The sequence below is a fragment of the Henckelia pumila genome, chromosome 3, assembly GCF_033568475.1.
Source record: "Henckelia pumila isolate YLH828 chromosome 3, ASM3356847v2, whole genome shotgun sequence".
NCBI lineage: Eukaryota > Viridiplantae > Streptophyta > Magnoliopsida > Lamiales > Gesneriaceae > Henckelia > Henckelia pumila.
In genome coordinates this window covers 19,342,738-19,403,685 of record NC_133122.1, presented here as the reverse complement: position 1 = coordinate 19,403,685, position 60,948 = coordinate 19,342,738, and the positions used below count along the sequence as shown (strand labels likewise).

Sequence of the window (60,948 nt, the reverse complement as noted above, 5' to 3'; positions counted from 1 at the left end):
AATTGGCAGTAAACTGCCCTTCAATCATATGGGGACGAATCCCCCTTAAATTGTCACACTACTTCAACTTCCAACATAAAATATTTTTATTGCTCAACTTAAACATTAAATCATGCATAAAATATTATTTCATGAATGCATGTACTTGAATAAAATGTGTGTCCATCATATATATTTAATTTAATTTCTTATTAACATATAAATATTAAAATAACTCAAATGCATAAAAATAATTAAATATATAATCAGGACACATGCAAATTTTCTCATGGATGGTCCTGGACTGCTGGCCCTACACACAAGCCCATTAACTTAAAACTGGCCCATTAACATACTTAAGCCCATTAACTTAACTTTAAGCCCAAATAATTAGTCTAAGCCCAATTAAATTAAATAAGCCCATTAAAATTACACTAAGCCCAATAACACTTAAACCGGCCCAATGGGCCCAAAAACCCATAGACTGGCCCAATAACTTTTATGGGCTCAAAAGCCCATAAAATTAATGGACTAACTTAATTAAAATTTTAAAAGTTCAAATAAAATTATTTGGGAGTCCAAATAATTTTATTTCAATTTATTTGACTCAAAAACACATAAATTTGTAAAATACTTTAAAATAAAAATACTCGAGCCCGGCCCGCCAAACTCGGACCCGAACTCACTAACCCGACCCACTACCTAACCGACCCGACCCGGACCACTCAGACCCGACCCAGACCCCTAACCCAACCCAACCCGATCCCCCCTCTCCCATTGCTTCTCGGCCGAGAGCAGCAGCCATTCCATGGCTGCTGCCGGCCGGCTCCGGCCGCCCCTGGCCGGAGCGCCGCCGCCCGGACGTAGCCCACGTTCGGGCGGACCTAACCTAACCAGGCCCCAGCCCCCATGCAGCCAGGAACCCTGAACCCGAAGGCTCTTCCCGTCGAACCCTAGCCTGCGACTTATGGAGACCGATCGGCTCCAGCTGATTTCCTGGCTTGTTTGGCTCGAGCCACTCGAGCCATTCGAGCCAGGCCACCCCCTCACTTCCTTCCAGACCCTCGGCCACCAGTAGAACCACCATGGACCGAAAAAAACCATGCACCACACAAGCAAAACTCACGGCCAAATCGATCCCTACATGGCCCTAGGAAATTTTTCTGAAAACTCTTAAACATTATGATTCCATCTCATACACATATACATACACTGATATTGTACGAAAAATAACAAGGAATTCATGCCTTTCACCGTAGATGACTAGAAAACACGAGCGTGGGACGGTTCCGGGACGACGGGACGAAAATACGGGACGCTTGGAGCTTCACGATCCTTGGCTATGGCTTCCTGGGTTTGCTGGGGTCGAGAGGATGAAGAAAGTGAGTGGGGGTGACGGCTGAAGTTTGAGAGTGACGTGAGGTTTGGGTGGGGTTGGGTAGATTTAGGTTTCAATAATTAAGGAAATAGGTTTTTAAGTTAATAAATAGAATAATATAAAATTTAAACATTCTAATAAAAATTAAATCAGAAACTTTAAATTAAAATTTATAAAATCCCGAAATTAAGAATTAGGGGAATTTTAAAGATAATTAAAAATCATTATTTTGGCTAATTTTGGATAAAAATGACCCCTAAAATTAAATAAAATTAAATACTTAAAATTTTGAGATAATAAAACTTAAAATAATATTTTAAGGCTCTAAAAAGGCTCATAAAATAATTTGGGTGGAAAGTTGTCATCTCGTCCGTCCACGGTCCCGTCTACGCGATTAAATAATAAAAATACCAAAAATCATAAAAATCACTATTTATGGGTTAAATGCTTAAAAAAATAAATTAAATCATGCATAAATAATTCACATAATTATTTAACCCATAAATCATAAATTTAAATAATTAAAAATCCTAATTATGCAGGCGGATTTACGAAATTAAAATACCGGGTGTTACAGGTGTATTGCAAGACGTTGTAATAACCAAAGTCTTCTAGTGAATTCCTTCCTAAGTGAAAGAAGGGGAGACGTAGAAGGATTAAGCCTTCGAACTTTCATAAATCGTCTCTTAGTCTTTACGACATATTCATCTTATATATTGCTCATACATCGTGTTATAACTTGCCTTTGCATCACTAAAACCTCTGAACTATTTCCGCACTATTTAAGTTGTTCAAACCGTTTTAGAAGTTGAGAAAACAGATTAAGTGAACTAAAATTCACTTGATCATTTTTGAAAAGAAAGAAAATAAGTTTCAGAGTGTATTCACCCCCCCCCCCCCTCTACCTCTGAACCGATCCCAACAAGAGTCAAGGTATAAGTTTAGTTCTTATTGATTGCCACAAGTGTAATTATCGACAGGAAATATGAATATCGTTGGAGTGCGATAGTTACCTTTACTAAAAAGGCGATCAAGCCATGATATTTGAGCTACTACGATTTACAATATTTTATTTTTGTAAACTTCTATGAAGAATGACTCAATATTATTGATCACTTCAAGAACATATAGATACAGATTTGTAAGCATAGAATATGGTATAGATGGTTTCAAAAAAAATAATATGGTACAGATAAGCACAAATAACCACCTAATCTTAGATAAAAAATACAAGAGAAAAAATCACAATTCTAATTTATAAACTTGGAAACAAATCAATAATTATATTTACAAGATATGCTAACAATTTTGAGTAACATCATTACAATCAACTGTAGCAAACATTCGATCCTACAATTCGGTTTTTACATTATGCATTACCATTGACGAGTATCAAATTTAAATATCAACTGATCGGGGCATCCGGTATTCAAAATGGAAGATTTTAGTCGGAGTTTTTCAGGGAATTCGTGATATTAACTATTAAATAATCAATCATAAATCTTATTACATTTTCACATTTTAAAAACATATTTTTCACACTCAATAATTGTGAAACCGCTAACATAATCGAACAATGAGCATCTAAATTGACTAAAATCTGAGTTTGTATGATTTTTATAAAATTTTAAATTATAAATGAGAATAGGGAAAAAAGTCATAGATTATATAAAAGAGTAATGCTACATGTACAACCAAATTTGTACAACAATTTTTACACCAAAAAAAATTCAATACAAAATTTCAATTTATCAAATTTCACGACACATTGAATGCAAAATCTCACGATATCATTTCAAAATCTCACAAGATAATAGCAAAATATCACGAAATAATTGTTGTAAATATCGTTGTACGATATATTGGTTTTACCTCAAGCATTATTTTATATAAAATGTATTGTTCTAGTAGCCGAATAAAATAACAAAAATCACAATTGTATCTATTATTCTATATAAAATGTATTGTTCTAGTAGCCGAATAAAATAACAAAAATCACAATTGTCCAGATACACTTCATCGACGCCATATACTAAACATAAACTAGCATATAGTATGATTAAAAAAATATTTAGTACTTAGTACCCTTTGAATTTTGTTTATTTAATTAAAGTGGTGGAATTCAAGAGATTTGAGTGTTAAAACTCGAAAATCGATATTAAAAAAAAAAAACTCGAAAATCTTTTTAAATTTACGTCTTCAAACTCAATATATCCATGCCCACGTGCATCCCAAATCTCTTTTATTTGACTCGCAACCACGAAATCAACTGCCCAATTGACTGTTAACTCTATTAAACTAAATTTTAAAATATCTATTATTACTATTATTATGAAAGGAATCTTACGTTCTGAAAAAATGTCTAGTTATGTACTGTTGTCCCAAGAACCTAGATCTGAGAGTTTTGATTTAAGTTTAGTTATAATAATTTGTGGTTCTCAAAATAAATTAAATTAAATTAAATTATTCGAGCTAAATTCACAAATGATTTAACCCCGATCGTTACACCTTCGGGGGAAAAAAAGATTGTTTAAAATTAACGAAGCGAGTTAAAGGTATTAAATTTGTATATATATAGTTCATAAGTTATATTTTAAACTTCGAAGAAATGAGAAGAGTGCTCTAAAAATTCAAATCCCATTATTATTATTATTATTTTGAAGATTTAGGATCCCATTATTTAAATTAAATTTCTGACACAAGAAAATATGGATCACACGTTTTATTTATTTATTTTTTAAAAAGGGTACCAAGCCACATGGAGTTCCAGTGCAATATGCATCCTTAACGCTGTGAGATTTTGCCAGAATCCAACTGAAATCGCTGCTAAATTTTTGGTGCAGTTATCTAAATTTATATAATATAATTTGGAGTCTTTATTCATATTATATATTTATTGATTTTTATTTATTAAAGATGGTGTTATCATGTTTTTCCTATAAAAAAAGACGATATCACTAACATTCAATGAATTTATCGTAATTTAATGGGTGAGAAATTAAATATAATCTTGGGGTTTTTTTTTTTGAAGAAATTTCAATTTACAGTTGTATGTATCAATTATCATGTATCGGACCAAAATGATAAATAATCAATTTATCTTTATTAAAAAAATGCATATATTATACATTTTTCAAAAGACAATTTGCAATTAACTTCTCTTTGCCTGTTATGATTTTTACATTTGACAAGAGGGTTAAATGTCAAATACATAAAGGAAAAGTGAATAAATTAATAATGCAAATAACGTTTTTTTTTTAAATGTTCCTATAATATTTATGTTGCATCGAGATTTAAATGGTCTATTGTTGAATGACATTTTACCCTTTTGTAAGAAATCAAAGAAATGGGTCAACTAGAAGCCTTGAGGTCTGACCCGTTCCAAATAATTTAAATGTTTAATTTTGAATTAAAAAGGGAGTAGCTATTTTTTGTATGAATAACTTGCAACCTCCACTTAATTTGACCATTTTCATGAAAAAAAAGGTTGAGAGGGCCGAAGTCCAAAACTTTACCCATCATTGCATCCAAAATTATCACATATTAACCATTTGGATTGTGAAACTCGATTCCTTTCGTTCGCGGTCAGTTTTGGATCATTGAGGCATTACTATCACCGAAAAAAAGATTAATAAATTAACTACAGACGATCTTAAATCGAAATCGAATTGTGGTTTATTCAATTTTTTAATGAGATATTCGAGTTACTTTTTCGTGACTTTTAATTAAAAAAAACTAATTATAATCGCCAACCAAATGTTACCGAAGAAAACATGGAAGAAAAAAGATTATGAAATTTAAAACTATAAGGCTCCGTTTTGTACCGTTATTAATAATTTATGTATAAAATTATCATGTCTAATCACACGTTCTTCTCATAATATTATTTATTCATCTATTAATATAATTTTACATCAATCAAATCATTAATTATTTATCTTACATCAATCAAATCATTGAATTGAAATTACTATATTATTCCTTATAAATAATATTATTCATATTTTTTTATTATTAAAAGGATAATATGATAATTTGCCATTTTTATATAAAATTTAATCAATTAAATTAAATAAACTATAATATATCAATCAAATCAAATTAAATATCCACTATACTTTTTTATTTATTTTTTATTAAATTACATTAATTATCTATATATTATTTATCTTATCACTCGTACCAAACTGAGCTTAAAACTCTATGAAAGGTCATTTTTTGATATGGATTTGCTGACATAGCGTTGATCTGATGTTTACATGGTGCTAAATTGTGCGTGTCATAACAACATTTATATTGTCAGAAATTGAAAAATATGAGTTTTAGATATAAAATTAAATTAAACAACATAAAAAGACGGAAATTATAAAGACATTATAAATTTGGATAACCCAAAAGAGTAAAATTACAAATATATAAGAGGAAAATTAATGCAATTCCCCTTATCTTAAATGATTGATAAATATATTAAATTACGTTGAAGTCGCTCCTGCAATTATAATAATACTCCTGCACCTTAGTTTAAAAGTGAAGATACAAACAATTTACATTAAGGTAAGCATCATGATGTCAAATCATAAACTCACAAAACAACAAAAAGCGAAAGGCTGAAAAAGTATGGGTGTCATAAATGAGAAACAAACCTTCAATTCCAGCTTATCACTTTTTTTATTATTATTATTTATATTATTATATATTTCGACTGTGAATTTAACAGTTACTGCTGATTAGTTTTTTTGTTTTAAAAATATTGTTTGATATTTTTTATATGAAAATCTATTCATCAATCCAAAAATCTATGATATATAAAATTTGTGACATTTGCGCTAATTGATTTGGTACTAATATATACTATAAAATAATCTCTTATGAGACTGTTTCGTTGATCTTTTTTCATTAGACGAGTTGATCTGTTCATATTTAAAATAAAAATAATACTTTTAACATGAAAAACAATACTTTCTCATGAGTGAGATCAAATAAAAAATTCGTTTTCAATACTTTTCATGAGTCCGATTTAACAAGAGACTCGTCTCATAAAATTAATTTTTTTTAATTTATGCTAGTCATCGAAGCACATGTGTTACGTGTGTAATATAATCGTAAATTCGAAGCGGCCACAAATATATAGATTGAGAGAAAGATATTCACAAACTTATCTGTTCAGTATCTGAGCAAGATGAAAATTTTGGGAAAAGAAACCATGAGTTGAGTAAAAGGAGATAAAACGTGGAACAGTTTTCTTGAAACGTGAAGTAGAAAAGATGGATAAAAATATTTTTAAAAATATAAAATTAATTGTAAAGAAAAAAGGTAAAATCAAAAGAAAATTGATGTTGTTCTCACATCATCAATTTTTATAAATTTCTCAACTATTATATATGTCACATAAATCGCTCAGTCTGATGGCCAAGTGGTCGCACGTACATGATATATATCTGTGCCTTTAAATATAATAATATTCCAGTGAATCGAAAATTTCGATTTGCGAGGCCCCTCCCTCCTTCAGTCAACCTCACACGAGCCACACAGGCAAAGAAGCAAACAAAAGATGCACACAAACATAGAGAAACACGAATAACATACGAAATTCCGGGGCAAAAATCACAAGTTTAATTCAGCCTAGGATTTGTGCTTGGTGTATAAAGATGCTAGCTTTATCGAAGCCGATATCAAGTCCAAGCCGGACAGACAAATTTCCGCCGCCATTGCTGAAATTCTTGAGGAGCAATGTGGGGAGCAGAAGCCGAGGAAGATCGCGCACCAGCCCCATCTTCTACACGCGCAGCAGAAAAATCGATGGAAACGTCATCCAAGAACCTTCTTCCCCGAAAGTCACCTGCATTGGCCAAGTCCGGGTCCGCCGCTCCGCCGCGTCGAAGGCCGAGAAACCCCGCGGAGCCGCGGCGAGCCGCCACGCCTGCTGGTGGGTCAAGAAAGCCTTTTTCGGGGAAAAGAATCTCACGCTATCATGCTGCCGAAAGAGGTCGTTCAGAAGGGTTTTCTGCAAGTGGGGTTTGTTTTTCAGGTCTGGGTACTGCAAGAAAGTGGACGCCACGGAGGATTCCTTCAGGGCTTCTTCTGATCAGAAAAGCGAAAATTATGAATATGTGCAAGAATTGAAGAGGGATTTTCTTGAATCTCCATCCTCTCCACCAAAAAATGCTTTGATCTTGACAAGGTGTAGATCTGCGCCTTACAGATCTTCTTCACTGGCTGGCAGGTTTTGGAGCTCTCCGTTATCTGAAAATGCAGACGAAAACGAGGCGAAATCGGAACCCAGATACGAAAACAGTCCAGAAAGCGTAAAGGAATCGGAAAACTCGGCGAGTATCGAGCAAGAATCGGAGGAAATTGCAGGAAACTCACTGCACCGGTTGCTACTCACAAGGTGTAAATCAGAACCTGCGAGAACAGGAGCAAGGCTTGATCCAGAAGCCACTCTGTGGAGGCAGAGGAAATTAGGGGCGTAATTCAGAGTAATTAATACAATAATTAATATATTATTGTTGTTTTTATTTTGTTTTTTGTTTTTTTTTTCTACCATGCATTTTAAGGTAAATTGTATGAAGCAAAAGAAGATTGAAAATGGAGATATTTTGTATTTAAAAAAATGGGGATATTTTAGTTTATTTAAAATTTATATAATATGATGATAGTTGATGGATCATGTTATTAAATTGGTGTTTCACTGAAAGATGTGTAACACTGAAATGGTTTGGTGTAGTCGTGACGCTCCATGGGGACAGTTGTGTTATTAATGACCTTTGGCGGTAGAGTACGCAAAAGCATTATGGAGATTATGAAGTATGAACTATCCAAAATATAAAAAAAAAGGAAAATTATAAAAGTTACATAATTCAAAATTCAAAATTCGTCGTTAACATGATTATAAAACTTAAATTTATCGTAAAGAAATACGAACTATACGATTAAAAATGTAAATTCATTATTAACAAAATAAAAAAAGTGCACATTACATTATCAAAATGTAATTTTACTATACTTTCATTTGCAGAGATATTAATATATGTGATTTGTTGTGATGCAATAACTAAAGTCACTTCCGTGCACGTACACGGTTGCGTGAGATATATAAGTTAAGAGAAGCTTATGAATTGAATTCAAATAAAATATTATTGGATTTTGATTACGAACTCGATGTGCTTATGAATTATTAAACTTTAAATATTTGATAGTATATTTTTATAGCTCAAATTTTGAAGGTTAACAAAAATCTTGAAGGGGGTAATAACTAATATGGTCTTTAAATATTGTAATCAGGATATGTGAACTATCAAACAAATTCAAGAATATAATAGTTTTACAAATAAATAATATATGTATGTCGAGATCAAGTAATTCGTACTACCAACCAAGTTTGTTTTTTTATCACATGAGCCCCCACAACTCCAAGATATCTTTATTCTTAAATAATTTTTTTTTAAAAAAAACACCTCAAGAGATCTTTTATCTTATATAATTATATGCAACTTATTGCATGATTAATGTATTGACAATAATAAATTACAAAGGAGTAGCTTCTATGTAACACCCGGTATTTTTAACTATATAAATCCGCCTGCATAATTAGGATATTTAATTATTTAAATTTATGATTTATGGGTTAAATAATTATGTGAATTATTTATGCATGATTTAAGTTATTTTTAAGCATTTAACCCAAAATTAGTGATTTTTATGATTTTTAGTATTTTTATTATTTAATCGCGTAGGCGGGACCGTGGACGGACGAGATGACAACTTTCTAGCCAATTTATTTTATGAGCCTTTTTGGAGCCTTAAAATATTATTTTGAATTTTATTATCCCAAAATTTTAAGTATTTAATTTTATTTAATTTTAGGGGTCATTTTTATCCAAAATTAGTCAAAATATTGACTTTTTAGTATTTTTAAAATTCCCCTAAATTATTATTTCGAGATTTTATTTAGGTGTTCAGATTTTTAAATGTTTATTTAAGAGTTAGGTTGTATTTTAATTATTTTAAAACCTTTTTTATTTAATTAGTTAACCTATATTCTAATTAACCTAAAATATTATATTCCAATCCCTACCCTAGCCGATCCATTCCTTCTCCCCTAGCATCAGCCGTCACCTTCATCTTCTTCCTCACCTTCTTCATCAGATAGCAAGCTCCAAGAACACCATAGCCTTTAAGGTTCCAAGCAAGCCATCGTCGTCCCGGCGTCCCGAAGTCCGTCCTAGGCGTGTTAAATCCTTACCTACGGTGAAAGGCATGTTTTTCTCCACTTTTCAAACCTATATCAGTATATGTATGCATGTGGGTGTGTAACATCAGAATCGATATATTTGACAACAAGCTTTTCGATTTTTCCTCCTAAATTGCTCTTGGTTTGGACTTTGGTGTTTGCATGCTCACGTTTTCATGTCCATGGCTAGGTGGGCTGCTGGTCCACGGTTAGAGGGGTCCCTTGAGGTCCCTTGGGTCGAGTCAGGTCGGGGCTGAGGCTAAGGAAGGCAGGAAACGAAGTGCTTCACTTCTGATGCTCCTGTCGCGCAGGTTTAGGGTTCTGGGGAAGAAGACTGAGATCTTTTTCCTCAGGCCACTATTTAGGGTAAGGTCGGTTGGGTTAGAACCCCATTTGAGTTTTCTAAGTTTTTGCAGAAGGTTGCATGGGCTTTCGTGGTCGGAGCTTCGAGGACGAAGGGTTTTCCCGCAGCTGCTCGGGACTGCGCGACAGTGCAGAAGGGCCGGGTTGCAGGGCTTCGTTCTCACTCCATAGTCGACGGTTTGGGCTGATTCTTGGCTTGTTAGAAAGATCTAGATGTGGTCTAGGTCCTAGGGGTGGTTCTCTGGCCGGTGGGTGGCCGGAGCATGGCGGCCGCCGGCGTTCTTTGCAACTGCTCGTGGCCGCAGCAGTGCAGGGAAGAGGGTGATCGAGTTGGGGCTTTGGGGGCTGATCCGGGTCGGGTCAAGGGCCTGGGTCGGGTCTAGGAAGTAGTGGGTCAAGTCGGGTGGGTCCGGGTCCAGGTTTGGTGGGCCGGGCTCGAGTCTTTTTATTTTTAAAACATTTTAAGAATTTATGGGTTTTTGAGTCAATTAAATTAAAATAAAATTATTTGGACTCCCAAATAATTTTATTTGGTCTTTTAAATTTTAATTAAGTTAGTCCATTAATTTTATGGGCTTTTGGACCCATAAAAGTTAATGGGCCAGTCTTTGGGTTTTTGGGCCCAATGGGCCAGTTTAAGTGTTATTGGGCTTAGTGTAAATTTAATGGGCTTAATTAATTTAATTGGGCTTAGATTATTTAATTGGGCTTAGATTAATTAATTGGGCTTAAAGTTTAAGTTACTGGGCTTAAGTATGTTAATGGGCTAGATTTAAGTTAATGGGCTTGAGTGTAGGGCCAGCAGTCCAGAACCAACCATGAGAAAAATTGCATGTGTCCTGATTATATATTTAATTATTTTTATGCATTTAAGTTATTTTAATATTTATATGTTAGTAAGAAAATTAAATTAAATATATATGAAGGACACACGATCTATTTAAGTACATGCATTCATGAAATCCATTTTTATGCTATGATTTAATTTCTATGGTTGAGCAAAATAAAATATTTTAGGTGGAAATTGAAGTAGTGTGACCATTTATGTATGGGCAGTTTTCTGCCATTTATGTATGGGTGGTTCGCCACCAGCCTCGTACGATGGTTTCTTAGACTGATCAGTCGCACTATGGGTTACACTTACGGATAGGACCATTCGATGTTCAGAAAATAAATGCTCAACAACTTATGTATGTATGATATTATGTATGTTATGTATGTTTATTTATGTAAGTTATGTTATGTAAATTTTTAAGCATGCTCATTCATGTATATGTATGTATTAGTATTAAAGTGATTTAAATTATTTTAAACCCTTGTTAGTATGCATGTTGGGCCTCTAGGCTCACTACACTGATATGGTGCAGGTGAGTACGCAGAGGAACAGGTTACTCCTACCGGGGGTGAGGATGTATGAGCCGTGCTGCAGTAGCCCCGTGACCGTGACAGCTTCTGAGTCACCGTGCATGATGTTATGATACATTTTTAATATTTTTATGGGTTGAGATGTTTGAATATTTTATTAAGTATTTTTAGTGCATGCACACAATTTTTATTTATTTTATTTATGCAGTATATTTTAAATTATAGGGTTGACTCAGATATTTATTTAATTTAAAGAATGCATTTTATTTTAAGCATTTTATTTAGTGCATATATGTATGGGCATATATGTACATATATTTTATTTAGTAGTATAAAAAAAAAAAAAAAATTTTCCGCATATTTATTTATTATAGAGTTAGGGTCGTTTCATTCTAATTGAATGATAAATTTCCAAGATCGTTTAAAGTTAAATCCAAATTTTTTTTTTCCAGTTAGTTTCGAATCAATTAATGAATATATATTGTTATCACGGAATTAAACACGATCTCTATATTCCCGAGTCAGTTTTATCAAAATAGAACATGATTTTTATCATATCATGAGTTTTTTTTTTTTTTTTTTTTTTTTAACATGATTCATACATCCCATCAACTTTTTTTTTATTTTTTATGATGTGGGAACTTGCGGCCGCTACATTTGATGCGTACTGGGTAAAACCCCGGACTAACGCAATAGCCTGCAAACTACGTTAGCCAGGTAAACAACGGGCAAGCCTTGTGTGACAGGCTAGTCCAAGAAAGTATTAGTAGGGAAAATCGAATTTCTTACCTCTGACCAAGAGTTCACATACTTTACCAAATTAGACACTGCTCGGTGCATCAACTTCTTAATTATAGGACTCGTGGTTATCTTAATGTGTGATGCATTATTATTATTATTATTATTATTATTATTCCTTGTTCTTGGGCCACCATTAAATGTTCTTAGTTATTGAATGTGAACCCCACTTCTTATCGCATTATCAGATTTAATTGAGTTCTTTATTTTATTGATGGTATGAAATTTAATTATTAGGCGATACTGAACTGTCATTTCATTTGTTACTATTCATTTAATAGTCCTCCCTACTTTAAAACAATTATTAAACCACCATATATATATATATATTATAAAACAATTATCAAACCACCCACACACATATATATACACACACACATATACATATATAAAAAAAATGAATAAATAAAAAAATTATCATAACATGCTACGCAGAATATTTGTCATTGTCACACTGTGATCGATAGGCAAGATTTGTAGGCCTCGTTTGGAAGTTCGGATAACTCTTCCTTCCTTCCACCTCTACGGTTCTACTATTTCTAGTAAAAATTATGTAATTAAAGGGGATATTCTTTTTTTTTAAAAAAAAAAAAAAAACCTGATGTTGTTATAAATGGTATATAGTGAAAGTTGATGCTATATTGCTATGCGCATCAATAGCTATAGTATTATAAGGATGGAAAATTATGTTTTGTGTTGGACATTCAACCAAAGTTCACATTAAAAAATCAAGATAAATATAATTGGTTAATGTATGAAATGACGAAGATATTCGGGTTCCATTGCTCAACAATTTATGTGATTGTTGTAATCAAAATTATAATTAATATATGTTTGAAATTTAGAATAAACAAGTTTTTTGAAATAGAAGGGAGTGTAGAATCACGTTATAAATTGATATAATGATTCGTGTTTTGTCATATTAGTATTATCAACATTAAATATTACTCATATTTGTTTATACTTTGAGGTTATCATCTCATCTACCGAATCACGATTACAAATCAATCAAGACGGTTCCGAAAGTTTACTATTTTACTCGAATGTTAATTGCTTAAAAAAATCCATGTATTCAAGCAAAAAAAATAAATTAGATTAATAAAAGTTCGAATCGAACTTAAACAAAATAATTTCATAATTTAAGCGTTTTCTACACTCGTTAAAAGAGTTTTTTTTCCACTCTTCTTTATCTGTATTTAAATAATTTGACATTTGATAAAGGAAATAAGTGTCAAATATATAAATAAAACAAAGAAAAGGGTGAGATAATGAAAAAATTCGCTCCATCTTAAAATTTAAAGGCCTAAATATAAATAACGTTCAATTTTATTTATTCGTTTGGAAAGCGAAGCTCAATTTAGCACCGATGCTCCGTTGGGCTGGGCTGTGCTGTGCTGTGCTGTGCTGTGCTGCGCTTTGGCGGAAATGATATTGGAACAAAGTGAAATAATTATGAAGCCCAACATAGGCCCACTAAAATTTGTGGACTTTATGAGGCCCTAAATACATCAGTCCATGCACTACTATAGTTTATAAACTACCGAAACTATAGAAAGCCGGTTCAATGAAAACCAAACCGGGTAAGTTTATTTAACAGGGCAGTATTCCAATCTGAACCGGTTTTAGACCGACTCGAATAGTTTCGGAAAACCAAACCACCCAGTCTAAAAACCTTTAAAGAAAAAAGTTCAATATACTCGAGTCAGACTAAACTCGAGCTCAAACCTTGATCGATTAAAATGCTAAACTAACTCAACGTGAAGTCACCACATACAAAAGGAAATGTTTATGAAAAACTATCCAAGTATATATTAAGATTATGAACTTGGGTCCAACTCAACTCCGAAAAAAATTACAAGCCAATGGCAGGTCCAACACGTAACCGTTCAACTATTATATTAAGATTATGAACTTGGACTTAACTCAACTCTAAAAACGAACTCAAGTGACAAGAATTGTTTAAGTCCATACATACAACTCTCAAGAACTTTATCCAACTGATTTGGAACAACTAACACAGAAACGAACATTTAGAAAACCATAATTCAAGATAACAACTAAAAAGAGAACCATTTATTTATTTATTCATGCTGAAATTTTAAAACCCGATATTCTTTAATTAAAAAAAAAGAGGCCCATCATTTAAAACTGACGTATCCACCCAATGAATGCCTTTACAAATTGGGGACCTTAATAACTGCGACGAAAAAGACTTTATAGTCATTCGACCACTTATTCTTAATTCTTTGTTGGGAAAATATGTGAAATGGAATTACACCAATTCTGTCACAATGTTTCGTGTTTCATAAATGTCATAACATGCAACCTAGGCCCCGATTGACGTATCCACGACTAAGCAACACTTACTCTTGTTATTTCTTGAATTGAATTGAATTGAATTGAATTGATGGATCCAGTACTGATGCAGCACCATATATTATATATATATGGTCGTGTATATTAGGAAGAATAAAAAAAAATTCACCCTTTTCATGCGCATGATTAATGTGCGTGTGTGTGTATGCGTTTTTCTTTTCTTTCCTTTTTTTTAAAAATAATGTTTTGTGATTTGCTACACATGTCTTTGCTGGCCATTTTTATGTTTTATTACGCACGATTCGACGATATATCTACCATTTTATTGAAAATTATAATCTTGTTGATAAAAATATGTAATATCGGCTCGGATATCTATTATAAGATCCAATGTTTATTGTTGTTTTTTATTTCCTAGAAACTATACTTAGCTTGCTATCATGATATGCATTTTTTTTCTAGTTCACGTACGTGACGCACGCGCAGCCTTTTCAATCAATATGTTTGCATAGAAAATTTTTACTCACCCAATATAATATATAGCCATGCCATCCACAATAATAAATTTTTTTTGACTCAATAACAAGATAAATTCTAATTTAGAAAACCTACAAATATTTTCCGAACCACTAGTCCATATCGCGTTTAGATGAAAGTATTTCAAATATATTCGAATATAAATTTATTGTTTAGAGAATTAACAACATCAACTTGAAAATATGTTGGAAAAATGAGTTGTTTACTCATTTAAAGTTGATAAATAATTCGAACAAGTTGCAAACGAACTCTATATCGCGAGTAGAATTCGTAAGAAAATTATTTCTCGATTATTGATCAAATAGAGTGAATGAAAAATTAATTAGTTCGAATTTTTCGTGTTGAAAAATTAATGAAATAAATATATATATATATATATATATATATATATATATATATATATATGAGTATATAGTATAATATATATTCTCTCTCAAAAAAAATAATATAATATATATTCACTCGGCCATGTGGCCGAGTGAATTTGAATTGTATATCACACGGCCATTGAATGGCCGTGTGGTAGTAGGGTTGCACCACTTCACATGAAGTGGTGTTTGTTCCATTGTTGAAAGGTTGTGTTTTTTTAGTAAGGCTTTTCAACATCTATAGATAGGACCCCTCATTTGCATTCAAAAGACACCAATCTTCTCTTCTCGTCTTCTTATCTATTGTTTAATGTTTAATTCTTCTGCGAATTTTAAGCTTTTAGCACTTAAAATTTGAAATTACAAGACATAAAATTTTGGTTTGGATTTTCTAAGCTTTTTGCGCTTAGTTCAATCTATAGAATTAAATTCGAGAGGTGTTTCGAATTTTAAGCAAATCACTTAGATCAAAATTTTACAAGACATAAAATATTGGGTTTGGATTTTTAAGTTGAACGAGTAAAATTCGAATTCATAGCGTTCTAAACATTTCAAAGTTCGTGTGACTTTAAAATTGTAGTGCTACTATTTTAAAGTCGTAGTCGTTGTATCTTGAGAAACGTACTGTCAATAACCGTAAGCACCGGGGCGGGCCAATAATGTTTTAAGAAAAAAGAGTCAAACTCTTACCTCGACTAATTTTCCTATATTCATTTTTGTTCATCCGCATATACTCAATATATCCCAAAATTACTAGTATTTTTACCAACAAAATCTACGCTAACATGTTTATATAATATATATTTCATATTAATTAAAATGAATTTTAAGTTTACCAAATAATTATATATTTTGAAATACATTCTACGTACTTTGTATTATTACTATATATGTATACGTAATATATAAATTTAAGATTTGATATATTAAAAAAAATGTGCCTTGGGTGGGACTGATCAAGCCATCGACTATCTGTATATATACTTGCAACAATTATGTGTACTTAAAAAGTTATGTGAATTTATTCCAAAAAAGAAAAAAAGTTACATTTATTTAAAATATTTTTCTCGTTGGCGATCGCATCCACATCCATGGCTATTTAATCATTAAAAATTCAACGACATCCTTGAAATTTTACACGAACGTTTGTTTATTGATCATCGTACCACATGTCCAGATCCTACGGTCCTTCGATTAAAACCCGAGTGACCGCATCTAACGGGTGACATATCGAACCCAAAATACCAAATTTTCAGGATATCGTATCGAAATTTTTTCGATATACAGATATTTTTTCGATATACGGAATTTTTTTTCGTTATTTATATGATATTAATATGGATTTTTTCTATATTAAAATTTTGAAATTTCAGTATCGATACCGGTATGAATTTTTTTCATACCGATATTTTTGATACGATATACCGAAAACTCATCCCTTCCGCATGCATCGAATTTACCTTTATACATACTCTTATAGTCCGTATTGTGTGAACCGATGCGTTCGCCAGCAAGTGTGGACCTAGCAGCACTTGTCGACTTTGAATCATATAATAATAGAGTCGAATTAAGATGGAATATTTTTTGAAAAAAGTTAGCATGCATCGCACTCCAAATTAGTGTATCGAATCTCTCATCTCATGTGTTAATAAATTCACGCGTCGATCGACCTTAATTCACCGGCAATTTAATTTAATTTATTTATGCCATTCAAGCCTATGGGAAAATAACACCTCACCCCAAATAAATATTCAGTAGTCCTCTCCCAGCATTGCATTAAATTTCCCAACCACAAATGGTCACAAAAGATTAATGATTGATGACGTACGCCAATCTCTGATCATCACTCAGAAGTGAATTGATTAAAGAAAATTAATGCCCACGTTCAAAATAGATACCAAAAACGAAAAAAGAAAAATAAGTAAAAAAATCCCAAGAAATGAAGATCATATCTATTATATATTACAAACTTACAAAAAATTTGATAATAATCTTGAATTTCAGGGAATTGAGAAGAAATATATATATGGGAACATATATATACATGCCCCCATATAAATGATGAGAGTGTAGAAAGTTGGGGAAAATTCACGATATTTATGTGTATATAATGAGGACATACACAAAATGTTAGGTTGTGTATTGTGTAGTTAAGTCCAGCCAAAACAATGGTCCGGTGAATGGGATGTATATCTAAGACATTTTCAATAATACACACATGGGAATGTCCACAGTTTGCCCATTAGGGAAATGGGTACACTCATCCTAGTCATAATATTCTTACCTATATATATATATATATATAGAATATTTATTTATATATTTTCACAATGAGGTTTTAAATTATATACATCATTAATTCAACAATAAGGAAAGTAAGAGGGTTTGTATAGTTGCTCTTTCCCTTGATTCTTGATTTTACAAGCTTGGGTAATAAGGTGAACATGAGATTTATTCGACGCTATCATTAATTAAGGTGTCAAGACGAGAGAGAATTCAATGAGAGAAAATGCGTTAATTACATATGAACATTGCATCACATGAAAAATTGACGAGACCGTAATGATAGAATAAAAATAATTTGGCAATGGACGAGGGAGCATATTTTCAATTCTTTGAAAGAGAAAATTATAATATACATACATCTATATTATATATATATATATATATATATATATATATATATATAGAATGAGAGCATAATAAAAGCTGTTTTTTGGTCCGTCAATAGATACTGAAATATCTTTCCAATTTCACCCTACATGTAGAAGAAATAATCAAATGTCATATGATATATTACATACACAACGCGTGTGCAATATTTGCTGATATATATATATAACAATAATCCTTATGAAATAGCTAGGAAGATGTAAAAAAGATGAGGAAATATATAATATATATCCGTTACTACTTTTGCTTTCTTTTCTCCACACCTAAACACTGAATGATGAAAGCGCATATCTCACACTACATAAATGTCACCACCCAACACATCCCAATCAGCTCCTTGCAGTCTATTGCTGTGGAGATGGTGATGCTCTCACTTTCCAATATTTCCTCTCAACTAAATTCATTCACATTTCCCCACACATAAACTTGTTTTTCTATTACAAAAACAAAAAAGCACCAAAACCCAACCAAAGAAAAAGGGAAATCAAGCCATATATTTCATCAATATATATATATATATATGGAGTTCAAGGCTAGTCTCCTCGGAACAACACTACTACTCATTTTCCTACTCGTAGCGCCTCGTTTCTCGACAGGTTCTTTCTTGCTAGCTCCATATATATTCTTTTTCACTATGCTATTTCCTTTGGTTTTTTTTTTGTTTTCATGGTATATATATGTACGAATGCATATATGTTAGCAAGGTCGAAGTTTACGACGGACTCGATCATGCGAAAACATGATAGTTTTTCATGTGGTTTAGTTTGAATCATATATATATAATTCGATCGATATATATGTTTTGTTTATAGGGAAATTGGAAGTGGAGAGTGTGGAATCTGATGTTTATTATATTGATTATCGAGGTCCAGAGACTCACACCTATCTCCCGCCACCAAATCGGGCTGGGGATCAGCCCAGTGTAGACCGCATAGTAATCTCGGCCCGTCATAAATCAAGAGTTCAAAAAGGCCCAAAAACATGTAATTAATTTCTCTCCTTCAAAAACAAATACTTTTTTTTTAAAACAAAACTAAATCAAATTGCATCGATATTCCTTTGTCAAGATTTTTTTAATAAAAACTTAAAAACCCTATGTGTAAAACAGATTACAAAAAATTAAAGATTTAATCTATGGAGTGATGATAGATATGAAAACAAGATAATATATATATATATATATATATATATATCCGATAAATAATTTGAATAAAAGAAAATGACTCGATAAAAGAAAAAAATCGCCCCCTTGTTCAATTATTCTTGATGTGCACGTTCTTATAAATATTTTCTACAAAAAACCTTATTTTCAGGAGAAGAAATTTGGATGCTGAAGAAGGATTTTTGGATGTGAATCACTCGTTTCTGAACGAAGAATCGTGTGATTCATTCAAGTTTTCTATTTGAGTTTATAGCAACTCATAATGGCATGCACGTAATTTGTCCTAGATTTTTTTTTTTTTTTTTTACAATATTTAGAATGAATGGTACGTGTTTTTTTAGTTAAAATATGTGATTTATAGATAGAATTATGACTATATATATGATTAATGTGATGTAATCAAGTAGCAATATTTTTTACTTTCATATTTTATAATAAACATTGTAATGTGTATATTTGTTTCCAATATTAATAAAGTTGTAATTATTTTTTAAAAAATCCAAATCATGATTAACATGTTTTTTTAAATTTTTCTAATTTAAACGTACGAGTTACGACTCTTTTATTAGGATTTCTCTCCTGCTTCCATGCGGTAAGATTCATTTTAGTGGCGTCCTTTTTTTTTTTTAAGAAATAAAATCTCAATTTGAAATATCTTTATTTGACCAAAATTTAAATCATCTTCCCAAAAATTAAAAAAATTTTACACTTACGTATATTTTATTTATTATTTATTATTTACATATTTTGTAAATAAATGATCGCGTTGTCATGCATTTGAGTATTTGAGTGAGATATCACTCAGCTTCTTTTCGTAGAACAACAAACTCATGTGAATAATAATAGCATGATATGAATACATATTAAAATTAAATTAAAATAATTAATTGTCTCGAACTAAAAAAGAGTTATTTATTTATTCTTAAAAAACAAAGAGTTATTTTTAATGGCACGATGTTTATTAAAAACAACCAACATATGTTCCGAAAAAAAAACTCAAAACAGATTTTTTTATTGTTTCCCTAACGGAAAATAGTAACTAAAAACAAAAAAAAAATTTAATTAATTAATTATGTTCTCCAAAAAACAAAACAAAGATTTAAAATAATATATATAAAAAAAATACTAGCAACCGCGTGGCGAGATAAGCATTTCGATAAAGAGCAATTCACTCCTAAAAAAATAAAAGACCATTTCTTGATCTCATCGCTTAATTAAGCACAACGCACAATCCATATTCCATCAATTTCTGCATTTTTTGGGTTAATCGAATGGCAAATTTCGAGGAATCCAACCCTTTGCTTCCGGAGCACGACCAAGAATTTGAGGCTACAAAGGATGAGAAGAAGCCCACCGCCAAGAACGGTGGAGCTCCTCCTCCCGCGGCGGTGTCGATAGGCTGGACCGCCGACGGGCTTCCAGTTGGTGAGTTCAATATGCAGAGGTCTCAATGGGATTCCGGCATCTTCGCTTGTCTCGGGAGAACCGATGAGTTTTGTAGCAGCGATCTTGAAGTTTGTGAGTCATTCTCGCCTCAACATTTTCCTGCTAATATGTTTTGATATATTTGGTTTGTTGAATCCGAGTCACGTTTTTGGAGGTCGTTCCCTTGTTGTTGATGATTGAATTAGGGGAGAAGGTCAAACGAAATTAACTAAATGTTAAACAAATTGCTTATATATATATGTTGATTGGGTCGGAAAAGATTCGTTTTTTAATGTGTTACGGAGAAAGTAAAACGAAAGATATGATCAAGAAAGTTTTATCATCAAAGGAAAGAAAAGGGGATATCTGAAAATCTAACATTATTTGTTTTATCGTGCTTGAACCTAGTTGTATCAAATGAGTCTGTGTAATCTTTTAAAGTCCCCCATAGTATGCACCTATGCTTTAGGATCATTGAGGCCCAGGGCATGTTATGACCATAAAGCCGAACATAATTAATTAAAAATGAAATCAAATTGCTTTTATGTGTTGATTGGTTGGAAAAGATTCGTTTTTTTAATGTGTGACAGAGTAGATAAAATGAAAGATATGATTAAGAAAATTTATCACCAAAGGAAAGAAAAGGGGATATCTGAAAAGTGAAAATCTAACATGATTTGTTTGATCAAGCTTGAACCTAGTTGTATCAAACGAGTTTATGTAATTTTTTAAAGCCCACAAAGGATGCACCAATGCTTTAGGATCATTGAGGCTCGGGGCATGTTATGACCATAAAGCCAATGACTTTCTGCCTCTAATGGCTTCATGCTCCTTTTAACTGTGTCTTAAATGACGAGATAGTAGACCAAATATTAAATACTGACTTTATAATCACGGATTATTTTCATTTGTAGCCAAATGACTGTTTTTTACTATCGTTAATATTTTGTAAATTATATATTGAATGAAATTTGATAAAATTCTATGAACATATTTATATGGTTTCATGCATCTTTTAGGGTGAGTCAATTTAATGAAGCACACTCTTTTTTTTTTTATACCTTGTGCCATGCACCTAGTGCACAATACATGACTATAGTACGCTCTGTGCTTCTAATATCTATGAACCAGATTTTTGTCCTCATTGTGAATACTTTTAACAAAACTCTGTACATGTAAATTGCATTTTTAAGTTAATTAGATAAAAATATTGCTCAGCAAGCGGTGGTTTTTCCTTCCGAAAAGGTTGTGAAGGTTTCTTCTTTTAACCACTCTGTTTTCTTCTTATGTTCTTGCTAACTATTTCGATGGTGAAGAAATTGTATTTATATGATGCGCTGATGGATTTCGTCCGGTCAAACTATTCAAACATCTGGTTTGTCGTTGGATCATGTTCTTTCCGCGACATAATATTTCTTGAAATTATGTATGATTGAGGTCGTAATTCGCAACTTTCTCCTTTGTTTTAACAGCAATTGTGTGATTGCATTGCTTCCACTGAATTTCATTAAGATTTCAAAAGCATATTGCATTGTTTAGACATTACTTCTGGAAAATGTATCTTTGCCAATTTTTTGGTTCCTATTCTTCATGAATGCTTGATTGTTCTGCATCGAGCAGGTTTGCTGGGTAGTATTGCCCCTTGCTTACTCTATGAAAGCAATGTGGAGAGACTGGAATCCACTCCTGGTACTTTTACCAATCATTGCTTGCCATACACTGCTATGTACTTGATTGGGAATTCATTTTTCGGTGGGAATTTCCTTGCACCCTGGTTCTCTTATCCCACCCGTACTGCCATTCGAAGGAGGTTTAACCTAGAGGTAAGTTGTGTATTTAAATTTTTATGCTACAAAAGATATACATAATTGTTATTCCACTGGTATGGTTTACCTTGAGCTTTTAAGCAAACAAATATATTAATTTATAAACACTCTTTTCTAGATCTATTTTAGACCAAATTTACAAGGGTTGCAACATGCTATCTTATAGTAGGCCAAAATATGGATATCAATTGATTAACTTGTGAGCGCTGGTGGACAAGAGACTTGTGTGAGCGTTGGTTTACTTGGGTTTTAATTTTTTAGAGAAATTGTGGATAAAATTTTAGTTTTGTTTAACTGAGGGTGGCATGAATCTGGATATGCTATTTTTTCTGTTTGACTTGTGTCTAATACTCTTCAGACATCATTCTTCATGAACATCTTGTTTAGATCCCTTAGTGCTGTCATGTTCTTAGAGCCGAAAATCGAAATTGCCATTGAATACAATTGTTTCTACTTTGCACGGTCTCTTCCAATTTACACTTTACAGTATAAAATATGCAGCATAATAAAACTCTCTCTCTCTCTCTCTCTCTCTATATATATATATATAAGGTTTCGTTTCACCTTTATACACAACGCAAATTGCACCACGGGTTTTTCGATCACAAGTTATATATTTTTAAGAACTTTTTTGTACATATCTATTATTCCAAATCATCATAATTGGTGATCTGTACATTTTAATGCCTTCCACTTAAATACGAATCCAAACTCGATAGTTTCCCGGGTATAGGCATGTAGAAATTTATGGTTCACTCCATCTCAAACTTTTACTGCAAATGGAAGAAACATATCTCGCATTTTCTCATCATTTACGTGTACGAGGTGGGATTTTTTTGTTTAATGAACATATCACCTACTTCTTCCGTTTTCCATACCTGCCAAGCAAAGACTTCCAAAATTCCACGGGGCAACACAAGTTAGCAGCGTTGTGCTGTATAGTTGCTTATATGATCAGATATTGTATGGTTTAATTTAAAATATAAAATCTTTGAGCTGTACCTGTACCTGTACCATTATCATTTGCTAATTGTTATGTCTTTTGTGCAACCTCTCGCTGAATTGGTTTGGTTGTCTGGTCTATGGTAGATTTCTATCTTACACTAAAAACATTACACACAAACAGGGCAGCTGTGAGGCACTAAACAGGTCATGTGGATGCTGCGGAAGCTTAATGGAAGATGAGGTTCATCTGGAGCAATGCGAAACGGCCTGCGATTTCGCCACTCACGTCTTTTGCCATCCATGCGCGCTTTGTCAAGAAGGTCGTGAGGTACGTCGCAGGCTTCACCATCCTGGGTTTAACACTCGACCGGTCTTGGCCATGATTCCCCCAGGTGGTCAGACCATGGGCCGTGCCGGTTAAATTTATGTTGAGTATCTTATACAAAAATCGGACATTAAAAGCATCGTCTTACTTGGTATCCTTCTGTTGGTTTGGTTCATGCGTCTCGTTTTCTTGTTACCCTTTTTTTTCTTGAGTTTGATTGATTGTGTTCTTGTTACTTGGCAAGTTTGTATGATTGACAATTGTCTTTTGTGGTTCAAATTTATATTTATTCATAAATGTCATGTATATTTGATGTATTTTGGAAAGAAATTTAAACGTGACATGATTTAATGTAAGAATATATTGGATCGATCAAAATTATAGATAATAAAAGATAAATATTGAAATCGTTATAAAGAAAAATTGTTTAGGAAAATTAGAAGCAAGAACTTGAGATTCCGTTCCCTTAACATGAAATATAAGTTAGGGTTCTGACATTAATTATATTTGATCTACTTGATCGTTTTCTCATGGATAAAATGGGTACAAAAAATAAAAAAGAATATGGTATTAATATGAGATATTTGAATATTAACAGTTTTAGATTTATCACAAAAATTAACTATATTCATTTTTTCGAGTATAAAATATTTATATTAAAACACTTGTTCATAATTATGTAATACGTATATTAGTATTTTTGGAACCAAAACGATCAACAATTTGTCTGTGCTAAAATTTAAGAAATTTGAGTAATTTTTTTTTTATTTACGTGTGATTTATATAACTATGATATGATCAATTACCTCACATGTTTTCTTTCAATTTTTTTAATCATTATTTATCATATATCAATCAAATTATGAATGCAAATGATTATACTACTCTTAAAAGATTTACTCAATCCATATAATTTAATTATCAAAAGTCGAAATGTAATTAATAAACTAATCCTAAATTTAATCAATTAAATTAGTAATTATTATTTAACTATCGATGAATGCATTATTATTTTGCATGTCTCTCATATAGTTTAATAGTCACATCATTATTTATCTTATCTCATCTTCACCCTTTGTTTATAGCCTATAGGAGTGTTGTTTATATATACACATACACACTAGTATTCGAATGCACACGTTACGTATCTTTTACTGTCAAAATTTTAATTGAATATAAAATAATAATAAATAGTGAAATAAAAAAATAACATTTTTGTAAACAAAAATGCGTAAAAAGGCAAAAAAATATAATGAAAGGGGCATTTTCGTAAATAAGTAGTTATTAATCGATAAAATAAATTTGGTAATTAAATTTTAGCTAAAAAACATGAAAAATAGAAAGGAAAAAGAAAATGTTAATCAATTAATTTTTTTTAAATTATATAAATGATTTTTGGATAGACGATACACCAAAAGTGTAGTTTGATACAAACAACTATGTAATATATTGTATTGGAGACATTTTCAAAAAGGGCATTTGGTCTAGTGGTATGATTCTCGCTTAGGGTGCGAGAGGTCCCGAGTTCAATTCTCGGAATGCCCCTTTTTATTATTTTATTTGGACTTCAATTAACTGGCCACAACATTTGCTTATCGTATACATATTGGGCCTAATGCTTCATAAATCATGACCATATATTAATAAATAAAAAATATTATGATCCGTTTCAACAAGTCCTCATAAAATATTTTAACAATTATTTTTACAATAAATATATGTTTGGTGACAAGTATTCTATAAAAAAATTTCTGACCTAAAAATTAATGTGTTTTGATTTCACCATTGCCTTCAATTCTAAAAATATATAAAAAAACACTTCAATTGTTTTTAATTTTTTTAGAAAAATTACAAAAATATTGTTCAAACACATAGTTTAAGTATTTTGTTTACTTATAAAATAATAAAAACGCTTTTCAAATATTTGTCTAAATAATCTCGTTACGTTTACGGTTTACCTCTTTTTACTTGTGCTTCTTTATATTTGGACTTCAATTAAATGAACCCAACATTCCCATGTGTATATCGGCCTAATACTAGGCTGGGCATAATCCAAGGCTTCATTAGTATCATTATCATCTATTAATAAAAATATTGTTTTGTGCTTTCGGAATATTCTAGATATGACCAATTAGTATTTATATTAATCTGTAGTTGGGTACAAACTTAATTAGAACACTCTACAAACATGTATTATATAGAAAACAGGGGGAATTGCATATATCACCCCTGTGATATCTCGGGTTCGCTGATAACCCCTTATGTAATTTTTTTGAGCTAAAACCCCCTTGTATTTTCGGATCTGTAGCACACGCATACCATTCAGAATTTTACCATAAAAATGACGAAATTGCCCATATCTTATCTTCCCAAAGGAAGTACGAATCTGGGAAATTGATGTGTGTGTTTTGTTCGTATGGAAGAGAGAGTCACAGATCGGGGTTTCTTTGGAAGATTGGTGGTCGGAGTTGGTCAGATATTAAGGAAAACTAGTCGGCTTCGTGGTGAGTACCAATGTAAGATTGGAGTTGTAGCTCGACATATTGAGGGGAAAAAAATGAAGAGAAAAATGTCGAAACTTGTAGGGGAGGTGAAGAGGAGTCTAAATCAAGCAAGAAATGTCGGAAATATGGCTGGCCGGAGTCGTGATCGGAGAAGATAAAGGTGACGAGTTCAATGGCCGAACTGAATGTGTATGATTTCAGTGTATTTTGGACCAAATTTATAAAAAAAAAACCTTGCATTTTTGCATCTATCCGCGCGTGAGCCACAAAACGCAGCAGGAGGGGTGAGCGTGCTACAGATCCGAAAACACAGGGGATTTTTAGCTCAAAAAAATTTCACAAGTGGTTATCAGCGAACACGGGATTTCACAGGTGTGATATATGCAATTTTTCCTAAAAAAAAAAAAGATTGGAACATTATAGAATCTTATCAACTATAAATATGTTTGTATATTTCATTTGTAAAACAACCCAAGTTGTAATAACAACACATTTTCTCCTTAAATGTCTCGGTTTCTTTGTGCTATTGTTTGGTGAAGCCTCATATAAGTATCTTTCGGAAAAAAAATTGTCTTGTTATCGTACGATGATCAACTATCAATACATTTTTTTAATTGTCGATGACTTAGAAATGCAATTTAAAGAATGAAAAATTGTTTCTAGTTCTACCAACTCAAGATCTCGTAGATAAATATTAATTAAATTTAAAGAATAATTTTTAGATAATTATAGCTTTGAGTTATTTTGTAATATTTAAATGCATATCAATAGCATCTTTAGTATATTTAAAATATATATTATATTATATTTGATATCTAAATGTAATATAAAAAATGTAAATTAGTTTTTATATAATTAAATAAATATGATATGTAATTAGATTTAAATAATATTTATTAGATAATTACAAATTTGGAATATTATTATTTATGGATCGTTATATTTTTAATATATAAAAATATATATTAGATATTATTTGATTTCTGGAAAATTAGATAATTGAGCTTCAAAAACTAAGATTAAATTATTGAGATGGATAGAAATCCATGTGTGAGATCAATTCTTTTAAGTCCGATTGTTTGAATCAGGCGTGCCTTGATCCGCAAGCCACCGTTCATTCCTTCCACATTTTCTTGGAATTTTTTTGCATTTTTTTTTCTTTTTTGCTCCAAACGTTTCCCCAAGCTAAAAAAAAGAGGACACAATCCCGATTTGAATCCGTATGGATTGAAAGACACCATTATGGCGCCTAAGCCAATAGTATAAACTACAATAATAAATGGGGCGACGAAGACGATTTCTCTTTCATAGCTCGCAAGATCATTACTAGGCAGCCGAATAAGGCGAACGTACATCCAGTTTTACTTCAGCATATCTCCAATGCCCTTGATAAGCTTTTCGTTTGGCCTCCGTTGAGTTTTGATGATAAAGTAATGATACAGATATCGTCTTCTTGCTTTCACTTGCTTTAGAAAGAATTTCAGACATTGCAAGAGTTGTTAAACCTGGTTTCTCTGTAGATCCCTTGAATGTAACAAAAAATGTAAATCAAGCTTGAGTTTGATGATCCAAGGGTTGCTCTTCCTCATTCATCCTTAGATCCACCACTCTAAGGTTTGCAAAGGAATTTGCAATATCTTGATGGTAATTTTTTGTGTCAATCCAAGTATGCTAAGAACTTGATGTTAGAAATGAGACTTGGACCTAACTCACCTCAAAAACTAGCTCAAGAGGTGAGGTTTGTCCTTGTTCATATAAAGAGGTCCAAGTTATTTAGCCAACCTATGTGGGACATAAATCAATACACCAACACACCCCTCTCACGCCCAGGAATGAAACGACTGGAGCGTGGATATATGAAATGGGTGGCCAACTATGGGACGGGTGAGGCCAACTATGGGCCGTCCAACACATAACGGGAACCCGGGCTTTGATACCATGTTAGAAATGAGACTTGGACCTAACTCACCTCAAAAGCTAGCTCAAGAGGTGAGGTTTGCCCTTGTTCATATAAAGAGGTCCAGGTTATTTAGCCAACCTATGTGGGACATAAATCAATACACCAACACTTGATAAAGAAATTTTCTGCTGAGAACATCAAACACATGAAAACTCCAATGGGGTATCGCATCATAAATAAGACATGTATGTGGTCAGATTTGCATTTGGCCAAAAAAAATATTTAAAAAAAAAGTTTTATTATGATTGCTCAGCCCAAAAACTCATTTTTCCTAAAACTTGGGTTTTTTTTTCCTAAGCTTTAGAAACAATGAACAGAATATAAAATGAACAAATGCAAAGATGAACATAAACACAATGAAAACAAAAATAACACTCATCAAACAAAACGTCGTCGACTTCTTACTTTTTTTATAGCTCGCAAAATCATCACTGGACGGCTGAATAAGACGAATGATGTCGGGATTATTGTAAGGATCATTTGACAATATGTGCTTGGTGGTCATCCAATGTAGGGTTTGCCGAAGAAAACAGGGTTTTTTCACATGTAGGCACATCTACGCGAGTGACAATCATAATTAGCAAATAAATCCATTTCCATATAAAACAGTTAAAGTTCTAACCTCTACACTTGATGTTGTCGTCCTTATAAAAACTATACATTTGAACTATACATTTGTTGGACCGACAAGTTTGATCTTGATCTTCTTATAAAAACTAAAATTTGAACTTCATTGTTATTTGGGTTTTAACCTATCACATGTATTCTATTCAATTGTGAGAAAAAAAGCAAGGAAAACCAAATTTTATGACGTGTTAAAAAAATATAATTGTTGAAAAAAGCTATTTTACAAATAATGTTTTCTTAGATTGTGACTACCGATTTAAAAGATCCAATGAAAAGTTTGTTTAGAGTGTGAACTACCAAATCTAATGTCAGGTAAAGTTTAAATGAGACTTTCAAATTCATGTTTCTGGTACGTAGCGTTGATTTGAAATTTTTGCTCGAAAAGATATCTATGTAGTTCAATACCTGGTCCATACATACATTTGAGTAGATTCAATGATTTGATGAGAATGAATTTTAGTTTTGAGTTTTTTTTATTCGACACATATTATGAGCATATATGCATGTGCATTAAGACACAATTTTTTATTGGAGAAAATTGTTTTTTTTCGTTTTGTATGTTTATTATTTTGCGATTTTGGTCCTCTATATTTTCAGATTTCAGTTTTAATCCGCGATCTTTGTTTTTTGGCAATTTAGTTCTTTTTTTCGATGTGACGTTGATGTGACACTAATGCGGTGGTGATATGAAACTGACGTATATATGGTGTCACGTAAGCATTTTCAAATAAAAATGACTAAAATTGCAAAAAACCAGAACATATAGAACTAAAACTGAAAAAACATAGAGAACCGAAATCGCAAAGTGACAAATATATAAGACCAAAATTTCAGTTTTTCCTTTTTATTGAAACTAATTCTTTTTGACACACACACACACAAATATATATATATATATATATATATATATATATATATATATATGAAATTGTTTGGATCGAAAGCTCTAAGATATTGCGTTTATATGTTTTGAGTATAAAAAGGTCGAGTACTAACAGTTTTCATATATCTATTTTTTTTTATGCCGTCAACTCGAGATCTTGAGTCAAATTTGTAGTGCTTTCACCAAATTTTTGTACAATTTCTGTTTGGACACGTTCGATTGCATGCATGTAAATCATGTTATTGAAGTAGGCACATAATCCATATCATAGGAAATGTTTGTAGTAGTAAATTTTAAGCCCATAAATAAATAAATAAATAAATAAATAATAATAATTAAAAAAAATTGGCAAGTTTAAGTGGATAATGATAGGCCGAAATTGCTTAGAATATATAATGTTTATACCATGGGCTCTTATATACGATCAATATGAGTTGAAGCGGTCCTCCCCTATCTAATGTTCTATTTATCAAGAGAGCACGAATCGAGTGGGCTAATGAGCTTTTTCATATCTCAAATTGGCTTTTTCGTGGCATATTAACTTAAATATTTCATTAAGTTAATATAATATAATTATACATTACATAAATAACTTTAGAATCTTTATTTTTGAATACATGTTTAAATATTTCAAGCTAAAAATATTAAAATATTTGAACTTTAAATTAAACCCGTTTTCTTACTCGGATACAGGGACGGACCAACAGTGGGCCCCCACCCTTAGCCCATATATTAATATATATATGTGTATATTATGTTTATATTTTTAAGGTCCAATATAATGTATTTTTTTTTCCTTTTTGGGCTCTTTCAATTTTTTTTTTTATTTTGGGCTCTTTCAATGTTTGATATAGACTAATAATATTTTTTGTTTTGGGTTCTATCAAACATATTTTTTCTGTTTTGGGCTATTTTAACTTTGATTTGGACTAACTAAATTTTTAAATGGAGTTTGAGAAATTTCAATTATATTATCCTTATAATAAATTATATTATAAAAATAATTAATTAAAAAAATTAGACAAGTATCATCGTATATTAGATTTCAAATGAAAAATGCTTTATTTTTTTTAAAAAAAATTGTGTAATGATATAATATAATATTCTCTATTAAGTTTAGGGGAGCTAATATAATAAAAATTAGATTTTTATATCATATGATATTGATATTTAATAAAATTAAAAACTTATGAAAAACTAAATGATATATAAATTTAGAGAGTTAATTAGATTATATAAACATATATATATATATATATATATATATATATAATTGATTAGAATATTCAATATCTATAATTTTTTGTACCTAAAATTTAGCCCCCCTTAAAGAAAAATCCTAGTTACGTCTCTGCTCGGATATATCTAATTCGAGCTTTAAACTTCATCGAGTACTGAAATGCGCACATTAAACTTCGGACGCAAACATGAAGCCACCAAAGTTCAATTAACGATGTCCATTTCCTCAAATTTGAGGAACACACTTGTACTTATTTACAAGAAGGCAGATAATTTAATTATTCAAGGGAAATAAATCATTTGTTCTTCGTCTTGTCATCCATAGCAGTCGCTTTACAAATGGGACATAAATTCTTCATAGCCAACCATTTTCGGATGCATCCCACATGAAAATCATGGCCACATACTTTCATCGTCGCAACATCATCCATGTATCTGTATTCATCCTGTTAAATTTGACAAACACAAAGAATCAAAATCATATTTTCACATCAAATGTTCTTTTTGGAATGCCTGGGGACAAAACATAAATTCTTTTTATAGAAAAATTATAAATAAAGTAAAATAAAATTCAATTGATCACCTGAAGTTGATTATTATGTTTTTCAGGAATCAAGCTTTTTGTCTATCGACCTGTACATTTGTATTAACAATCTTCTTCGTTTGATGTCTTATTTAGCTTTTATCTTTATATTTTACATTTACCGATAAAAAAAAAAATTCCACCGGAATTGACTGCTCTCGACTCCCACTTTGAATGCAAGTAAAATAACCAAACCACAAATAAAAATCAAGGGGATGATTGCAAGAATGTCCTCGAGTCTAACCAGACAAATAACACATGATCCTTCATCTTGAAATAGGTCCGATGAACAATTTATTGATTCAATGAAACATTTGGTGATCGATTCATCGGACAAGCCGGTGTTGACGCTTCCAATTCTATCTCCCAACGCAAGTAGCTCCTGTACATGCCAAATGCTTTTGATTGATAACAATTTAGGTATATAAATAAATAACCTTGTGACAAGATTGGAGATAATGAAGAAGATTAGAAGAAAGTGACCTCATAGCTCATGTTTTCTGTATCCAGTCTCATGTTCCTGTACTGATCAAACTGAGCTCTGGACCCATAAAATGTAGAGTGGTGTTCCGAAATCACGACACCCTGAAATACACACACATGTTTAGGTGAAGAAAAATAATAGGAGAAAAGAAAATGGTACAGCGGTTTCATAAAAATATTGCCTATACAAAATAAAATGGGCATTCGGGCCAAAGTTGGTATTCCCAATCTTCTCTCAGAGAACAAACCTTCTGAAGAACATAAAGCATTCACAATACTCTAAAGTGGATACCTCCAATCGATTGTGGAAACTCATGTCCTCGTCAAATGATCTGTGTCTTTTGCGTGATATCAAAGTCCTTCCATTCCTGTCAATGTTGTGTATCCTAATGGAGGGCAATGCTCGGCGATTTCTGGCGGGGAAACTTTCTGCAGCAGTTTGCAACCCTTCATCTGAGACAGTTATGTGACCAGGGTGGAAATTGCTTGATGAAGCCCTGAGAGATGGGACAGATCTTGGACCATAGCCACTTCGAACTCCTCTGGTGGATTGGTTCAGGTTACTGTTTACATTTTGAGGAACGAGATTCATATTCGAGGTAATATCATTGTGATAATCCCCAGTCTCAGCGGAAACATTAGGATGACTTGTAGGTGCATTCATGAGGTTTGGATCATGACTAAAGAAACTTGAATCTGAAATTTCATCATTAAAAATACCTTAGGTCTTAGCAACAAATAACTGACTGACAGAATGAAACAAACCTGTGCAAGTTACCTGATCCATAAGTCACCCCACGACCGGGAGTTAACTCGAAATTCTGGTTCCATTCCCCTGTCGAACCATTAGAACTCTGGCCCCAGGCATCCACAGGATTAGATTGATCAGAGGCCCTGTTGAAAAAGGAATCAGGCATAGAATTGCTTGGCAAATGCGTCCTGGACAAAGTAACTTCGAGGCCTTCCTCAGCTCGACTTTTCACATTTCTCAAAGTACCATTGCTACCGATAGAGAGGTTATTTATTCTACAAGTGGGAGGAGGATACTCCCAAGATGCACTATAATATTCCGCATTCCGCTTCTCCTCCCAGAGGTCAGTGGGCAGATGAACATTGGATGAACTTCCAACATCATAATATCTGCTAGTAGACCCCATTTCGTTCAATGGAGGGTTACCAGGGTATTTGCGTTTGTATGGTCCTCGGCCATTGCCTATAGTCTGATGAGAAAAACAACCATCTGCCACATGTATCATTTTCCCAGAAACGTTGGCGGAAGACGATTGATGCGAATAATTATCTTGGAGCAAAGGGAAATTTCCAGCAGCAGATTGACGAAGAAAAGGGTCGTGAGAAGAACCAGGAGCCTGAGGTTGATAACACGGCAGTTCACCATTAACAATGGATGGAGAGTAGCCAGTAGACCTAGGAGGAGGTGCCCACTGCGAAGTAATGTGCCCACTTTGAACTGCTACATTATCCATAGGATTAACAAGAGAGTTGTTGTCAGAAGCACTGACCCTTGCTTCAAAACAAAAGAGAAGTAGGCACGTTAATCACCATTACCAAGTATGATTGAGATGTTACTTGTTAAAAAGCCTTTTCAAAAATAACTAATTGAGAGTAAAGGACAATCGAACATGACCACAACTTATTCTTTCCTAATTCCATCCTCAAGGTTCGCGATAACAAGAAATGGCATTCAACAGTTTGGTTCCTCATTCCAAAGATAAATTCCTCCATTGTTTAGTTCATCTAAACATTGTAAGAAAACGAATAAATATTTCCACATTCACGTCTGTGAACAGTATCACAAAACTTTAGGTAAGAAACCGAATTTGATGAGACAAAAAGATTCGGAATATTACAACACCTAAGAAAGCTCCATATATAGCTGCAAACAAATTGGAACTGTAAGATATTTTTCTTCCCCATTCCAATAGAGAGAGGAGTTACATTGAATGAACATGGATGTGATGAACTCATACCCATAGGCATGTACGGTTGCTCAGAGTGATTCCATCCTTGATCGTTTTCGGTCTCAACAATCTGAGGTGTGTTGAACATGTATGTACGCCCCATAGTTGACAAGACTCGGCAAAAATCAATTTCCCCTTCGAACCAAAACCTGCATGGAATTACACATAATCTGGTGTAACAGATCTCAAGACCAACAAATAGTTTGACATAAATGGCAGAAAAGGTAGTTTGATCTTAAGACTATCATCATAGGTTCATAGTGATTCAAAGTTAGGTTTAAATAGATTTTATACTAACCTAAAATAAAGCTCTCATAAACTTGCATGTTCCCTTCTCTACATAAAAATATAACTGAAGGAAAGAGTGTGATGCAAAAAGACAAAAGCTAATACACAAATTTTCCAACATCCCAAACCAGTTGATGCTATCTTGAACAGTTGTATGCATGTGAACACTATGTCGAAGTCAGTTTATAATATGCTATCCTCTCGTATACACAATCACAGCCTAGAAAGATGTTCATGGTATATCCCAACCACCACTTATGTCTTCTATCAGGGTGCAAAAAGAGGGTGCCAGAACAAACTGCCTAACGGAAAATAATAGCATACCACTGAGACAGGTCAATGGTAAATACCCACAAAGGGTAATAACAAAATTCAGATTGCACCAAAATTAACACATAGACATAGTAGGGATAATATGAAAAATAACTTATACAATGAAAAGGGAAACCACAAAGACTAGCACAATGCACACACTTTACCGGAAATATCTAACAAATAAGTCGAGGAATCAGATATAAATCAGCTCTAAGCACCGAATATTCCAATTTCAGTAAACCCAGTTCATTTTTCATCGACTTTTACAAGAGAGAAAATGGTTTTAAGGAAAATAGTATCCAGTAATCCAGCTATAGATAGACCAATGTTAGATCCTAACAAATAATGACATAAATGACATTTATAAGGTAAATCATCGCCACCATACTCAAACCCAATGTCGTGAAAAAAAAGGGAACGAAACGATAAAAAGCAACACAGCAAAACTCGGAAAATCAAAGCAGCACAGATTCACAACAAAACCAAGCGACTTTGTATACCACGATCGTACTAAAAAAACATGGATGATCAAGAAAATTACAAAGAGAGAACAAAAAATACTAGTTAATAGAAAAATTTGAAAAACAAAAATCAGAACCAATAATTAAGCATCGGATACTGATAAAACGTAGAAATTTGGACAAAAACAAAACCTGGAGTGATATGATCGGTTGCTAAATTCAGCTTTTAGCCCTAAAAAAAAAAGTAAAATTCAGAAAACACAAAACCTTCGTCAATCGATGATCGGACTATTCGGATGAATGATCAACGCCAAGGTATAAAACACAGTTAGCAAATCCAACACGGGGTCGTGACTCGTGAGAATGGAAGAGAGAAAAGCCGATGGTAAATGGGGAGAGGAAGTGGTGAATGATATATAGGTTTTTTTTTTATTTATTGTATAGAATCAAAAAACAAAACAATTTTTGTCTGAAATACCAAAAGACGGTAATAAGAGTTTATTAGTTTTTTTTTTCATTTATACATATCAACTCCGTTTGATATCGTTATTAATAATCTAAATATAAAATTATTCTATCTAATCACACATTTTTCTCATCATATTATTTATTCATCTATTAATTATAATTTTACATCAATCAAATCATTAATTATTTATCTTACATCAATCAAATCATTGAATTAAAATTACTATATTAGCTCTTATAAATAATATTATTTATATTTTTTTTATTATTATTAAAATGATAATATGGTAATTTACCATTTTTATATAAAATTTAATCAATCAAATAAACTGTAATATATCAATCAAATCAAATCAAATATCCATTATCCTTTCTTATTTATTTTTTATTACATTACGTTACTTATCTATATATTATTTATCTCATCACCCGTACCAAACTGAGCCGATGGATATTAATTATTGTCACTCAAATTATTAAAGACTAAAAATCTTAGTTATTAACCTTTCAAAAATCGTACTTATAAACGGATCTTTAGGTTTAGTAGGATAAGTATCTCGTTTGATGAATATCCGAGAAGATTCGACTTTATATAAAATATAGAGTGAAACCTAATATTTTTCACCTGCTATTCTTCGATTGTATTTAGTAAACTTCCGCATTATCGCAATAACATGCAAATCACGTTATTCGTCAAGTAATCTTTTCGCGCTCACGAAATAGTCAGCAAACCACATTAGTCAAGTACACTGGACAGTTCTGTGCAACAACCTCGCAAAGTATAATTGGTAGAAAGAATTGAACTTTTGACAATTTGTTAAAAGCTTACCTACACCAAATCGGGCATCCCTTGAAGACGAATTAATTGTATAGATTGTTCATACGTAATAATACATGAAAGTATCGTGATAAATTTATGGATAAATTTTTAGTTTAATAAAATTAGGATGAATGCATAAACTCTTCTGTGAAATCACGATATTGCTGAAAAACCTCATATAACTATTAACTCTTTGTGATTTCAAAATTTAAACACGCATACCCATAAAAACATCTATGGATTACGAGGTGTTTGTATAAATTTTGAAAACACGAGGATATATGTGCTTAAAATTCAAAAAAACAAAGGATTAATAGATCATTTTTTTCATATAAAGTTTTTAACAACCTCGATATTCATTGGAAAACGATAACCCTAAAATAATTGTTTTATACAAAGTTTCAATAATTTTTTAGAACTCTTGGGATTTTCGACTTTGATAAAATAGAGTTATGCACAATTATATTCCAATTGAGATGTGATGGTGATCGTAGATTAGACAAGTCGGACTTGTAGGTTTAAATTAAATTTAACGTCCAAGTTGATTGGAGTTGGACAATTTGTGGGACCGATCCATTAGCATTTTACGCATCGTCGGACTCGAAGCCATGTAAAGTATCAAAATAAAATGGCATCTTTTTTTTAATTAAAAAACATATAGTTTGAAAATGTACAAATTTTGAAAGCGTTCAAAGACAAAGACTAAGAAAGGAAACATAGACAATAACGCTTTGAGCAACCAATCTAGAATGATCAATTGTAATGAGGTTTTTGTGCACAAGTCGTGTATTTATACAATTTTTTTGAAAGATTTCTTCTGATTTTGATCTAGTTTTTAATTACTATTTGGATAACAATGATGCAACTATATTCTAGATATAATAGGTAGGGGTGGTTTTTGGTATATCATATTCAAAATATTGGTATGAAAAAATTCATACCGGTACCGATATCGAAATTTCAAACTTTTGGTATGAAAAAAATCCACACTGATACCGTACAGATAACGAAAAAAAAATTCGATATACTAAAAAAATGTCTATATATCAAAAACAAATTGGTACGATATCTCGAAAAGTCGATATTTTGGTTCGATATCATAACCCTAAAATTAATAGATAAACACAATACGTAAATATTTGAAAATTTGAAGTTGATGAGATATGGTATTTTTTAATAATCACAAATTTATTAAAATAGATTTTTGTGATTGTTTTATTGAATTTAAAAAATATTAAATTATCAAATGGACTGAGGTATCGTAAAAGTCATTTGGTCTCAGAAAGTCATACTACGAATAATCTCTATCATATATAGCACACATAAATAAATTTGATGCCCCTAAAAAATATACGAGTCTAATCCGACCCGAGTCCAATAATCTATATTTTTGGAAATATACTTTGAGGCTCATCTAGTCTTATTTTATGAGAAACCCGGTCTGGTATGGCCCTCTTAGGGGATAAGCTCATGATTATAAATTCATGGGCTTGAGCCCTGACTAGTATGGTTGGAGCCCGACCCAAGCCCAGGAAGGGCCCAATATCTAGAACCTTTCAGTACTCTCGGACACATGAAGATCTGCAACAGATAAAGACAATATCTTATGAATCCAATATTTGATATGATTTCAGACTCATTAATTAGAGCATACTCTAACACATGTTCTACCTTGACAAGGTAACCTACCCTTCCAAACCCCTATAAATACAGGTATGGTTCATGGTTTATTCATTTATCTATTTGATTCACTTCTTGTTCACACACTCATGCACACATATTCTCTTGTTCTTATTTTTTGTCAAGCTTTTTCACTTTCGAGCACTGACTTAGGCATCGGAGGGGTCACGCCGAAACACCTTCGGCGCCCCCTAATTTAGCTTTTGTCTGTGCAGAGCTCCGTCGTGCCCGACCCGACCCGACCCGGTTTATTGAAGACTTGGAGATCCGCTCTACCAGACCGAACCCGGAGGAAAAAATCGACATCATCAATTGGCGCCGTCTGTGGAAATTTGAAAACAAAGGGTTAAGATTGTGAGTACAAGAGAAGAAACAAATTTTGGATTCTATGTGTTTTTCGCATGGCTTGCGTATCTGAAACTTGAAAAAATCAATTGGCGCCGTCTGTGGGAATTTGAAAACAAAGGGTTAAGATTGTGAGTACAAGATAAGAAACAAATTTCGGATTCTTGCATGGCTTGCACATCAGAAACTTGCGAAAATCGTTGAAATTAATTGAACCGTCGGATCGAGTTCAAATTTTGCAAACATATTTATTTATATGTTTTCTAGGATCTGAAAGGTTGAGATTGTGATTGGTTTCTTGTAGAATCAGATCTGGACCGCCGAACAAACACTGCTCGCTCGCACAGCTTCTATGTGTTTTTCGCATATCTTGCAAATCAGAAACTTGAAAAAATCATAAGAATTAATTGAACCATCGGATCGGGTTCAAATTTTTCAAACATATTTATTAATATGTTTTCTAGGATCTGAATGGTGCAGATCGTGATTGGTATCTTGTAGAATCATATATGTACCGCCAAACAGACGTTGCTCGCTCGCACAGCTTCTATGTGTTTTTCGCATGGCTTGCGCATCAGAAACTTGAAAAAATCATAAGAAATAATTGAACCGTCGGATCGGGTTCAAATTTTGCAGACATATTTATTAATATGTTTTCTAGGATCTGAAAGGTGGAGATTGTGATTGGTATCTTGTAGAATCAGATCTAGACCGCTGAACAGACGCTGCTCGCTCGTAGATCTTCTATGTGTTTTTCGCATGGCTTGCTCATCAGAACTTTGCGAAAATCATTGGAATTAATTGAACCGTCGGATCGAGTTCAAATTTGGTATGAGTATTTATAATTATGTTATCTAGTATGTGGACAGTGAAGATCATGATTGTAATTTTGGGACTTGGGGAAAGGTGGCTCAGACCTCCGAACTGCAACACAATCTGCCTGCATAGTTACTGAGCAGTGTTCTTGAAAAAGTCATTCTGAAAAATCTAACCGTTGAAATTATTTGAAATTTTTATCATGATTTTAAAAACTTGACACACATTCTGGACGGTAGAGATCAATTTTTAATCCCTACATTAAGTCGGTTCTTTGATCAATGAATAGAAGATGTTATCTTGTTATACATCCAAAGTCATGTCATCGACAACGCATGAACGAGATAAGTATTTCAATCATCTTTATGTTTGAATTAATTTATTAAATTTTTATTTATTATCATTATTAATAATATTCTGAGGCATCTTCTACTATAAAAATTATATGTTTGTTTTCTTGTGATCAAATTTGTTGGACTTCTCTTCTCATGTATTTTTGTTTGGGTTATTTTACGTCATCGGGCATGCAATCTTGCAGTAAGGCCCAATTATATGACACCGGGCATGCAATCTTGCAGTAAGGCCCAATTATATCACATCGGGCATGCAATCTAGCACTAAGGCCTACTCTACGACTTGACACTTTATAATCCCAACACAACTTGGCAAACTACAAAAGCCCGATGAGTTCGACACTCACCACGCCATACGTGGTCAAAATCAAAGCCCGATCAGTTCGGCACTCATCACGCCACACGTGGTCAAAATCAAAGCCCGACCAGCTTGGCAATATGTAAACCCACGCCACTCGTGGTTATCTCAAAAGCTCGAATAGCTCGGCAATATGTAAACCCACGCCACTCGTGGTTATCTCAAAAGCCCGACCAGTTCGGCAATATGTAAACCCACGCCACTCGTGGTTATCTCAAAAGCCCGACCAGCTCGGTAATATATAAACCCAGGCCACTCGTGGTTATCTCAAAAGCCCGACCAGTTCGGCAATATGTAAACCCACGCCACTCGTGGTTATCTCAAAAGCCCGACCAGCTCGGCAATATGTAAACCCACGCCACTCGTGGTTATCTCAAAATCCCGACCAGCTCGGCAATATGTAAACCCACGCCACTCGTGGTTATCTCAAAAGCCCGACCAGCTCGACAATATGTAAACGCACGCCACTCGTGGTTATCTCAAAAGCCCGACCAGCTCGGCAATATGTAAACCCATGCCACTCGTGGTTATCTCAAAAGCCCGACCAGCTCGACAATATGTAAACCCACGCCACTCGTGGTTATCTCAAAAGCTCGACCAGCTCGGCAATATGTAAACTCATGCCACTCGTGGTTATCTCAAAAGCCCGATCAGCTCGACACCTACCACGCACTTCGTGGTCAAATTCAAAGCCCAACCAGCTCGGCACCTACCACGCCACTCGTGGCCTCCATCAAAAGCCCATCCGGTTGGGAAATGTTACTTGTACTTGGTTAATACAAGAGTTTTTACATGGGCTCGGGATCCGACCAGACCACATGGTCTAAACTTCATACTTCTTTTAGACCAGTAGGGGGAGGTACTATTGATCCCCCTAAAAAATATACGAATCTAATCCGACCTGAGCCCAATAATCCATATTTTTGGAAATATACTTTGAGGCTCATCTAGTCTTATTTTATGAGAAGCCCAGTCTGGGATGACCCTGTTAAGGAATGGGCTCATGATTATAAATTCATGGGATTGAGCCCTGACTGGTATGGTTGGAGCCCGACCCGAGCCCAGGAAGGGCCCAATATCTAGAACCTTCCAGTACTCTCGGACACATGAAGATCGACAACAGATAAGGACAATATCTTATGAATCCAAGATTTGATATGATTTCAGACTCATCAATTAGAGTCCTACTCTAACACATGTTCTACCTTGACAAGGTAACCTACCCTTCCAAGCCCCTATAAATACATGTATGGTTCATGTTTTATTCATTCATCTATTTGATTCACTTCTTGTTCACACACTCACGCATATTCTCTTGTTCTTACTTTGTGCCAAGCTCTTTCACTTTCGAGCACTGACTTAGGCATCGGAGAGGTCACGCCGAAACACCTTCGGCGCCCCCTAATTTAGCCTCTGTCTGTGCATAGCTCCGTCGTGCCTGACCCGACCCGACCCGACCCGACCCGACCCGGTTTATTGAAGACTTGGAGATCCGCTCTACCAGATTGAACCCAGAGGAAAAAATCGACATCATCAAAATTATTAATACAGTAAAACATATATAAATTAATAATGTTAAAATCATGAAATTTTATGAAATTATGCGGTATTAATTAATCGATAAATCGATAATTTGTTGTTTTAAATAGTGCATTTTCGATCAACTAGTGTATGGTAATTAAATTGATGTATCACCAAAATTTTCCGTGTTATTTACCCAAAAAAAAGAGTTTGCATATTATCGAGGTGAAAGATGATGTATTTTCACAAGTACGACATAATCTTATAAGAAATTGTAATTAGCGTAATTCATGAAAATCTTGTTGATGATGATACAATAACTTTGGAATCCTTTACGTGAAAAAAAAAACATATCGACGACGGCTCTTCGCATGTATATATATATACATATATATACATATATATATGGGCGGAGCCAGGACTAGATATTGGGGGGCCATAGACAAACTTGAAACATATCAACTATTTATTATATATATATATATAACAATAAAATTTAAATATATCATATTTGCATCATATCCATGATCAAAGATTCCAAAATACATCATTACTCCCTAATCTATTAGAATTTAGAACGTCTCTCTTACATATCATGAAAATCATCTATAATTGAATCTATACTAAACTGTTTAGCAATTTGCTTCTCCATATACATTAGCAAACAATCATTAAAAAATTCATCATCCATCTTATTACGAAGTGTAGTCTTTACTGTATTCATTGCAAAAAAAGATCACTATGTGGTAGTCGTAGAAACTGGAAGCGTGAGAATAAGTGTTACGACTCTAAACACAAGCGAAAAAATTTCCGACTTTCTAGTTTTCACCATCCATTGGCATAAATCAGTCATAGTTGTCAATATTCTAAAATCAAAAAGTTGTCGCACATGATCAAAATGCTCAAATTGAATTCTTAATTGTAACATCTCGTGCTCTGCAAAGTCTTTTGGGTAAAACTTTTGTACCAGTCTGCAAATATCATCAATTCTGAATGCATTGTGCATTTCTCTTGGATCTAATGCTGAGCTAAGAATAATCAACTCTATTGTGTTGTCATTGAATTTGTTGTTCAATTCCTGCAATTGAGAGTCTATAACAACATTAAAAATATCAACTTTGAAATGATGCTCTGCTGTAATTTCATCTTGTTGATGGAGAGCTCTTCCTCTTCTTGCAATATATTGGGCACTGAAATCCGACATAGATATACTAACTTCTTCACAGAAAGATTTCACATTTGCAACCAATTCATCACATCTATCATCTCTCAAATTCTGAATAAGCAACTTAGTAGACGAAACAAGATGCATTGCATTCAAAATGTCTCGAGACTGAAGTTGCAAAGCTTGACAAAGTAAATTAGAAATCTCCAAAATCTTCCTCAATAGATGCAAAATAAAAAAAAATCAAAAGAAGTTAACATCTCATAAGCTGCATCGGCATCTCCACGTTGAGCAGGTTTATTTTCATCCTCAATGATATTCAATAAAACTTCACATGTTGCACTGAACATCTTTATCAAACTAGATATAGATTTCAAATGAGAACTCTAACGTGTATCACCTGCTCTTTGTAAAGAACCAATTTGATTAAGTCATTTTCCACTCTCAAGCTCTTTAATATTGAGTAAATGAGCAATATTTGATGCATGAGCTGCTTTTAATTGGTCATTATGCTTACACGAGGCACCAACAACATTGATAATAGAGCTTAACTTAGTAAAAAAAAAATGGTGGACTGGGATAACTTCCTTCGACGCAGCAACTAGTGCCAATTGTAAGCGTAAGGACATTCACTTAAAATTAAAGCTTTCAATTCATTCCATTCACCACGCATGTTACTTGCACCATCATAACCTTGCCCTCGAATATTTTGAACGTCAAGTGTATGACGAGATAGGACAAAAAAAATACCTTCTTTAAATGTTGATGCAACAGTGTCTTTAACATGAACAAGTCCAAAAAAACGCTCTTGCACATAACCATCTTTGTCTACAAATCTCAAGACAATTGACATTTGCTCTTTTTTAGATTCATCTCGAGCTTCATCAACGATGATACAAAATTTTGCATCACCAATTTCGTCTCGAATGACATTCTTGACTTTAGTTGCCAAGACTTGCAAAAATTGTTTTTGTGTTGTTGGTGATGTATATGATGCATTTCATGGAGCTTTGTCCAAAACTTCTGCAACTTTGTCATTGTAAGAGGCTATAAAACTCAACAGTTCCAAAAAATTTCCACGGTTCGTTGATGTTATGGACTCATCATGACCTCTGAAAGAACATCCTTGAAATGCAAGCCATCTAGTCGCCTCAATTGAAGATTTCAAACGAAGCCTATTATCAGCAAATTCTCACTACAACAAAAATGTTCAAACGCAACACTTAAAAGACAACGCTTTTGGTAAAAAGCGTTGTCTTTTTTTAAATTACAACGCTTTTAAGGAAAAGCGTTGTCGTTATTTTTTTAAAATTTATAAAAGACAACGCTTTTTTTAAAAAGCGTTGTCTTTAAGCGTTTTTTTAGATCTAAGACAACGCTTTAAAAAGCGTTGTCTTAGAGCGTTATTTTTTATATGTACTACAACACTTTTTAAAAAGTGTTGTAGATAAACCAATTTTTTTAATATTAAATAATAAATAAAAATTGAAATTACTTATGTTTTTTGCCTTAACATAAAAAACCCAAAAATTTCCAAACCCTTCATCGCGTCCCTCTTTAAACGTCTGAAAGATTAACCCTAAATCCCCAAGCCCTTCCATCGCGATTCCCTTTCTTGTTGAGCTCTTTCGATTCCAATTTGACAAACCGTTAATGGCGATTTCTCCGTCTTCTTCTGATTTTTCCATCATTCATTGATTGTTTCTGTTCTTGTAGTTGAAGAGCTTGCGAAGACTTCAGATCTACCTTGCTCTGTTTAAACTTGGGCGACGAGGGGGAGAAAATGGCGGCTTGCTCGATCTGTTTAAACTCACGAGGAGCTGTAGGGGCTGGGCGTAAAATCTGTAGGGGCTGGATTTACGCCTTGCAAATCATGGGGAGTTGACACGGCTCAGTGTATGTATTTTTATTCTAAGCAATATGGACCCATTACTTTCTGCTAATCTTCTATTGTCATCAATTCACCTGAAAACGAGTGATCGAATTAGTTCAGCATATGGTAGATATATATTTCTAGTTCCAACGTTCAGCTGCATCTTTGTTTTTCCTGTCAAATTCCAAGCATCCTTCACTCATTTACATTGTTTCTGTAAAATATTTGTGTACTCTAAGCATTCTCGTCAAAGTTAGTTGGAAATTGTTCACTGTATTATTTATTTAGTTGTGTATCAGTGTACCTCATTAGTTTTAGCCTTAGTTCATTGGAGATTTCGTTAAAAGAAGATGGCAGGTGTTCTCGTTCATTTAAAAAGAGCCATTCGAAAGGATTTGTTTACATTTTATTTCATTATTTGGAGTTGACTTTACTTTCAACCTTGTTTTGCCATTGCACTGGTCATTTTCTCTCATGTTGTTTATTTATTGTGCTATATGTATATATTGGTTCTTGATTTCCCACAGTGGATTGGTTTTGAAATTGTGAAAGTGGTATTGAATTTGCTACGCGCAATTGTGCATCTCATTAGTTGCTTTCATTCTCGAATCACGATTCTTCATTATGTTAAACTGGTAGCCATTGTTCTTCTTGGTACAAAATAAGACAAATAGCATGATCAATGCCTGTCCCAAGAGTTCAGCAAATTTGGCAGGACCTAAGTATTGATAAAGTATAACTATAGCCACAGTAATCTGTAATGGCATTAGCCACAAAAAGTGAAGCTGCAACATCATATCCGAGAGTTGTTGAGCATCCACAGCCATGTAGTTTACAATTTGACCAACCCCATGTGCTTGTATTGCGGAACCTGATAGCCTTAATCCCTTCTTGAATAAAGAAGTAATAAGTGTTGATCGAATAAGCATACCAAGATTTGGGTATGGAAGTGAAATTGGTGAGAACTCAAAACTTTCAAGAACTTCGCAACCAGTAGGATACCCACAAGTTAATATCCTTCAAGATAAGAACTCCTCTCCCCTGTGAACTGCTGTATGAGTACCGGACCAATATAAATGACACAAAGTGTAGTGACCCTTACCTGAATCACCTACTAAACAGAACTTAGGCATGCAATTAACTTAATTAAATGGATATCAGAATAAAACTGCGTAAACCATAAACAATGTACAATCCCAAGGCAAGGAATCTGTAAATACCCAAATATTATACAACATATCGAACAGCTGTATTATTCCAAATAACAACAGAATAAAACCTAGGCGAAGCTCCAGCTGACCAACCACTGCCTAGCCCCTCTTGGATCCACCCGCCTCATCCAATCGCAAACCTGCCCCATGGAATAGGGTGTCCAGAAACACAGAGTACGAGACGTGAGCATAAAACGCTCAGTACGAGAGTATGAGTATACATGCATGCAAAGTGAACTCCCTATAACTCGAGGTCAAGGATCAGATACAAAGACAGACCGAGCCCTGGTATGTAGCATGCAGTGCCGTCGCTTTAGGAGGTGGCTCCCATACCATAATATCAGTGGATTTACCGGACCCAAAGCCATGGAAGTTCATCCACTAACAGGATAGGGTACAACCCTACTAATAGACATCTCGAAGGAGATAGCTCAGTATGCAAATGAATGCAGCATAAATCAATGACATATAAACCACACAGTCAGTCAGGATATCTCGAACAGTACTTTCGTACCTCAAATCAGTGCAAGCTCTACCAACTCTAGGTCCACGCCTATAGTCTGCTCTACACTGCCAAATGATACTACTATCAATATAGCGCTCTAAAAGCCTTAACTAAGCTAAAGCATACTCCTAAATATTTTTAGGAAGCAAAAGCTATACCTTCGTCCGTCGTTAGCCTTTTGATGTCGATGCCTCCAGAACTTGAGCACAACTCCGCTACGACTATCGAACGCATTGCCAACCCCCGGGTCAAGCCTATGAAGACTAGAACTACTCAAATATTCCTGGAATAGAGAGGGATTCTTGGAATTGGCAAATGAAAGTGAAGCATCGGCCTTCTATTTATAGACATCGATCGGAACCTCCGATCCTCGATCGGAACTTCCGATCTTCGATCGAAACGGTCGATCCTACCATCGGAGCTTCCGAACATCGTTATCTGCCATGTGTCAAACTATCACTGGTTGACTTCGGATAGGGGTGATCGGAGCTTTCGATCCTGCCACACGTCATGCCTGACGTAATACCATCGGAGCTTCCGATCCTGCATCGGAGCTTCCGATCCGTCCGATACCCAATCTATTTAATTAGCGTTGATAAATCCCTTAATTACTGATTTTGGTTACGGGCTACTACATTCTCCCCCACTTAAGATATTTCGTCCTCGAAATCAGATCTTAAGTACCGAATGTAATACAGAAATCAGAAACATTCTTTATTCAAATCAAACGTTTACAGAGTTTGCAACTGAATACAACTTTAAGAATGAAATCAAAACAACTTAGGATGGTCTTCACGCATCCTGTCCTCAAGCTCCCAAGTAGCTTTCTCAGTGCCTCGGCGCTGCCACTGAACTAAAACCAGAGGAATGACTTTGTTCCGCAAAACCTTATCCTTATGATCCAGGATACGAATAGGTTTCTCAACATAGGTCAAATCCTTGCTCACCTGAACCTCATACCGCTGCAGAATATGAGACTCATCCGCCACATACCGTCGCAACAGAGATACGTGGAACACGTCGTGAATACTGGAAAGATGCGGTGGCAAAGCTAGTCGATAAGCCAAATCGCCAATGCTTTCCAAAATCTCAAACGGACCGATAAACCTGGGAGACAACTTGCCCTTAAGGCCAAATATAAGAATTTTGCAAAAAGGTGACACTCTCAGAAACACTTTCTCCCCGACATCGAACTGCAAAGGCCTACGCTTGGTATTAGCATAGCTGGCCTGACGATCCTGTGCAGTCTTAATCCGTTTTTTGATCTGATCAACAATGTCTACCGCCTGCTGGATAAACTCCGGTCCCTCAGCCTGTCTCTCCCCCACTTCTTCCCAGATGAGTGGAGTACGACAACGTCGCCCGTACAACGCCTCAAAAGGTGCCATCCCAATACTAGTATGATAGCTGTTGTTGTACGCGAACTCGATCAATGGCAAATGATCCTGCCAGGCTGAACCAAAATCCATGACGCATGCTCTAAGCATATCCTCCAAAGTACGGATAGTGCGCTCTGACTGACCATCAGTCTTCGGATGATAGGCAGTACTCAAACTGAGAGTAGTATCCATCGCACGATGAACACTCCCCCAGAATCTAGAAGGAAACCTGGGGTCCCGATCGCTGACAATGCTCACGGGCACTCCATGAAGTTGAACGATCTCCTGAATGTATAACCGAGCCATACGATCCACATTGTACTCCCGGCTATAGGCAATGAAATGCGCTGAATTGGTGAGTCGGTCCACCACAACCCAGATAGCATCACAGTTCCTCGGGGATACTGGCAAATGGGTCACAAAGTCCATTGTGATAAACTCTCATTTCCATTCAGAAATAGGCAGACTGTGAAGCAATCCTCCAGGTCGTCGGTGCTCTGCCTTGACCTGTTGATACACCAAACATCTCAAAACAAACTGATAAACACTGCGTTTCATTCCCTTCCACCAGAAATGAGTACGTAGATCCTTGTACATCTTGTTGCTCCCAGGATGAATACTCAACTTAGTGCGATGCGCCTGAGACAAAATCTCCTCTCGCAACTCTACATCCTGCGGAATCACAAGCCTACCGGACAAACACAGAAAGCCATCTGACTGATAATGAAATTCAGACGAGTTACCCTCGTTAGCTAGATGAGCTAAACGCTGGGTCTTCGAATCAGACATCTGAGCATCTCGAATCCGCGAATACAAAGCTGGCTCAGATAATATCGCAAACATCTGGATACTCTGCATACCTTTCTTATGCTTGAAAGTATATCCTGAAGTACAACAGTCACTGATCGCACTAGACATCGAACAAGTCTGAAGTGCGGATAGTCGCACCTTGCGACTCAATGCATCAGCGGTGAGATTAGCAGCTCCCGGTTGGTACTTAATCTCGCAATCATAGTCCTTAAGCAAGTCCATCCAACGTCTCTGCCTCATATTCAACTCCGCCTGAGTGAACAAATACTTGAGACTCTTATGGTCGGTGAAGATCTCAAATTTCTCGCCATACAGATAATGACGCCAGATCTTCAAAGCGAACACAATGGCTGCCAATTCCAAATCATGAACTGGGTAGTTGTCCTCGTGAAGCTTCAGTTGTCTAGAAGCGTATGCGATCACATGCCCATTCTGAGTCAGGACACAACCTAACCCCTGAAGAGAAGCATCAGTGTACACCACATACCCTCCAAATCCTGACGGTAATGCCAACACCGGCGCAGAAGTCAACCGCCGTCGAAGCTCACAGAAGTTCTCCTCACACTCGGAGGACCACTCGAAATCCATACCCTTGCGGGTAAGATGCGTCAAAGGTCGAGCTAGCTGAGAGAAGTTCAGAATGAAGCGACGATAATATCCTTCTAGACCCAGAAAACTACGGATCTCAGCAACTGTCGTCGGACGCGACCAATTAAGCACCGCCTCAATCTTGCTTGGATCAACAGAAATCCCCTCCCTAGATATTATATGGCCAAGAAAGACCACTCGATCCATCCAGAACTCACACTTGCTCAGCTTGGCGTATAACTGCTCATCTCGAAGAGTCTGCAGTACCAACCGCAATTGAGAAACATGCTCTTTCATATTAAGCGAATACACTAAGATGTCGTCAATGAAGACCACGACAAACTTGTCCAAATACTCTCTGAAGACACGGTTCATCAGGTCCATGAATATAGCCGGCGCATTAGTCAAACCAAATGGCATCACTAGAAACTCGTAATGCCCATAGCGAGTACGGAATGCAGTCTTGGCTACATCTTGATCTCGAACTCTCAATTGATGATACCCAGACCTCAATTCAATATTGGAGTAAGCTGAAGTGCCCTGCAGCTGATCAAAAAAGTCATCAATACGAAGCAAAGGATACTTGTTCTTCACAGTGACTCGATTCAGCTGCCGATAGTCAATGCACAGTCGCATAGACCCATCCTTCTTCTTCACAAAAGATCTTGTAGCTGATTCTTCAACTCACGCATCTCTGACGGAGCCAGACAATACGGTGCTCGAGAAATAGGCGAAGTACCCGGCATCAAATCTATGCCAAACTCGACTTCCCTAACAGGAGGAAAACCCGGAATCTCATCAGGAAATACATCTGGAAATTCATCCACGACCGGAATGCTCTCTATCCCAACGCTCTCAGCGGATAAATCAACTGCATAGATAAGGTAGCCTTCCCCGCCAGACTCTAGAGCTCTACAGGCTCTCAAAGCTGATACCAAAGGCATCGGGGGTCGCGCTCCCTCTCCATAGAAAAACTAGCTATCACTCCCCTCCGGATGAAAGCGTACTAATCTCTGGTAGCAGTCCACTGAAGCTCGATAGGTAGTCAACATATCTATTCCCAAAATGCAATCAAAGTCGTCCATCGCAAGAACCATGAGATTCGCTAACAGAATGTTCCCCTCGAACTCTAAAGGGCAACCCATCACTAGACGCTTAGCCAAAGCAGATTGGCCCGTCGGAGTAGAAACAGACATCACTACGTCTAGTGCAATGCATGGTAACTTATGCCTCTTAACAAAATGTGCAGAAATGAAGGAATGAGATGCACCAGTGTCAATAAGTACAAGATCAGGTATACCATAAAGCAGAAATGTACCTGCGATGATTTTCTCTCATTCTCCTCCACTGCCTGATCATGTCTCAGGGCAAACACGTGGCCAGAAGTTCGTGGCCTCAAATGAGAACTCCCAGCAAGCTGTCCCTGCGACCTCTGCTGAACGGTGGCCTGAGAACCAGATCCTGAACCAGAACCAGAACCGCCTCCCCCAGATAGTGGACAATCCCTCCGGATATGACCAGTCTCTCCACAACGGAAACAAGCTCCAGAAGCTCTACGTCAACGGTCGGTTGGATGGTTCTTCCCACAGTGATCACACTTGTCCTTCTTACCGAAACGGACAACACCAGCAGAGCCAGAGGAAGAAGAAGTAGATCCAGACTTCTTGAAAGATTGGGCACGGGGACCCAAAGAACTAGCAGGTCTCGATTGAGAGAAAGACCTGTTCCGCCGAATGCTGTCCTCCACCTGGTGACAATGGCTCACCAAACCCTCGTAGGACATGTCGTCGTCGACCGCCACACGCTCGTGGATCTCAAGGTTAAGGCCCTAAAGGAACAGATTATACTTCATTCCAGAGCTGTCAGCAATCTCGGGGCAATAGGATAGCAGATCAAAGAACTTCTGCTGATACTCATCAATAGACATGGCTCCATGTCGCAGACTCAGTAGCTCGCCTGCCTTCGACTGACGGAGTGCAGGAGGAAAATACAGCTTCTGAAAAGCTGTGCGAAACTCGGTCCGGGTGGCCACTCCTCTCGCCGCAACAAAAGGTGCAGAAGTAAACCTCCACTACCTGCGCGCACGTCCATCCAGAAGATAACCAAGGGTCTCCATCTTCTGCTCCTCGGTGCATTGGAAAGTCTGAAAAGTCGTCTCCATGCGGTCTAACCAGTTCTCCGCATCCTCCGGAGACTCACCTCCAACCAAGGGCTTAGGCCCCATCTGCAAGAATCGACGTACACTGAAACGGTCCTCATCTCGATGACGATGGCAGAGTTTTCGACGAGGCTCCCGGTCGGCATCACCCCAACGCCCACCAATACTGCCATGAGAACTCTGGTCATCATGATCTGCCATCTACAAAATTAACCTAACAGTTATCTTATGTAGAATCTAAATCCCAAGAATACTTTACATGCTCTGATACCATAAATGTAGTGACCTTTACCTGGATCACCTACTAAATAGAACTTAGGCATGTAATTTGTAACACCCGGTATTTCAAATATGTAAATCCGCATGCATAATTAGGATATTTAATTATTTAAATTTTAGATTTATGGGTTAAATAATTATGTGAATTATTTGTGCATGATTTAATTTATTATTTTTAAGTATTTAACCCATAATTAGTGATTTTTATGATTTTTAGTATTTTAATTATTTTATCGCGTAGACGGGACCGTGGACGGACGAGATGACAACTTTCTAGCCAATTAATTTCATGAGCCTTTTTAGAGCCCTAAAATATTATTTTGAGTTTTATTATCTCAAAATTTTTAGTATTTAATTTTATATAATTTTAGGAGTCCATTTTTATTCAAAATAAGCCAAAATATTAACTTTTTAGTATTTTTAAAATTCCCTTAATTATGTATTTCGGGATTGTTAAATTTATTATCAGATTTTAATTGTTAGTTAGAGTTTTAAGTTATATATTTTGAATTTAAAAACCCTTATTTATATATTTTAATTATCCTAAAAACCTATTTTTATTAAAATAAAAACTCTAACCTAATCTACCCCAAACCCTTAACCGATTACCCCTCTTAGCCGCCTCCCTCCCTTCCATTCATCATCTTCATCGGCTTCCCACAAGAAAGAACACCATAGCCTCGGTTTTTGAAGGTCCAAGTCGGTTGTCATCGCCCCCATCGTCCTGGAATCGTCCCACGCTCGTTTTTCTCTTCGTTTCCGGTGAAAGGCATGTTTTATTCTGAATTTTTTTGTACCTAACGGTTATTATAGTGTGTGTATGAGGTATGCATCACAACTTTTAAAGATTTTCAGAAAACTACTTCGGCTATCGTGGAGATCGAGTTTGGCCGTGTGATTTGTTTGTTCATGTTCACGTTTTCTACTCTTGGTTGTATCTAGCTGCTGGCCGAGGGTCTAGAAGGGGGTGTTGGTGTGGCCTGGACTCGAATGGCTCGAGTGGTTCGAGCCAAACGAGCCCAGGAAAGCCACAAAGGTCGGACTGCCCTCCATGTGCGCAGATTAGGGTTCTAGGGGAAGGGGGCTCGGCTGATGGTTGGTGGTCTGCATGGGACTGGTTCTGAAACAACCCTAACCTCTAAGCTTAAATTAAATAATAAAGAAAATACTGATTTTAAAAAAAAAATTGCCATGACTCGTTTGAAAAGTAAACAAGCCACCTTGACCTAGTCAGCATTTCAAATAAAGGAAAGAAACGATGACTGAAAGTCTCAAATGCAATAATCATAAACGTTCAAAGACTAAGTAACCACTTTCGGGTTACAACATAAAGTAAACTAAGAAATAACCTTCAACATAATCTCAAGTGTGCTAATCATAAACATGCAAAGACAAGTAGCCATCTCCCGGTTACAAAATAAAGTGCGCTAATCAAAAACATGCAAAGGCAAGTAACCACCTCCCGGTTACAAAATAAAGAGCGCTAAGCATAAACATGCAAGGACAAGTAACCACCTCCCGGTTACAAAATAAGGTGCGCTAATCGTAAACATGCAAAGACAAATAACCATCTCCCGGTTACAAAATAAGGTGCGCTAAGAAATAAACTTCAACAAGCACAGGGAAAACACATCCTGGCTAAAAACTACAATTCTCATAATCATTACTACACATCAGAGTTAATACGCGGAAAACTTAAACATTCAACAGCGACGGTCATTGGGCTTCGCACTACCAGTGGCCTCAACCCAGTGGATCCTGCCCCTCAATCACCTCAACATATAACTCATCACCTGCAATCAAACAAGCGTAGTGAGTCTAAAGACTCAACAAGCATAAACAGTTGATAACAAGGTTTAAAATACATGATGATGTACTCAAACTATGATACATAGTATACTTTGAACTTTAACTGTAAATATGCATGAAACTAGAAAGTATAGTAACATGCATTGATGAACTCACGCTAACATTCAACTTTCATAACTTAAACTGAACCTCATGCATTTTTGATAGACTGACATAAAAGTGAGACGAGTCAACTGAAACTTTGAAACTTTAACTTTTCTTTTCTTTTCCTTTTCCTTTTCCTTTTTCCTCTAGAAATCAGATCCTTGGATTGTGACCCTCTGTTTCGATCATGATCATGGCTGCAGTGCACTATGCCGGCAAGACGACGAGATTTTTCCCGATGAACTTAACCCCTCTGTGGCAAGGAGACCGAGATAACTCCCGATCCCACATTGCCCCTCTGTGGCAAGGAGACCGAGATTACTCCCGATCCCACATTGCCCTATGTGGCAAGGATAAACAAGATGTCTCTTGCTCCCTACCTAAACCTCTATAACCTCTTGGTGAGTAGACCGAGGCATCCCCCGACCTAGCAACACCCCTCTTTGTCACAAACAAATCACTTCATTCAAAAACATTTACTTTCTTTTCCTTTTCATTCATTAAGACTCGACTCACCCCTCTTTATAGCATGCAAAACAAGAAAACTTCCTTTCACTTTATGAAACTCAAGAACATGTCATATGCACACGAATAGGCAACCTTTAAGACATGAGACTCAACTCAAAAATGTGGGTGTAAGGTGGATGAGTGGCTGCCCCTAAGACAAAAGAAACACTTCACTCAACAATTTTCCTCAAACTTGACGTAGCCCGAGCAAGAGAACCGTAAGACCCTAAACTTTGTCATGCCTTAACCAAAACCTGTCCCGCTTGAACCGACACTTAACAAACACTTCAAATTACCCCTAGGAATAGGTGGTAACATCAAATGATCAAAGGAGCTAATTGACAAGACAAGAAAATTGGACAGCCCCTTTTTACAAAGAAAAATCTGCACCTACACCTTCAACTTAAAAGACTCATAACTTGGTCCAAACTTATCCGAAATAAGCCCATTTTATACCGACATGACCACAACATCATGAACTTTACTATGGTACAGCCCTAACCCTGCCCAGACCTCAGCCAAGACCTGCCCTGCCCCGTGAACAGTACTGCCCTGCACACTCAACAATACCCAACTTACCTCTAACTCAAAAATTCAACCCCATAACCCTCTTTCCTCAACTTTTCTCCATACCAAACAACAATACACCTCAAATAACATCTCTTAGGACTTATCCCAAGCACTAGGGCAACACTCAACCACACTCCCGCTCCACAATTTCGAAATCATCAAGATCAAGCACCAAACGTGTCTTGATCCTTGTTCAATCAATGTAACCAATTGCCAAACAACATAATGCATTAATCATACATTCAAAACAGCCCTAATATCATGAAAATTTCGAAATATATATAGGGCATACTTCTGAAAATTTCGAAAATCATATATGCAATCAAAACACTCCATTCTTTCCATCATAATTCAAAATGCAACTCCTTAAAACATATAGCACTTCCAAATTTCAAAAATCCCCCAAGAACCCTACTGAAAATTGTCAAAATTTCGAACCCTATATGCATACATTAACAAGCATTTCGAAAATATTTAAGGGAATAAGAACAAGAGCATAAATAGCTTGAATGAGAGCCAAGAAATGCTTATACTTGCCTTCACCAAAACAACCAAGAAAATCAATGGAGAAGGGAGGGGAGCTCAAAGCTTCGAACCAAAGCTAGACCAAGCTCCTCCGGTGACCTCCTAGCTCCGGCAGTGGTGGTGGCTGGCCGGCGGCGGCCGGAGAACTAAGAAGAAGAGGGAGCCGAAATGTTGAAGAGAATGGAGAGGGGGGGGGGGCGGCCAAGAGAGGAAAAGATGAGCTAGGGTTTTAACTTTTCTTTTGCTTTGGAGTCAAGAAAGAATGTGTACCAAGTGTACTAGTGTAAGCATGTGTATGTATAAAGTAGTGTGAATGTGTGTGAGTCAATGTGTAACTTTGACTAGAAAAGGTCATACTCCAAAAGCACTTTTAACTTTTCTTTTAAAACAAATGCTAGCATTTTTCCCCTAAGTTTGAAAGTCTCTAATAAAATAATTAAAGTTGGAAATTTAGTATTCTAGGTCTCAAATATTGCTTTTCAGAGGAATTTGAAAATAAACTCAAGAATGCGATAAAAGCGATTCTTGTTACCCGAAAATTCTAAAAATCCAAACTTCAACATTTTTCCTCCGAAACTCACACATAATAACATTAGAAGTACAGTCTGGGAATAACCGCCATAATCCACCACTGCCGAGGTCGGAGCCGGAGAACCCTGAACTTAAAAACTTTAACATAAATATACTTGAAATATTTGAACAGTCAGAACTTTAAAGGAAAATTAAACAGTCGCCTCAAACAATTAAAATCAACACTTTAAATATTTTGATGTCACAACAATCAGTGAAATATTTACCTAAAAGACAGAGCGAATAAAATGATTTAAACAACTAGACAAACAATTAAAAGTCATTTAAATAAATACACTAACGGCATAGAAACCTTTAAAATGATTTAGACAGATAACGACTTAAAAATAATTAAGCTAAACATTTAAAATCATTTAAACGAATAGACTAAGCAATTAAAGTAATTTAAATATGAAAGCTTAAACCTTTAAAATACTTAAAACAAATAAGCTGCACGATAAAAAAAAATCATTTGAATAAATAAGCTAGACATTTAAAATTATTTAAATAAACAAATATTGAACCTTTTAAATATTTAAAACGATTAAATTTCAGAATAGAATCATTTTAAAAATACATAAACTTAAACAATTAAACATAATTCACATATAGAATTTAAATCAATTAAACTAAAAATAATAATCATAATATTTATTAAATTAATGCATGCGATTTAGTAGATTGGATTTCAGGTACTACAATTCCTCCCTCCCTTAAATGGAATTTCGTCCTCGAAATTCAGGACATACTAACTAGGTCTGGACACGTACGACTAATTAAACATCAACTTTTCTAACTCTTCACTCACCTGAGTTGACACTCAATACCTTACTCTGCGCACTATGATGCTTATTGACATCTATATCCTCAAGGATTTGGTTAACTCCTTCTGCAAAAAAAATAAAATAAAATAAAATTTACATTTCTTACTTATTCTCAAGTGGTCTTATCCTCAAGAAAATTCCATCACTCCTCAAATTTGCTTTCGATCCAAATATACAAACTTACAAGCGTCATCTTACTGCAACCGATAAGTTCTCCATGTTACAGATTCTTAGATCTTTAATTTATTGCACAACATACCTTTGCTAACCTTATACCCTACGCCAGAACTCCAGGCCATAGAGTTCATACATTCCATAAATAATTTATGTCGACCTCAACCAAAACTTAAAAACTTTCTAACAACAAAGCTACACCTAAGGTATATTTACCAAGTAGACTTAACTTACATAATATACAATTCGAGCTCTTAAAAAATTCACAAGTTCCCAAAATACTTAGAGACTAAGCACTACACTTTCCTAATAGGATAGCTTAGGGACTATACAATTCTATCTCGTTAAACCTCGGATATGATATGAATCTTATTCATACTTCCTCAACATCGATACATGAATCCCGTCATGTATCACTAACAACTCTGCGCCATCTCAAAAGATAAAACATATTACCTATCTCCTCAACAATCACATAAGTACCGACAAATTGAGTTAATTTCCTATTATACCTAAATCGATAGTATTACAGGGCAACGATACCTTCAAGAACAACTTATTAACCAATTTGAGATTCTAAAGATCTATACCACTTATTAGCAGTTCTGCGCTTAATGATCACGGACTACTCTCAATCTCTTATTAGTTACCATAACTCACAACGCTTAAAGGGATGCTTAAAGTTCTCTTAAGCAACGACTCTAGTTCGGTTAACCTTTAAGTGGAAATAGTGACTCTCCTCATCTTAGGATTGATTGACTCATTCCTGTAAATAAATCTAATCTAATCCTTGATAAGGAAATATATAACCTTAAAATCCACTGTTGTTCAATTCCTATGGTAAAAGCCGTTAACATATAGAATCCAAATAGGTGCCTAAACAGATCTTAATTATCCATTCATAAATTTCTACGTTCACCTCTAGCAGCTTTGATTCTACCGGAAGTTCAACTCTTGATTAGGATTTCCCAATAGATTTATCCACCTTTTCTAATCCAGGCGGAACGACTAAGAAATTCATATTTATCCTTGAAGCCAAAACATACCACGAACTATTATCCACTTATTGGATTAGATCGTCTCTAAGTACAAAATATTTCTTACCTATCGCCTGAAGACATGTCTCGAATCTCTAATTCAATTTGACGGCAAGTCTGAAAATCCAAAAAAATTCCCAAATATTAAATGTACAACATGAATTCAAATTTCAAGGACTTAGTATACCACTGGACACCTCAAACGGTGCCTTAATTACCTTAGTATTACCCCGAGAAATAAATCTACATCTTATCCAGAAAAATAAAACTATCAGAAAATTCTATTCGTCATCCTGCATCCAAAGTTGGTGCATTAGTCTTACCGGTTGACGTCCGCAAAAATCTTAGAACGCTAATATAAAGTACTCAAAAGTCTTCTAGCGGCAGCTCTATTTCCTTCAATGTTCTAAATAATAACCAGGTTAAAACACACCCAATCCGCTTACCAACAATCTTCTGATCGCTCTTAATGGTCCGGTCTAAAATTGAAGTAACACCTTCAATTAATTCACTAACTAGCAGTCTTCCTGTTAGGACTTGATATAATTGATAATCACCATTCCTCGGAACACAATTATAACTTAGGATCTTATCAAGTACTTATTACTAAATTCCAATAGTCTAAACTCTCACTATGCGGTCACGAGACAATTCTCTATTCAAGAAGTCGAAATGATAATCGAAACTATAATCCACCAAACTTCTCATCATGATGGATCATGGAAGGAAACAAACATACATGTAATGCTTCTTCATACGAAATGAAATGATGCAAGCATTACAAACAAGCGAGCTGAAAATAAGAATTTAGATAAGTGAAATCAACTCACTCACAATTCAATTTTAGAGATGAATGAATAATAATGGAGGCTTCATGAAAAATGAATATGAGCCAACAAGGTACAAATCTCGTGATCATTCATCAGGGGTGATGAAATCATGCTCAAACAATCAAAGTACAATCAAGGGTAGTCAGTGTTACTTCAATCGAGAGAAGTCCACACAAGTCAAAAAAATTTAGGGAAGCAACGGTACAAAGACGTATTCAGGAGTCAACCACACAACGCAAGTAGATCACCAATAAAATACAAAATGATGCTTACTCGCATCGACATGTGTGGTTCTAGTACTGGAGAAAAGAAAAAAAAATTTCAATAAATGTGAAATACGAACATGGCCTTATTAAAAGTTCAACCAATGTCAAAGTGGCAGAATTCAAGGTTGACTTATGTCATATGATTCCATAATGCACAAAGGAAGTGCAAAGATATTTCAGATGTTCAAAAGTATATGTTGTGATGAATACGAGCACAAAGAAGTAAAGGAATTAATGATCGGAATAATAGTTCACATAATCGAAAGACTCATTAATAACCGATTCACTATTCTTCAACAACAAAATTGCCCAAAAGAACAAAATAAAACTCAAACTATCCATAAAAATATAAAACAAAGTGCGAATCCCAAGTCTTTGCACAGATTCGATTCATTAACTTAACTGGCCAAAACATAAGTCTCATCGAATTCTAAACAAACTATGCACTTAGTTGCATCCGACTAGAATCCAATATAAGAAAATAACTCACAACAGAAATACACAATTACTATCTCCTAATGCACAAGTTAAATATTTCCAACAAACTCCTACTACTCTTCAATATCACTAACACTACTGGATAACTCAAACAACCACCACGTACTGTCCAAAACTGGAAGGAACATTGGTACACCTACTCCGTTTAACTTGAAATTGCATGCTATAAAATATAGACAGTCAAATAGTACACTTTAACTACTAAAGAAATTTCAAACAATAAAACATTGAGCTACACATCTAAATAAATTAAACATCTAACTTGAAAATATTTTAAAAAGGACGACATCAAAACATTTAAAGTAACAGTCTCATATGCGTCTAAACATATAAAATTCCTTAATACTTACAGACCTTGAGGCGAGATCCCTTGAGTTTCAGCAACCGGAAGTAGGCTCAGCCCATACCAAGACCGCGCTCTGATACCAACTGAAACAACCCTAACCTCTAAGCTTAAATTAAATAATAAAGAAAATACTGATTTTAAAAAAAAAATTGCCATGACTCGTTTGAAAAGTAAACAAGCCACCTTGACCCAGTCAGCATTTCAAATAAAGGAAAGAAACGATGACTGAAAGTCTCAAATGCAATAATCATAAACGTTCAAAGACTAAGTAACCACTTTCGGGTTACAACATAAAGTAAACTAAGAAATAACCTTCAACATAATCTCAAGTGTGCTAATCATAAACATGCAAAGACAAGTAGCCATCTCCCGGTTACAAAATAAAGTGCGCTAATCAAAAACATGCAAAGGCAAGTAACCACCTCCCGGTTACAAAATAAAGAGCGCTAAGCATAAACATGCAAGGACAAGTAACCACCTCCCGGTTACAAAATAAGGTGCGCTAATCGTAAACATGCAAAGACAAATAACCATCTCCCGGTTACAAAATAAGGTGCGCTAAGAAATAAACTTCAACAAGCACAGGGAAAACACATCCTGGCTAAAAACTACAATTCTCATAATCATTACTACACATCAGAGTTAATACGCGGAAAACATAAACATTCAACAGCGACGGTCATTGGGCTTCGCACTACCAGTGGCCTCAACCCAGTGGATCCTGCCCCTCAATCACCTCAACATATAACTCATCACCTGCAATCAAACAAGCGTAGTGAGTCTAAAGACTCAACAAGCATAAACAGTTGATAACAAGGTTTAAAATACATGATGATGTACTCAAACTATGATACATAGTATACTTTGAACTTTAACTGTAAATATGCATGAAACTAGAAAGTATAGTAACATGCATTGATGAACTCACGCTAACATTCAACTTTCATAACTTAAACTGAACCTCATGCATTTCTGATAGACTGACATAAAAGTGAGACGAGTCAACTGAAACTTTGAAACTTTAACTTTTCTTTTCTTTTCCTTTTCCTTTTCCTTTTTCCTCTAGAAATCAGATCCTTGGATTGTGACCCTCTGTTTCGATCATGATCATGGCTGCAGTGCACTATGCCGGCAAGACGACGAGATTTCTCCCGATGAACTTAACCCCTCTGTGGCAAGGAGACCGAGATAACTCCCGATCCCACATTGCCCCTCTGTGGCAAGGAGACCGAGATTACTCCCGATCCCACATTGCCCTATGTGGCAAGGATAAACAAGATGTCTCTTGCTCCCTACCTAAACCCCTATAACCTCTTGGTGAGTAGACCGAGGCATCCCCCGACCTAGCAACACCCCTCTTTGTCACAAACAAATCACTTCATTCAAAAACATTTACTTTCTTTTCCTTTTCATTCATTAAGACTCGACTCACCCCTCTTTATAGCATGCAAAACAAGAAAACTTCCTTTCACTTTATGAAACTCAAGAACATGTCATATGCACA

The 60,948-nt window shown here is 34.8% G+C and overlaps 4 protein-coding genes, 1 long non-coding RNA gene and 1 other non-coding gene across 6 annotated transcripts; 4 read left to right on the top strand and 2 right to left on the bottom strand.

Moving 5' to 3' along the window:
- Positions 1-6,759: 6,759 nt before the first annotated feature.
- Positions 6,760-7,970, top strand: LOC140892947 (uncharacterized). Its single transcript, XM_073302010.1, has one exon. The coding sequence runs from the start codon at positions 7,006-7,008 to the stop codon at positions 7,828-7,830; it is 825 nt and encodes a 274-aa protein (XP_073158111.1). The 5' UTR covers positions 6,760-7,005; the 3' UTR covers positions 7,831-7,970.
- Positions 7,971-18,272: 10,302 nt separating this feature from the next.
- Positions 18,273-19,669, top strand: LOC140893174 (uncharacterized). The gene is made up of 3 exons (XR_012153052.1): positions 18,273-18,606; positions 18,823-18,993; positions 19,324-19,669. It is a non-coding gene; the product is annotated as an uncharacterized lncRNA (long non-coding RNA).
- A 654-nt stretch (positions 19,670-20,323) lies between these two features.
- On the top strand, positions 20,324-23,990 carry LOC140887149 (cell number regulator 8). Its single transcript, XM_073294215.1, has 3 exons — positions 20,324-20,690; positions 22,218-22,420; positions 23,550-23,990. The coding sequence occupies exons 1-3, from the start codon at positions 20,444-20,446 to the stop codon at positions 23,787-23,789; spliced, it is 690 nt and encodes a 229-aa protein (XP_073150316.1). The 5' UTR covers positions 20,324-20,443; the 3' UTR covers positions 23,790-23,990.
- A 1,176-nt stretch (positions 23,991-25,166) lies between these two features.
- TRNAP-AGG (transfer RNA proline (anticodon AGG)) lies at positions 25,167-25,238 on the top strand. Its single transcript has one exon. It is a non-coding gene; the product is annotated as a tRNA-Pro (tRNA).
- A 5,857-nt stretch (positions 25,239-31,095) lies between these two features.
- Positions 31,096-35,418, bottom strand: LOC140890832 (uncharacterized). Its single transcript, XM_073298942.1, has 7 exons — positions 35,283-35,418; positions 33,961-34,100; positions 32,751-33,497; positions 32,265-32,668; positions 31,973-32,074; positions 31,734-31,871; positions 31,096-31,352 (listed from the first exon to the last, which is right to left on the bottom strand). The coding sequence occupies exons 2-7, from the start codon at positions 34,052-34,054 to the stop codon at positions 31,203-31,205; spliced, it is 1,635 nt and encodes a 544-aa protein (XP_073155043.1). The 5' UTR covers positions 34,055-34,100; positions 35,283-35,418; the 3' UTR covers positions 31,096-31,202.
- A 6,803-nt stretch (positions 35,419-42,221) lies between these two features.
- LOC140888190 (uncharacterized) lies at positions 42,222-43,394 on the bottom strand. Its single transcript, XM_073295876.1, has 3 exons — positions 43,292-43,394; positions 42,344-42,723; positions 42,222-42,242 (listed from the first exon to the last, which is right to left on the bottom strand). The coding sequence occupies exons 1-3, from the start codon at positions 43,392-43,394 to the stop codon at positions 42,222-42,224; spliced, it is 504 nt and encodes a 167-aa protein (XP_073151977.1).
- Between the last annotated feature and the right edge of the window lie 17,554 nt (positions 43,395-60,948).

Excerpts from the sequence above, each read along its gene's own strand:
- LOC140890832 (XM_073298942.1), bottom strand. The coding sequence starts at position 34,054 with ATGGGGCGTACATACATGTTCAACACACCTCAGATTGTTGAGACCGAA. Across the intron at positions 32,075-32,264 it reads GTTTCCACAATCGATTGGAG|GGTGTCGTGATTTCGGAACA; the intron begins GTATCCACTTTA and ends TGTGTATTTCAG. Across the intron at positions 31,872-31,972 it reads CAGAAAACATGAGCTATGAG|GAGCTACTTGCGTTGGGAGA; the intron begins GTCACTTTCTTC and ends TGGCATGTACAG.
- LOC140888190 (XM_073295876.1), bottom strand. The coding sequence starts at position 43,394 with ATGTCAATTGTCTTGAGATTTGTAGACAAAGATGGTTATGTGCAAGAG. Across the intron at positions 42,724-43,291 it reads TGCATCAACATTTAAAGAAG|CTTTGCAACTTCAGTCTCGA; the intron begins GTATTTTTTTTG and ends TACTTTGTCAAG. Across the intron at positions 42,243-42,343 it reads TTGATGATATTTGCAGACTG|AATATTGACAACTATGACTG; the intron begins GTACAAAAGTTT and ends TTTTGATTTTAG.
- LOC140892947 (XM_073302010.1), top strand. The coding sequence starts at position 7,006 with ATGCTAGCTTTATCGAAGCCGATATCAAGTCCAAGCCGGACAGACAAA.
- LOC140887149 (XM_073294215.1), top strand. The coding sequence starts at position 20,444 with ATGGCAAATTTCGAGGAATCCAACCCTTTGCTTCCGGAGCACGACCAA. Across the intron at positions 20,691-22,217 it reads TAGCAGCGATCTTGAAGTTT|GTTTGCTGGGTAGTATTGCC; the intron begins GTGAGTCATTCT and ends TGCATCGAGCAG. Across the intron at positions 22,421-23,549 it reads GAAGGAGGTTTAACCTAGAG|GGCAGCTGTGAGGCACTAAA; the intron begins GTAAGTTGTGTA and ends ACACACAAACAG.